At 37.4% G+C, this 72,089-nt stretch overlaps 1 pseudogene across 1 annotated transcript; it reads right to left on the bottom strand.

Moving 5' to 3' along the window:
- Positions 1–35,428: 35,428 nt before the first annotated feature.
- On the bottom strand, positions 35,429–45,001 carry LOC309819347 (cilium assembly protein DZIP1-like; annotated as a pseudogene). Its single transcript has 2 exons — positions 44,933–45,001; positions 35,429–37,639 (listed from the first exon to the last, which is right to left on the bottom strand). The product of its transcript is annotated as a cilium assembly protein DZIP1-like (transcript).
- Between the last annotated feature and the right edge of the window lie 27,088 nt (positions 45,002–72,089).

Consider the following 72,089-nt stretch of genomic DNA (forward strand, 5'->3'; position numbering starts at 1 on the left):
GACCTTCTCCCTGGTGGTAAATGAGAGAGAAACCCACACATACACATGTGCATACACACATGCACACTCAGAATTTAGTCTAATGTGATAAGACTGTGTACAGAGACTCATAGGTGAAGAAAAGAACATCACCTTTGGGAAATGTCAAACCATTTGCTGAGCTGAAAGTTGAGTTTATAATGGGCACAAATAGCTGGCTTTCAATTAAAATGGGCATTAAGTATGATTTTGTTTTTCTCTAAGTGCCTTAGTCAGCTTGGGCTGCCACAATGAACATCAGAGACTGAGTGGCTTAAGCAACAGAAATTTACTTTGCACACTCTGGAGGCTGGAAAGCTCTGGTGAGGGATCTCTTCCCAGCTTGTAAAAAGTGGCCTTCTCACTCTATTCTCCCATCGGGGAGAGAGAGAAAGCTCTCCAGTGTCTCTTCTTACAAAAGCACTAGTCTCGTCAGCCCAGGGCCCTGCCTAATGACCTCATCTAACCCTAATCACCCCCCAAAGGCCCCATCTCCAAAGACCATCACATTGGGGGTTAGGTCTTCAACATACGGGTTTTGAGGGAACAAACAGTCCATAACACTGAGTTTGATTTGATTTTATATCCCAAATCTACCAGATAATGGAAAGTAAATTTCAATCAATTTTGAGTAATCTTTGCCAACTAATGGTATATCCCCCCATCATTCTGTTTGCTGGGTCTAAATTCCAAGAGCTAACAGTATCAGGGCTTGAGAGAGGTGAGCATACAGGGACATCGATACTCGTTATCTCTCCAGATGACATCTTTGAAATTTCCTTATTCTGATCATGTCCGCAGGGTAGGTCTCAGCTGCTTCATTCTTCATTCTTTTCTTCATAGAACCTCTTAGTCTTGTGTGCTTTCCCCACCCCCTCTGTCTCCCTCCCCTCCCTCATCCCCACTCTGTTCAGTAACTTCTATACTCCTCTATACTGTGCGTCAACATCTGTCTGCCGCCCATTCAGTGTCAGATACGGAGAACCTGACACTCTCGTAGGCCTTTCCTCCCGGACATTCCCTGCAACTGTCTCTGCACTGCCACTCTCAGTATGTCATGGGCTTGCATCCCAGGAATCGAGCTCCTTGCTCTTATATTTCCTAAGACCAGCTGCATAATTTGTAGAGGCCAGGGCAAATAAAAATTTAGAGTTCCTTGTTTAAAAAAATATTGGAAATTTCAAGACAGCAACAGCAAATCATTAAAATAAGTGTGGAAAGCTTTTAGAGCAAGACCCTGGGCTGGTGCATGCCCATGAGGATGGTCCTGGTGTTTCTGTTGTTTCTCCATATACCCTGCCCATATCCCTACACACACACACAGACACACACACACACAGAGTGTGACTCAACTTTGAAGAAGTGGACATAACTCAAGCTCAGGGAGCTAGTAGCGTTTAAGTTTCTCTTGCCCTCTCACTCCTGTCTGCCATCACCCCAAAGTAAGGACTCAGGGGACGTTGGGGAGATGGTTACAAGGATTACTGGGGAGTGAGGAGAACACCATATTCTTCCAAAGGTTTTGCTTTTGTGTTCCACAGCTATCATAACTCGAGTTGAGATATTTAAATTATTCTTTTCTCCCTCTTTTTTTTTTTTTTTTTTTTTTGTTATTCCTTCCTTAGGTTAGAAATGTGAAAAGTTTTAGAGGGTAAAGTCATGGTAGACAAGCAACTCTTGGGAGGTGTGCTTCAATTAAGACCCCAAAATATCTCTTGCTACACTTTCAAACAATATGAAGGGAGGTGGCATGAGATAAAGACAGAAAGGTAAGGAAGAGCCAGGGGACTTTCAGTTTTAGCTCTAACATGTGAAGAGCCTGAAGTTGTCCCTCTCATCTGCATAATAAGAGAATAAGTTGAACAAACCGAGTATCAACCACTTTTCTTGGACTCCACTAGAAAAGAAGCCACAGGGGAAAGCACCACCTTGAAATCTGGAGAGACGGGAGCAACTCAAAAGTCAAAGCTGAGATCTGTTTACCTGGAGCAGAAGCCACTGAAGCTGTAAACTTATAGGACTGAAAAGGCCATTTTAAAGAACAGATGGAGCATGTGTGGACTCGTGGGAGAGTGAAAAACTCCTGGAGCTGCAGGTCTCACTGGGCCTCACAGTTGCCGACTAGCTCCTCATGAGGTCCTCCTGAGAAGCCAGGACGGTTCCCTCTCGCCTCTGGCAGAAGGGGAAGAGAAATCCTTGTAAAATGCACCAGGCTTCCCCATAACAAAGGCTTACCCTCTACAGGAAAGGACTTTGCTAGAGCTTTATTCCATTTGGGGGAAGGGAATTCCTCCTGTTCTAGCCTTCCTGTCTCACTTGACAGAAAAACAAAAGAACAATCAACAAACAAACAAAAAATACAGGACTTCTGCTTCTGAGAAGACACAACACATCCATTTTCCCCTTTTTTTCCTGCTAAATACCTCTAAAATCTCTGGAAATTGTATATAAAACAAGGTAAGAAGCCTCTGAAAAGTGGGGAGAAGAAAGCTGGTCAGTTAGGAAGGTTGGGACACGGGTAATGATACAGTGGTAAGTTCCTGGCTTTACTTTTTGCCTCATGCAACCAAGACTTGGACCCGAAGAAGCCAGGAGACGCCAAGGGTCACAGACAACAAAAGCTCCAACAAAAACCTGCTCGCCTAACCAGAGGACCACAAAAGGGACAACACAGCAAGACCGGAAACTTTCGGAAAATACCTCTTTATTCCACACAAACAGCAGGAAAACAAACAAACATCCGGCCCCAAACCTACCACCACCAGCAAAAGCCAAGTGGAGAGCCCAGACTTCCACCCTCATTAGGCTGTGCGGGGGTGTTCCAGCGTTCCCGCCTCCCACCCCGTGGTACTGGTGGAGACCACATGGGAGCCTAGAGTTCTACTCTCACCCAGCAGTAACAAGATGATCCTTACCCTCCTGATGGATTGGTGTAGGGGGAGATCCATTGGAGAGTCAAGTCAGTCACCACTGCCCAGTGGCACCAAAGCCACTCTCTCCATAGTGTCAGTGGGAACGACACGGGGAGCTGGAATTCACCCCTACCTACAAGGTCATGTAGCAAGGCATCACTGAAGCAGGACCCTGTTAAGTATTTCACAGAGGTCATGGTTGGGGAGGACATACTGAGGCACAATTCAGATGCAGAAAATGTCGAAAAAGTGAGTCAACCATGACGGGTGTGAGTCACAGATAAAGGTTTCAGAGTCAAGTGCTAATTGAAAGCAAGAAGGGAGGATGTGACTGCCTAAAGAATTTGGGTAAAAGTGAGAAAAGAAAAGGGGTAGAACTAAGGTTAGCTAGGTTCAATGGAAGGGATACAGGATAACGGAACGAACGGAGCGACTTCCTTCCAGAACATGCATTATAGAAGCCCCGGAGCACACTCCCCCACAGTCCCAATGACTTCTGGGTGCTGGGATAACTCTGGTACAGTGCATTGATCTGTATCCTTAACTTGTCCCTGAATAAACTTTTGTTATTTAATATGTGCTACCTTCTCTTCCATTTCTTTCTCTCCCCTCCTCCCCATGGGCGGGGGAAGGGGTAAGGGGGTGTTTAATCAAACTTAAAACAGAGGCTAGAAAGAAATCATTAATGTTAATTCTGTTCAAAAGCTAGAGAAAAATCCTTTTTAAAAATTCTGGATACTAATGTAGTAAATTTATTTTAAATTTATTTTCACCTAAAGGATTTTATGTTTCTTTGAATTTTCTGAAGACTTTTTCTGTGGTAAAGTCTTTTATTTTTTATCCTTTCCAGCTTTACTGAGGCATAATTGATGAACAAAATAACACAGTTAAAGCGTACAACGTGATGATTTGATATGTACACATTGTGAACAGTGAAGCATTCTTAAGATTAAATAAATGGAGTGATCAGTTTGACTTGAATCCTAAATTTTTAGCTTCATCTCTACATTTTAAATGCCTCCACTCTACCTGTTCAATAAGGTCTATTTTTAGTTAACTCAGGATTTCTCATGACTCCAAACTGTTACCTACCAAAAATTCCTAAATCCAAAAACTTTCAAAAAGCGAATGCGTCTTGTTGTCATGCATTTAGTCTCAGCTTAAATTCTTTAAAGATGGCCACTTTAACTTGACCGTGTCTTTTAATGAACATACTAAATAATGAACGTGCCATATAATTCTCTGCATAGGATCACAAAGCTTGAGAACTGAGCTGAATGTTGTACAGCTAGTGATAGTAATCAGTTTCAGGATATCCCTACTCTTTGACTGAAATGGGGAGTCCACAGTCCTTCCTTTGTGACTAATATAGAATTTGAAACTAGATACCCAGAGGTAAATAGGAAATATTTCAGTCTACTGAGCTTCTTCATATTAATGACTGAAGCAAAAAAAGGAAGGATTGATTGTGCTTCTTTTACAGGAAATGAAGCAATGGGAATTAGCAGGATTCCAAGCATGTGTAGAAATACCACAGAGAAAAAATAATAAAGCAATATATTTGCAATATCTACCAGGGATCTGAAATCTAAGACAGGTAAGGAAGACATATGCAAAAACAGCTTATGGCTACTGCAGGATTGTTAGCTTTCAATAAAGCACAATTTATTGTCTGTTTTACATCAAAATGGATTTCCTCTGGAAGAAAAGTACCCTCTTGCTTTCTGGAGCATAGTATGTAAGAGAAACATTTTAATTTTAACCCCCTCAGTGACAGTGACCCCTCTGCCCTCTCCATTTTATAAATTATTGACAAAGCATCAGGAAGATTCCAATTGTGCAACAGCTAATTGGCCCCTCTGGTCATTTCTCAACAGCCCTGAAAAGTTCATTGGTTTTAGATAAAGACTTTCCCAGAGTTGCAGGCTCAGGCATTCCGAGAGTTTGAATAAGTTTGTGTTCTTTATTTGCTTTTTAAATACAACATTTTGAGGCCAAGGCTTGGCAAAGAACTATGAGGTTGGGATATTTGCTGGCTAAGGAAAAAATGAGAACTAGAATTGGTATTTTAAATGGAATTAAATTTGAAATGTATATTTTAAAGCAAAAATAGACTTTAGCTGATTTTAAAATAAGGGAAAAATGAAGGTTGATATAAAATGAATGTTGATGGAATTAAGTTATGAGGAAAGACTTAAAGGTAACAATATTTAAATAAAATATTGTCATCCTCAAGCAATATCTTAAAATGTATTTTAGAAGCCTTAAACTGGTATCAAGATTTTGGCTTTCAGGATACATTTTTTCTATCTATGCAAAAAATAAAAAGAGCTTTTGCTGTGAATTGGTCAAATGTAAGACGAAAATGCTTACAGCTTGTATTTGAAATGGAGTATTTTCCATTCTCTTTTTGGAATTTTATTTTGGTTGAGAATTGCAATGTCAAACCAACACTTTTCCTCCTAGCTCTGTTACCTGTGGCCTCTGAACTGCGTGAGGTACATCACTGCACCTGTGGAGTAAGCTCTTCACACAGAATGAAGTTAATCCAAGCAGATGGGTGTTTCAGTCCACAGACTAGACTCACAGTTGTCCACGTCTACGACTAAAACCGAACTGCAATTCTCTGCCAGGCTCTCATTTCCATATACATTGTTTTTCCACTACAGTGCTGTTACTAAATTGTGGTCTTTGGTGGGGGTGCAGGGGGAATGTGTGTTTGTGTGTGTGTGTGTGTGTGTGTGTGTGTGCACACAAAGATGAGCAGAAGAGACTGAAGCAATTTTTCCCTTTCTTACCTCTGCAAATTTTTTTTTAAGAATATTATTTCAGTTGTTTATGACAATTAGGTCTCAGAAGCTGTATCAAGTACTTTATTATAGTAGGATATGTTCAAGAACTTCTGCTTATCTCAGTATAAGATATACTCTGGGATGTAACTATTTTTTTCTATTTTATCTTCTTCTTTAAACCTTTTGTTTTCCCTACCTGTTGGGTTTCTGTTAACTGACAGGTAATTCATGCAGATGGAAAGGGAACACAACACAAAGGGAAATTTAGGGGAAAAAGAAAAATTAAAGAGGGGAAAAAAGAATGAGAGGGAGAAAAATATTTGAAAATTTAATAAAATTAGATTTCCATTCAGGTCCACAGCATTTTTAAAAAGTTTCTCAAACATTCTTCTAGGCAGTATATTTTCAAAGCAATGATTTTCAGAAAAAAAGGAAAATAAAAGGGGGTAAATTTTATAGTATCCCAACCCTAATTCAAATGAAGATTTTTTGAAACTCTAAATAAGAATATAAACACATCTGAAATTATGTACATAATGTATATCAAGGAAAATCAAACAGAGGCATGACTCATAGTCTAAGAGTTAAAAATGGATGCATTTAGGAAACAAAGGTAATTATCCAGTTTTAATCTAGACTTCAAACTGTCATTTGGGAATCTTCCCACCATTTCAAGCTATATCATACACTACACAGTGTAACGTTAAACACAGTACAGTTTATTATTCTTCATTTCTCCAATATCTACTGCATACATTCAGGACATATAAAGAACAATTGTATTTTTATTCTTTCTTGAGTTTTAGAACTGTAATTACTGAAAGTAGACACTTATACTTCTTATTTACCCTAGCATTTCAAACCTTTCCAAAATTATGGACACATTCATATTTCCATACTTTCAGCTAAAAATCAACTCCTCAATGTTCTGTTTGTTCTAAATGAGGAATTTTGTTTTGCACCTGGTTTGGACCAAAGTGTCATAGGCTACCACATTTCCAGATGTCACCCTTACCCTCATTACAAAATCTGGTGGTGGAAGGTTTGTTTTTCTGTGCTTTAGTTTTTATGATCTCTGGTAGCCAGAGGTCACAAATAATGATTCTATGTGCATGGTATATGTTGTCCTCAAAAGTTGTGTCGTCAGAAAGGAAGACTGTCCACAAGAGGAACTGAAATAGAGTACCACGCATCTCTACACATCAGGGGGCGGACCCCAGCCCTGCTCTCAGGGCAGTCAACGTACACGGTCACGTGTGTAACAAACCGCGTCTTCGCGTACAGAGCTCACGTTGAACACCATCCAAACTTTGCTTTGCACCTATTTATACAATTTTCTTTTTTTTTTTTCTTTCTTTCTTTTTTTTTGGGGGGGGGGGCACACCACGTGGCTTGCAGGATCTTAGTTCCCTGACCAGGGATGGAAACTGGGTCCTCAGCAGTGAAAGCATGGAGTCCTAACCACTGGACCGCCAGGGAATTCCCTATACAATTTTCAATACTGGAAAATCCTATCTATGATTCACAAAACATCAAATCACCAGACACTGTTGCTATATTACTTTGCAAACAAAGTTGTGAGATCATTACCAGCCAGAAAGTAGAAAGAAAACAAATTTAACAAATCATTCAATTGTCTCTTAACTTGCTCGGTAGCACTGATTACTGTAGGTCAAAGTGTCACTATGGTAGAACACCAATGCATCTCTGTACTAGAGAAGCTATGAGGGTGTATATGATAAACTGGGGAAAAAACTGCAAATTCAAAAGTGCAGTATTTTCCCACCTCTGTCAGCAGCAGAAGAGAACTTTTAACCAGTGCTACTTCTCTGTGCAACACCAACACGTAAATATCGATTCTATGCTATACTCCAGTAAAAGGATCCCAGACTCCTTGAGTCTAGTAAATTTTTTTTTTTTTTTGGTCGTAGCATGTGGGAGCTTAGTTCCCTAACCAGGGATTAAACCAGTGCCCCCTGCAGCGGAAGCACACAGTCTTAACCACTGGAGTGTCAGGGAAGTCCCCCAAATCACCATGAATTGAAACATTTTGTTGTAAAACATCAAAGTTACTTTGCAAATTTTAGGGGAAGTATGAAGAAGTGTCAATTTAAAGACTATCCTACTAATGAATCTGTAAAAGTCTGAATCTAAAATAATAAACAGTAATAGTTCTATTATGTTTTATTTGATAATGAGATATATTTTGTTAATATAAGCACTAAATTTAATCAGAAAAGTTGAAAGTTTAGAAAAGCATGAGCTCATAATGATCCTCAAAAGAAAGAAAATGTTCATATAAATTGTTCACAAAGAAAGTTGTAATATAAGAGCAGATATAATAGACACATGAATTGGAGCATTCATTAAATGTGAATTTTATTTCTTCTGTAAATATGTTTATAAATGCATTATTCACTATTTAAAAATTCCTAGAACTCAGAGTTTAATAAAGAATTTTTTCTCTCATGTCACAGTTCAAATCTAGCTTTACTCACATTCCAATAACTAGAATTCAACCACCTGACCACAACTAACTATAAAAAAGATGAGAAATACAGTTCAGCTTTGTGCCCCAGAAGAGAATGGAAATTGTGTCTGAATAATTAGCCAAGTCCTGTCCTAATAAGACAGTATATTTCTACCTCTGTAAACAAGGAAAAAGGCATACAGGGACTTTTGAGTAACTTAAATTGTTCCAGAAAAATAAGTACTGTCCCCTAAAGGAAGGTTTGGCAAAATTTTTTAGTAAAGGGTGAAATTTTACTTTTTGTAGGCCATAAGGTCTCTGTTGAAACTACTCAGATTTACTGCTATACTGTGTCAAATGAAGGAAAAACAACAACAACAACGTAAGAGCTGTGAGTTTCAATTTTATTTGGGGACCTCTCTGAGGACTACAGCCCAGGAGACAGCCTCTCAGACAGCTCTGAGGTACTGTTCCAAAAAGGAAGGGGGAAGAGCCAGTATATATATTAATTTTTCGGCTATGGAAATACATGTGGCCAAGCACACATCATGGTAAAAGAATACTGTTAATCACAAAAAACAGATCTCTCAGGTTAATGATTTTAATGATTTTCTATGTATGGGGAAAGGCAAGAATCCAGGGTCATTAAAATTCTTCCTTCAATATGCATCTTACCTATCTAGGGGCTGTGTATCTGAAACACAGACCACTTCCTCCTGCTTTTCTCCATACTGAATTCCCCACAGGCTGTACCGTCAAGGGCACTGCATGGGTTTCGACTTAACCTTTGATATAATCACATGATGAGTGAGACTCTGTTTACGTGTGCAAAAGTGGCCATAAACAATACCTAAATGAATGGGTATGGCCATGTTCCAATAAAACTTTATTTATAAAAACAGGTGTCAAGCCTGGGACAGTTTGCTCACCCTCACCCTAACTGAAGGATGACTGATCAACAATGATTGACACACGTATTAATTAGTTACAAAGAGAGTTCAAGCGTTAGCACTAGTCATCACACATAGCAAATAAGTAGAAAGAGCATTTAACAATGTTCTAAGAAAACCAATTAGCCAAATGTCTTAAAATGTAGAGATAACTTTATCTCCTAGGGGAAAAATTCTCCAGCTAGATCTAATAGTAATAATTAAAATTTTTTTTAAATATAGTTTTACTAGTGGCAATAGAGCATGTCAATATAATTACAAGAAAATGGGTAATGATAAAAGCATATCATTTAGGGATGAACCATGGGTTGCATAAAACCAAAGCTAATGTAAAGGCATAGATGTTAAGTATTATTGATTTGGCACAATTTAGGTGTAACAATAAATTAGAAGTTCAGCATGATGCTCAGTGACATGGATTTAAATAACTTTGACACGCTTGTCAGGACCTGGGCCTTGAAAAGAAATAACTGATTAATAACCCAGATCTTGAGAATTGACTTATCTAAGACAACACTTATTTTTCATTTTATTCCAGTAAGATTATTAAGACCATAGGAAGATAAAGTTAGACAGGAATAAAAACAATGGCAAGGAAGATGCAAATTTAGGTAAATGGCATTTATAAATAATGCTTATCAATAACATTGTAGACTCTGTTATAAATATTCCAATTGGTTTTATAATTACTTTTTATAATTTGTCTGCTTTTAAAATGCTAAAGTTGTTAAGAGAATATATGTTGGAATTGTGATTTTAATTAAAAATTTTTAAGTGATTATGTTTGTTTCCAGTAAATGTGTAAATGTTAGGGAAATTTCGACTTTTTAAATCCATAAAGATTTATGATATGTTTTAGTAATGTGTAACTATTTAAAGGAACTGATTAATTTTTAAAATGGTAGTTGACTGACAAATCAATAATACTGGGTACTATACGAAGTTCAAATGTTTTTCTGTATTGTTTTCACCACAACCTTTTGGCAATTAAATAAGCTATTACCTAACTGCAGCACACAAAATATACCAAACACAAAAACCCTATCATGAACTAAATGTATAATATCCTTCATAAAAAAAATTTACATTGTATCATCAGCACTTAAACAGTTAAATATTTTTAAAACCGCTCTCTGTTCACCAATAGCACCTCTCCATCTATAGTTTATTTGATGAACCCTGAAGATAGTTCATCTTTACCTTAGCATTTTTAAGCACTTAGTATACTGAATGGTATTTTAAGCACCTGATTTCAACTAAATCAACAAGTAACGCTCAGAGCAGTTCACGGTGTTGAGGGGGTCTGAGTAATAATTTTCTGTTCTTCATTTCTAAAATTGGCGGCAGGTTTGAGGCAACCATGAAAAAATATTTCCCATGAGGCAGAATAGCTGCTACTCTGATTACATCTGCTGCTGTTGAAATTATTACCCAAAGGAGAGAAATGATTTGTATTTGATTATTTCTATATAGTACACCTCTTATCATGAACTAAGATCAGTAGAGGGAGAATACCATAGTTTTCATAAAAAATAATTTTGCTTTAGTTTATTAAATAAATATATTTCTGTATCAGTGTAAGTATCTGGAGATACATACTCATCACCCCATCCTTCCACCTAAGAAATTTTAAAATACTGGACTGAAGCTAACAAATGACATGAGAGAATTCCCGACCTTCGTTCAGTTCTATACCAGCGCATAACAGACACCTTATTTTCTCATATGCTAAGATGATTGGGTTTTGGTCAACTGGAGATGTTCATCCTAAGGTGATGTCATAATTTTCTGTGATAGAGAGAAAACTGCCTTTAGAGAGAAACCTAATCAAAGGCAATTCTCTACTCTGTTCTTGACAACCCCCAGCACTACAAAGAAACAGCCTTTATCCCGGATCCACAGATGAGGTGGTTATTGCTTTCTCCGAGCCCTGTTTAAGGTTTTCATGAGAGGCATGGGTTATTTAAAGGTTATTAAGTTATTTAACTTAAAATAGTTAACCACTAATTTTTACATTGTGGTAACATACACGGCCTTTTAGGCATTAGAGATTAAAAAAAAATAGCCTCACTCATGTATTTATTTCAGCGTCATAAATTCAGGGACTACTAAACTGTAGTGTCGGAATCACATGAGGAAGACAAGCCTTGGGTCCTCTCTATTCTTAGTTTTAGAAGCTCATCAAGGTCTTTGTTACAGGGTCTTCCTCAATGGCTCATTTCCTGAAAATGGGTCCTGAAGATCTTTATAGGGAAGCTGCAGTTCCTGTGCTTAACGCAAATAAGGAGAAAACCCTAATAAGGAAACATAAGATGTTTTCCATTAAGATTTTTAAGAGACATGAAGCATTTCAAAGAATTATGCAAATATATCATGCTGTGTGCCATTTAGCACATTTTATTATCTCACATATTAGTGTAATTTAGTGCTTGAGCAGTGGAAACCTCTGCCAGAGTTGTTGAAAGCATGAGGCATCTGTAGTCAAAATGCTGACATTAGCAGCCTACAAAATGTGGACAACTGTAACCATAAATTACAGAAATTACCAAGAAGATCCTTCCAGAGTAAGGCAGAGATCTGATGAAATACAGATGTCTCTGAAGTTCCCTCATATGCGCATAATTTCATAGCTGCACATTCTGATATTCTGAAGATTTTATTCCCATTCCTTTGGGTACTAACACTTTTAATACTTCCTTGGTCAACAGGTGGAGATGGCAGTAAAAGATATAAATCATTCCAAACATGATATTAAAAACTTATCCTTGCTCATTTTAATCAAGAGCTCCATGCTTGCAAAAAGTTAAACTGAAATACAGGTATACACTGCCATAAAAGAGAAAAAATAAATGATTGTTTCTTTGCAAATATATGAGCTATATCCTGCCCCTCTTCCATTGTAACAATGAATTACAATTTAAAAAGAGTGAGAAGAAGGAGAGGTGAAGTCAGTTTATTTAGTCTGCTTCTCAGTGTTTCCTGAAGCCAGTGACCAAGCAGAGGCAAGGGTGTGTGAGCTGCGCCCTTACACAGGACCTTCCCTTGGAAGGCCTCTGCACTTGGCTTAGGCTCTGCTTAACCGTTTTTGAACAAGGTGTTCCTTGTTTCATTTTTCAGTGGCCCCACGATACACAATTAGCCCTGTCGGTGGAGTTCCGGGTCCTGTGGACCCTAGGGAAGTCTATTTCAGAGGCATCCGGGATTTGAGAGCAGGGAAAAAGAGAACTGAAGAAAAATGAACTGACACTCAATGTGCACTTTTTTAAATATTCGGACGTTTGCAATTTCCTGTATGGGGCAAGAAGCTGAGAACTGTTAATAGAGAGCTGCTTCTAAGAGGGCGAAAATTTATCAGAGATTCAACAATCTGACCATTCCGAACAGAAAAAATTGGATGACAGGCCTGTTGAGGTAGCCAGAGGCTGCTATTTCTTTGGGTCCACCTATAATTCTGACTGAGGTCTGGGCTTGGACCAGGCAGATGCTGCTGCTGAGGAACCAGCAGAGCTGTTGGTGGTTGTGGGGATTCTAAGAAAGACAGGAGGCTCAAGGTCCTCACCATCTGGCTGACTTTCCCCTCCCAACACTTACTGAAGTCTGAAGCTTGAGGGGCTGGAGGATAAAGAGTTAAGACAAAAGTCTCTGTAAATCACAGATTTACAAAGCCTAAAGATGCAACAGAAACAAAGATTCACTAGGTGGAGGGTCAGCTCAGGATTCACCAGACAATGATGGAAAGGCCTGTGAGTGACACCTGCTGGGACAGATCTGACAGAAGGGCTTGCAGATTTGCTTTTCTTCAGCTGCTGCCTCTGTCAGACCCTGAGTCCGCAGGCCCACTCTATTCCACACCGACACTTGGACAGCTCAGGTTTGAAAACTCCCTTTCCCTTGGGCCAACTGCTTTCCAGCCTCCTCATCCTTCCTAAAGGAGAATGACCTATGTGTCAGCAGGACAAAGATCCAGAAATGCATAGAAGCTTCACTGTAAGCCTCAATCCTTAAAGGGACTCAACTGCCCACTCCAAGTGAAGAGAAGGGGTGAGCAGAAAGCAGGAAGTCATTACAGTAATGAATCACCAGCTGGGCTTTGAGCTCCTTTACCACTGATTTATTTTTTTTTAACTTTTTATTTTATATTATAGCCGATTAACAATGTTGTGATAGTTTCACGTGCACAGCAAAGCGACTCAGCCATACATATACATGTATCCATTCTCTCCCAGATTCCCCTCCCATCCAGGCTGCCACATGACATCAAGCAGAGTCCCCTGTGCTATGCAATAGGTCCTTGTTGATTACCCATTTTAAACATAGCAGTGTGTACCACTAATTTAATGCAAAGCTTTATTATCTTCACAATTTACACTTTTGAAAAACCATTTAATCTTCACATAAATAACTATCTTTGTGTTTTATCACAGAGGAAATTATAGGTAGCAAATCAATATTTTATTTTGGCAAACTTGTACCTTACAGCTAAGGAAAACTAAAGTCTTATTCTAAATTAAGGCAGCATTAAGTAAAGAAATGGTATTTTTCTCCTTTTCGTGACTACAACACTTAATGATTCAATACTTTCTCTGCCCACTTTTGTCTTTTAATATTGATAGGCTGTTTTTCTGCAATAAGCATTTAAATAGGAATTAAAACTTTACCATTTTCTTTGAAAAGTAATAACGAACTGACTTGAAATTTATAGTTTCCAAGTTTGGAAATTCTTTGACATTTCATTTTCCTTTATCAGAAGTGAGTGGGATATTTGTTGCTGCTGTTTTCTTTTTGTTTATTGATCCTAAACTAAACATAATAGAGTCCCAAAGTTATTCTCTTACTCCCCTTTCAGCAATCAGACTTTTTCTGATTTCTAGATTTCACTTGATATATATATATATATTTTTTTGCGGTATGCGGGCCTCTCACTGTTGTGGCCTCTCCCGTTGTGGAGCACAGGCTCCGGACACGCAGGCTCAGCGGCCATGGCTCACGGGCCTTTAACACATAAATCTTGTTATAAAAGTATTTGGAAAAGTATCAAAAAAGTTAAGAAAAGCAGAGAAAATAAAGCTTAGAGATAATTCCATCATCCAAAATTAGCACCAATAATATTTTGGAATATTTTCTTTTAAAATGCGTTTTAGGATGGTTTAGTTATATTTCCATGCCATTTTCTGTGTCAATAAATCGTTTTTCTAAAAACATAAGTTTAATGTGTAAATCATATTAATTCTTATATACTTGCTGTAGTTAACAAGCTACCTTGTTGTGAGGCATTTAGATTATTTCCAACTATTTAGTACCCTAAATAACACTGCAAGAAATGCCCTATTACTCATTTAATTTGAATTCATTTGTGTACAATGATGTCAGGAATGCGGAATAAAACTGGTCCTGCTTCAACTCTCGAATTTTCCTTTAGAGATGATCCTCAGTTTGAGTTAGAGGAAGAAGGTCTTTTCCTGGTTGATTACGTAGCACTCAGAAATTCCTTACTTATGTGCTTTACAAAACAAAAAGTAAGATGGAGTGTGGCAGGCAAAGTCAAGAACATGTTTATTAAATGTGAAAGCAGCCTGAAACATTTCACTCACAGTCAGGTTGGCTACCTGTGATCTAACCCTAACCCTAACCCTAACCTCTGCTTGTCTGAATATTTTTTTTTGGGGGGGGGGGGAAACTAAAACAAAATTTCAGAAGAAGCATGAGCTATTTGGTGTATGTCTCCAATAATTAACAAGTAGAAGATACATTCCTGCATTATAAATAACTGTTACGAATTTATCCATGACCCTGGGGATAAGGAATAGTATATTTCTTTATTTTTCTATTTCTAGTCATATCTGATTTAAACACACCACTTGCCAAAGTGAGAGAGAAATTCAATATTAGTTCATTTAAACTTATAACTTAATTCTGGAAGTTAAAGCATCACTTCCCCCAACACTGGGAGAACTCCCTTTCTAAATCAATCTTCATCTCTGATCTAGCTTTCACTCCTTATATTCATGGTCTCACTGTGGAGCACTTGTCTTCACAATATTGTGCACTGCTTACGCTTGTCTGTTACCCCTGAATCCTTTCCAACCCTTGTCTATGAGAGAAAAAAACATTTTAACAGTCATAGAATGCCTCTGCTTTTTCAATCCACACTTTGAACTGAGAATTGTGGAATTTAAGCCAGTCGTCTTCTTTTGTAGTGCTACAAAGAACTGGATTTCTGCTAGGAGATCCTTAGAGAAATGAGAGGAATACAGAATCAGTTACTTGACCAAGTTGGGGCTATTGAAAGTAAAACTATTTACTCGGAGATGAGACTCTGCTAGCTCATGGCATGCAGTCGTGAATGCTGGTCATGCCATCATCAGTGAACACCAACCAGTTAGGAAGTGCCCACTGAAGGACAGACTTGGAGCCAAGTGACAAGAGGAATGTGGAATTTGAGCTAGTCAGTCATGACTTCCTCTTGGATTATATTTAATTTCTCTACTAAAAAAATTAATATGAAAGCAATCACCTAGCATTCAGAATTCAATTACATAGTTAGAGAAATTAAATATCATAGACTTGCTCGTTTGCTAAAACCTTCTTTTGCTTTTCTCCTCTTGATATGGATGTGGCTCGTTGCTTCTATTGAACACGGCACAACAAGTCAGTTCAGTCCCTCTCCTGGCTTTCTTTATAAAAGTTGCATATCTCAGAAATGAACAAATAGACTAGTTTTAGCTTACTTTCCACCTCTTTTATTAAAAGTTACAAATCCCCTTTTTTTTAAGCTACCAAAAAACCAGAGGATATTCTAGTTTTATGTTTGCTATGTCTTTTACAAAGAAGAAAATAAACAGCTAATGAATTGGATGTCAGAGTCAATTTCCTAAAGGATTGAGACACTTTTGTTGAAATCTCTGTGCATGTAGGTGGCATGGTAAATCCTTTAACAGACCTGGTACCTACACCTTGCTCTAGAACATTTCTTCCTCCACCTGCCTCTTTAGCTTCTGTTTTAGCAGGTGTGGGTGGCTTGTGGTTGAAAAAAATAATGACCCGCAAAGCCCCTCATCTTTGACACTGAATCTGTCACTTGAATCACCCTTACGTTATAAACTTGACTACTGACAAAAAGTTTCAGGGAGAGAATATCCCCATTTGCTTTGCTTGTAAGGGTCTCCTAATTAAAAAAAACAAAGAAGCTCGATTAAACAAGATTTTAACTTCTCCATATCCAGTAAGAATTTCAGAGACAATTCATCTCAGGGATTTTAAGCTTGCATTCACGTGTCCTCTCTGGTCTGGTCCTTAAGCAATGTGCATTCAAGAGCTAGTGCCCCACTGGTATTCCACTGTGTGTGTATGCACGTATGTGTGTGTGTGTACGCACAAGTAATATAACTGTGTTGCTTTTTAAATAATTGTCTTACCCAATTTGACAGTGACTCTGTTGTGTTTCTCTGTTGATGACAAACATTACACCCATACAAATACATTCACACCCAGTGAGAACTCTAGGTTTTCAAATTGGATTTAGGCTTTCATTTCTTTTTGAAACTTTGAATTAAAATTATATCATCTTTTCAATATATTAACTTTAAAATATTCATGTGCCATTTGTAAGAAAAATAACAAAGTGTAAAAGCAAAGTGTCTTTATGAGTCACAAATTTTTATTTTACTTTAATATTCCTTAAAATAAAAATAGTATTTCTTCCATGAGGCATTTTATAATGCTTTAAGATTTCATAATTTCAAATACAGAAAGAATAATTTTTAAACATCTAATTAGATTAAAATTTTATTTTATAAGATTTACACGAATATAAAAGTACTATGAATAAATAAAAGCTCTAAGCCAATGTATATAAATGTATAGCACATTTAATAAATGCCTGAATTTAAAGAAGGTCTGCCAGCGGTAAAAAGCTACACTGTAGAATATTTGGAGACACCTATTTAAATCGTGCCTGATGGCGGGTTTTTTTCTTTTTCTGGCTGTGCTGGGTCCTTGTTGCTGTACGCGGGCTTTCTCCAGTTGTGGCGAGCAAGGGCTACACTGCATTGCAGCACGCAGGCTTCTCATTGCGGTGGCTTCTCTTGTTGAGGAGCACGGGCTCTAGGCGCACGGGCTCAGTAGTTGTGGCTCACGGGCTCTACAGCGCAGGCTCAATTGTGGCGCACGGGCTTAGCTGCTCCGCGGCGTGTGGGATCTTCCTGGGCCAGGGCTCGAACCCGTGTCCCCTGCTTTGGCAGGTGGATTCTTAACCACTGCGCCGCCAGAGAAGTCCTGAGACATCTATTTAAAGGAAATACTTTTTCTTTTGTATTTCTTATTGCTTTTGCACTTATTTTTCTGTATATATTTTTGAAATGATCATATTCATGCAAAGTGTTTAGCACACTGCCTGGCAGACAGAAAAGTTTTGCTATTATTTATATCCCCTCACAAATGTTCAGTTATAACCTTCTCATATTCAGAAGTAATTTCCTAACTTTAGCTAATTCTACTGATAATATGTGGAAATAGTTTCCTAAAAAAACACATAACTGACGCTTTACAAAGATGAGGATTGTATCATACACACACAGAACAATAATCCTGCTTGGTATTAGGTGATGCCTTTTTAATCTGTGAATGTGGAATTATCAGAATAAATTATTAGAGGAGGAGGTTTATATATAATATACTCATTTATGTATTTATTTTACTTAATTTACTTATATAGTTTAATTTAATTTACTTATTTTACTTAATTCGTAATCTTGTGTAGTGTAATCTTGTATATTTCATGCTTTTCTTGACATTGATTTTAAAAACTATGTTTTTCTATTTTATAAAATTTAACTTGAAATGGCAAATAATTAAATAATATCTTCATTAAAATCAGTCAACAAAAATGGAAATGAGAAGTGTAATAAATTGAGAAAACTAGAAAAATAAAGCATCTTGAACAAAATATGAAAAAATAGAAGTTATACTACTCTACAATTAAAAACAACTCTCAGATTGTTAAACTATTTTATGTTATGTTGTAAATGAGACACCCTGAGCACACGCAGAAAGGATTAAATTAGAATAATAAACAGCTGTGATTGTGGATATATTAAAAGAAAGAAAAAAGTTTTAATTGAGTAAATGTATGACTTATAATTTTAAAATGTTGTTTTATTAAATATCTATTTAAATATAAAAATAAAAATTTGTAAAAAGGCCAACATAAATATTTCTGATTTTTAACAGATTTTGTGGGAAAAGAAACATTATTAAATTATAGAAAGCATAAATAATTGTTGTTTTGATAAAAAATCTAACTCTGTACCTTCTAAATTACAAATACAATTCTTTTTTAAAAGCCAACAAAATACTTCAATTTTTTCAATTTATTTAAGTGGCAGAAATTACTATAAGGAAATAAAACTAGATTTAATAAACAACCTATAAATAAATAATTTACCATTTGGAAAAGCTTAAAAATGTTTCAAAACTTTATAAGATTAAGAAATATGATAATGAACTAATTATTAGAGAAATGCAAATCAAAACTACAATGAGGTATCACCTCACACCAGTCAGAATGGACATCATCAAAAAATCTATGAACAATGAATGCTGGAGAGGGTGTGGAGAAAAGGGAACCCTCCTGCACTGTTGATGGGAATGTAAATTGGTACAGCCACTATGGAAAACAGTATGGAGGTTCTTTAAAAAAATAAAACTAGAACTACCATATGACCCAACAATCCCACTACTGGGCATATACCCAGAGAAAACCATAATTCAAAAAAACACATGCACCCCAATGTTCATAGCAGCACTACTTACAATAGCCAGGACATGGAAGCAACCTAAGTGTCCATCAACAGAGGAATGGATAAAGAAGATGTGGTACCTATATACAATGGAATATTACTCAGCCAGAAAAAGGAATGAAATTGGGTCATTTGTAGAGACATGGATGGACCTAGAGAGTGTCATACAGAGTAAAGTAAGTCAGAAAGAGAAAAGCAAATATTGTAATAATAACGCATATATGCGGAATCTAGAAAAATGATATAGATGATCTTATTTGCAATGCAGAAATAGAGACACAGATGTAGAGAACAAATGTATGGATACTAAGGGAGAAAGGGGTGGGGTGGGAGGAACTGGGAGACTGGGATTGACACATACATTATTGATACTATCTATAAAATAGACAACTGATGGGAACATACTGAATAGTACAGGAAACTCTATCTAATGCAATGTGGTGACCTAAATGGGAGGGAAGTCCAAAAGGGAGGGGATATCGGTATGTGTCTGGCTGATTCATTTTGTTGTGCAGTGGAGGCTGACACAACATTGTAAAGCAGCCATACTCCAATAAAAATTAATTAAAAAAAGAAAAGAAATATGACAATGAGAAACACACACACACACACACACACACACACAGGTGGAGTGGTGCCAAACCTTACAACACAGAAATTTCAAGACTTTCAATATTTTTTTAACAGAACAGAATAAATGAGTTATCCATTCCAAGAAGTGAATAAAAGATCAGAAAACATGCCTAAGAGTAGGAAATTAATCAAGAAAAATGGTGATTTAGAAAATAAAAAATACAAAACAAATTGTAATACTTTAAAAAAATTTTTCTTAAAGAAATAATCTCAAGCTAGAATAATCAAGAGGAATGAAAGAAGACATACACGAAAAAACGATGAAGGGGAAGATGTGAACACTCTTACTACAAATTAAATTAATTTTAAGGAACTTTTTTTATGAACAATAAACATGAGTGTCATTCACTCATTGAGCCCGGATTCATTTTTATTGTTTCTGCCCAGCACTTGTTTTGTACTTTCAGAGGCCTCAAGTATTTCTTCAGTTTTGGAAATGTTGAGGCATAATGTAAAGTATAAAATTAGTGTGGGAATGGCCAATTTTTTCTTGTTTAAATATTCTCTACGATTAGAAGAAAAACTTATCCAGGTGGACCCTTCGTAAATATTTGTTGAGTGGATGAAACTTCTCTTTTTGTTTTTTCTCATGAATTTTTTTTATTTTTATTGGGATACAGGGGATGGGCTGAGAAATATCTCTGCAAGTGATGCCCCACTAGGGAAATGTCCATTCTACTCTTCCCAGGATAATGTTTAGAACTTTTTCTTTTTGTTGGAGCTGCTGCTCTTGCTGGCAGCGGCCTCTTCGGGCCCACTGCTGAGTGGCTCCTCCTTGGAAGAGAATTTCCTCTTTTTTGGGGTGGGGGTGACGTTCTTGTTTCCTGACTCTCAGGGTCACTAACTGGTTCCTCTTTAGGGAAAGACTTCTTCCTCTTGGGAAGACTTCCACTGCCAGCTGTCTCTTCAAGATCATTACTAACCAGCTCCTCCTTGGAAAAAGATTTCTTTTTCTTGGGTTTGGAGAAGGAGACAGATGGGTCTTCCATTCCATTCTCCTGAGGAGCCCCCTGGGGCTTTTGCTTTTACTTCTTTTTTGTGAACCTTCTCTTTAAATATGCTTCTCCTTCATTCTCTCTGTCCTCCTTTTGGAACTTCTATCAAACCTGTTAGATGCTATCTTCACTGGTCTTTTTGATCTTTCAATCTCTTTATCTGGATAAATTCCTTATTATTATCATCAAGCTTCCTAATTCTCTCTTTGATTGTATTTCTTGTTTTTATGCTTCTTTTTCTTATATAATTTTCATTTCTAGAGCTGTTACTTATTTATACCTGTCTGTACTTTATTCTTTTTTTGCATGCTACTTCAAAATCTCCTGCTCTTTTTCATGGGTTGTATTCTTTTTTAAAAATCCCATTAAGAATTCTTAACATACTCACTTTAAAATCAAATGTAGACTGCTATAATATTTGTAATGTTTCCTATGGTGAACTCAACTCCAGAATGCTTGTATATATAAGTATTTTATTATCTCTCACAGTTAACTTTCCTTTCACATTCTGTAATATTTTTGCACACTCACCTTGAATGGGAGGTACTGTACTCATTCTTAGTTATAATGTTTCAAACAGAATTCATCATCTTTCTCCACTATTCTACATAATGTGCAGTTTCTCTTGGATGTTCTTTATTAATTGTTTAACCAGGGACCCTTGTCAAAAACAATGTATCATTGACTCTTCCAACTATTGTATCTCCTTTCCTATCTATTGTCCAGTTATTGATTTTTAACATTTTGCTATTTCTGTTCTTCCCATCTCTACATAACCCACCTGAGATTAGCCTTCTATAAGCAACTTCAAATTTCAGTCCACACTAGCTGTGAACACTACTCAAATTGCTGTTGTATTCCCAGAACATAAATTTACTTCACATGTAAATTTGAGTTATATGAATTTTACAAAATGTATACACAATTTACAAGCAAAAGTGAGTTATATGCATTTTACAAAAAATTCCATAAAAGATAAAATGAGATGATGATATATGTTGCAACGCATCACAATTTTTCTCCAAAGTAATTTCCATTAGAATTCCCTCCTTCCAGAACCCTCCTATACTGTTGGTGGGAATGTAAACTGGTGCACCCACTATGGAAAACAGTATGCAGCTTCCTCAAAAACCTAAATAGAGTTGCCATATGATCCAGCAATCTCACTCCTGGGCATATATCCAGGCAAAACTACAATTCAAAAAGATACATGCACCCCTATGTTCACAGCAGCACTATTCACAATAGCCAAGACATGGAAACAATCTAAATGTCCATCGAAAGATGAATGGATAAAGAGGATATTGTACATATATACAATGGAATACTACTCGGCCATAAAAAAGAATGAAATAATGCCATTTGCAGCAACATAGATGGACCTAGAGATTATCATACTAAGTGAAGTAAGTCAGAAAGAGAAAGACAAATAACATATGATATCACTTATACATGGAATCTAAAATATGACACAAAGTTATCTACGAAACAGATTCACAAACATAGAGCACAGACTTGTGGTCACCAAAGGGGACTTGGGGGTGGGGAAGGGATGGATTGGGAGGTTGGGATTAGCAGATGCTAACAAGTATATATACAATGGATAAACAACAAGGTCCTACTGTTTAGCCCAGGGAACTATATTCAATACCTTGTGATAAACCAATGGAAAAGAATATGAAAAAGAATGTGTGCATATACATATATATATATGTATATAACTGAATCACTTTGCTGTACAGCAGAAATTAACACAACACTGTAAACCAACTATACTTCAATAAATTTTTTAAAAAAGAATTCCCTCCTTTCTAACCCCATTCAGAGCTCTCCAATAATACATCATAAATGAAAATTTTAGTTCTTTTTCATCTTATCTGTTTACACAACTTGCATTAAAGTTCAGGTTCACTGAGGAGCATATACCAAGATGAATTAGGAATCCAAGACATCTATTGGAGGAGTGAATAGGAGAAGGTGGAAAAGTCTTCAGATTACAATGCCAGCCTTACACCTGAGGAAGGAGAGAGGGAAGGAAGAAGCATGGACTCCACACAAAATGATCATGGATAACAGTAAATTATCAGTTTTGTTTGCTTTCCATACCAGTGTTGATCAATTATTTATCTGATTATCTCCCTGTGTAAAACTCATATTGATTATATTGCCATGAAATGCAATTACACAAACTGTATACTCTTCCACTCTAAAGGGGGAAATTATACATGGGACAGAGACTTGAACTACAAATACTATCCTCCAATTCCCTTCCAAATTCTGGATACCATAACTGTATTGTGAAAAATGATTCAATAGTCCTGTTTCACTTCACTCTTCATACAGACACCCTTCATATGGTTTCCGAAGTGCAACTCTTAGCCATATCTTATGTTCTGAGTAGCCTTTTGACTGGAGATTTCTACCTTTCAGAAAAAAAAGTGTTCAAATCATGATTAACTCTTGCGTGGATGGACCAGAACCAGGGCAAACGGAGACCAGCTTTTGTGACCCAGGCAAGATAAAATCATTTCCTCTTTGATGACTCAAATGATATATGTATTGCATATTTCAGGGGGCTCCGTAAGCATAATTCTCCCCCAATATGTTGGTATTGTTTCAAATCAAACTGTGTAAGTTTGCTCTTTATTAGGATGAGGTTTTATAATTCTCAAAGCATTTTTAGGAACATTTTCCTCAAATGAACCCTGCATCAACCTTGTGAGATAATCACAGGTGGGATTATTACCCCCGTTTTACAACTGAGTAAGTGGAGTCCAAGAGCTGTTCAATTTTTTGAGCTGGATTTTGGTCCACCGTTTCATGTAACCAAGCTTTGATTCCCTGTGCATTTGCCTATCAATTTTGCAAAGAATTTAATGACGGTTATAACATGTAAATTAATTAATTTTTCTCTTTGCTTGACAACCGAAACAATGGGAATTATGTGTAATATGCTTGGAGTATCTACAGATTATTTTGACTGGACAAGCACTTTCTCAGACATCATTCCAAGAACTAAAGAAAAATGATGAAATGTTCAAAAGCTACATTATAGTGCTTTGGGAGGGAAAAGAGAGAGTGTTGCAGTATGTTTTCATATTTTACCTACTCAAGCTACATTACAGGAGATGTTTTAAACAATGGATAAAATCTCTCTTACAGTCCAAAAACAATGAGCCAAACCACAATTTTCCAAGGATATCTGAAATAAATACCTACATACAGCCTCCTAGATATGATTTTTTTTCTTAGTTTATCAAATGTGTCTGCTTATAGCTTTCTTACCTACTCTACCTACCACCTTTTAATTAAATAAGATGATAAAATTTCATCTTAGTGCAGAATTTCCTTTGCTTGGCCTTGATGCTTTGTTCTGCTGCATATCACCTGCCTTGGCTTTCTATTGTATGGCTGTTTACACAGGGATGTGCTGTAACTCAAGAATAAGCAGAAGGTGCTTTCATTGTTAGAAATCAAATTGGTTTAACCTGTGATTGGGGTAAAGGCGGCCCCAGCTTTCTGATAACTGTGCTCCCTGCTGAAAGTTGCTAGGTTGCTCTTTTTCTCTTTTTTCCTGTCACTTTAACTGGGTTTGGAGGTCTTTACAAGTCCAGAGCACTACTACTTAGGCAACCAGTTTTCTAGTGTGAATTAATAGGCCAAATGTATTGAGCAGAACCGACCTTTGCTTTTATATGTAATGCCGTTGCAATTGATGTGAACTTCTTTAGCTAGGTTGCAGGTATTGGATTACTTCATAGTCTTTATTGCAATCAGCAGGGTGTTAATTTGATTTTTTTTAACTCCTGAATTCTGTCATTCTCATTACCAGTTTCCTAATGAAAATCGATGGATAAAATAAATGAAACCTAAATATCATAATCCTAAAAATCCTACTATTTTAGAGTTCTATAGTCATTTGCTTTTGGCATTCATTGAACCGTGTCTGGCTTGTAGAAGGATAAACAAGCATTTTTTTTGCAACAGGTATAGAGTACAAAATACAAAACTAATCACCAATTGTGTACGTGCTCAGAGTAAGCATTCATCAAAGGACATACTATTCCTTAGCATAAATTAGGCTTATGGAAAATATTTGTAGCACAGAAAATATAACTAAAGTTTAGAAATCTATTAAATTAGCCGAATGGTACTTAATATTTCTGATGAAAATTTGGGCCTATTATGAAACTGGTTATTTTATGCTTAAATAACTTTAATTATTTCTGTAATTTTCTGAGACAAACATTTTCAACAGCTGCTCTTAAAAACTGGAGAATTGGAAGGGGGAAAATGCTATTAATAACTGCTTCCTGAGAAGCATGTTTACAAAGTTCTCTGTTCTCCTCTCTTCAAAATAAATATCTTGGCTTCCCATTTTAATTCTGGTCATCAGAATTACCTAAAGTTTTCACTGATAATATCATCAAGCCCTGAAGGAAATTCAAGATAATACAGCGATATCCTTAGTTGAAAAGAGTATGAGAGTATGATTTTCAACCCTGCAAATGTAAAGGTAAGAAAAATTATCCTGGTAAACCAAAAGCAAAAGGAACATAATATTCATATATCCTATGTAATTCAGAGCACTTACTTCAGGTATATGAATATTTGTATAAAAGACGTTTATTCATCGAAAATTTTCTTGAAATTGATAAATGTTGGCTACACAATAACATCCTTTAGTCAACTGACTAACATAATATCAGTTTTCACCAACATCGGATCAAGAAAATGAAAACGTTAACAATAATTGCACGCTAAGTATGTGTGAATAAAAAACAGCAATGTTTAGTCCTTTTAAGTTATGCCACATTAACATACAAATATGTTATTTTCAGTTTATATGGAGAATTAACTAGTATCTTGTATTTTCAGGACATGTTGAATAATATTATATTGATTATATTAATAAAGTTATAATAATGCTAACATCAAACTTTTGTTATGTGCCACATACAGTTCCTTGGCCAAAATGAACAGAATTTTAGCTGCAGATTTATAGCTAGGACTAGTCATTCAGGCCAGACATTAAACAACTAATGGATACCAGACAACAGTGTGTATGTATTCAAAACTGGGCTCCTTTTCCCTTGCTTAATGCTGTTTAAGCACCCTTGCTTAATGGGTGTCATTACATTTACAGACCCTAGTATCTTACCATAAAATCACACCCCACATTCGAGAAATTCATTTTTAACAATTCTAGTTACCTAACGCTTACATTTTTCTCATCAACAACTACTTAGGTTGTTTCAAAGCTTAACCCTTTTGTTTGGAAATAGATCAAGGTCAGTCACACAGACAGATGATTTACGATTAGGGCAGATCGAGCCCCCCACCTCCTACCCGCACCCCGCCTGGGAGGCCAGGTTCGGCTGTGGCACCAGGGAGGGAGTGGGTTCCGGGTTTCAACGAAAAATATGCCAAGTGCACCGGGTTCCCATTCTCCATCCCCACCTTTCACCCTAAGCGGAAGACTCCCAAAGCCCAGGGCTGGCATTCCTGGATCAAGGTCATTCTGCGAATGCAGAGCGCGGAGAGAGTACAAAGCGCGGCCGGGAGTCACTGGGGTGGCTGAGAGGCAGTCTCACAGACCAGCTGCGTGAGACATTGAGAGCATGACCCCGCAACCCAAGCCGCCCACGTGCACCAGCCCCAGAAGTGGGCCTCAAACCCACGGTGCCCCGAGCCAGGGTCCAGGCCGCAGCTGGCGCCGCGTGTTCCACCGGGCAGTGCGCCTCCTCGCGGATGCAGGGGAGGCCCGGGAGCCCGCGGTTAGCGTGCTCCTCCTTTTCCCACCACATACCTGGTCTTTACGAGGATCTGACGGGGGTGTGAGCGTAACAACGCCAGGAGGCAACGACTCCCCTGGGTCAAGGGCGACCCGGGCGCTCTTCTCGCCGCAGGCCTGGACCGCAGCCCCATGCTGGGCCGACTCCAAAGTCCAAATTTCCTCCTTCAAACTTCTTGTGGTGAGAGACGCGGGAACTGAATGAGGCTTGTTCTTAGAGCCCACGACCTGGCGTAACCCCTGCCTCCGGCGCCGAGCCTGGGCTAGCACCCCGGAACCGAGCGTGCATGAGGCATAGCCGGCGCCGTCTGGAGTCCCGGAAGTGCCCCCACCCGGCGTCCCGGAAGTGCACTCCCCCGGGGCCGAGGGGTCGGGCCGCTGGCTGGTAGTGGCTTCGCGTTCCAACTCAAGGCCTTGCCCGCTGGTTCGTGGAGCAGCGAGATACTCCGGGTTGAGGTACGTTTTGACGACTGAGTAACGAAATGGTCTAAAATGAATTTTGAGTTAGAGTTTTGAACTCTAAGGCTGCACATGTAAAGCTGTCCCCCGAGTTCTTCTTGGCCACTAATCTAAACGAATTTGATAACTTTTGAGTTATGCTTAGTTGGACATTTTCATCCATTCTTACTGCTGTGGAAGTGGTAAGATTTTTTTTAATGGGAAGCAGATATTTTGGGCAATTTTATATATATATATATATATATGTCCAACATATATGTCTAACGTATAGATATAATATATGTCTAACGTATATACATAGTATATGTCTAACGTATAGACATAATATATGTCTAAAATGAAATGTAATTTTGGACAGAAGAATCACATTAATTTTTTAAATTTTAAATTGATCCAAGCCTCTAACTGAAATTCATTTTTCAACAGCTCTTGCTGATTAAGTTGATCCTATTTTTAGTTTTCATCTGAGTTGGCCACTTGAAGCCTTAGAAGGCTTACAGGAACTCAGTCTGTTAGTTATCTTTTACCAAAATCATAGCCTTGTTTGGTCTTAAAATTGATCATACTCTAAGGCCCTCTAATTTTGAGATGGAGGAGAGGTGAAAACTTGGTACAAACATGTATTCACCATTTTCAAGGACAAATAATTGGGTAACTTAAACCAATAATCTTCATTTCTGCCCATTTTAAGAGAGCACATTGCTTTCTTGCCTTTTTTTCTTTTCTTCATATGTATTGATAAAGATGTGGAGTGTGCACTCTTACTGGAAGTTGCCTGAGCTGATATCCTTTTCAGGAATTCTTAACCTGTGGTTCAAGTACCCTTTGGGGGATGGTTGTCCATGGATAGATTTTAGAAGATGGGGGCATTCCCTCAGTTGGGTGAAAATTTCTTTGGTTTGTGTGTTAAGTGTATTTTTTCTGGGCAGAAGATCCATAGCTTTCACCAAATTCCCAAAAGAGCTTGTAACCACCCAAAAGTAAGAGCCATTGGTTTTTATGATGCATAGGTTGCAAATGAAGGATGAACTTGGAGATGGAAACTTTTGTAGTTCTTTGTAACAATTGGACAAGATGGCAGCCCTGTAAATTTCAATCTACCCTTAACTTTTAGAAACCTTGAATTTTCTTTAAACAAAATAATCTTAGACGTCCCTTTTATGTCTAAGTTCTACCTAGTTAGGCCTTTTTGAATTATTATCCACGAGTCAGTTTATGTATAACACATTAAATTAATAAATGAAGTAGACAAGATTTATTTTAATAGTATCTATGCATGAAATGTCAAGTAGAAGATATAGGCAAATGCTTTAATGATTCATACCCAAAAGCTTCTTTAATCAAAATAAAACAATAACAACAATAATAACAAAATATTATCTGGCCCTGATTAAACATTCAGAAAATTTAATGTGAATTGCTTCTCTCTTCTCTCTCTGCACATATGTAAATGCTTGTGCACATTCCAACCATGCGTAGGTTCCCAAATTTTTCTTTTGAAAAGTTTTCCATTTTCCTTAAAGTTTAATGACTGTCAAAGTGGACGAAACAATAGATAAGGGAGGTGGGACCTTCTGACTGAGTCAGACTGTGCTATCCAGGAGAGGAATTCAAGACCAGATGGTATTTATCTCCTGTAGAGGACCCAGGATAGAATTTAAATTTAAATACTTAGAGGCCTTTCGCCTTGAATAGCAGACTTTGCCCATTTCCCACACTCACAGCTCCCCAGCTTACTTCCAACCTTGTCTGAGAGGATATCTTCCATTAATTCAAGAAGAAGTATAATATGTGGTTTATTTAGAATTTGCACAGAGACTTCTATTTAGAGTACCCACTGCAGCTAAGATTTGGCTCTGGTCCCCCAAATAGCGTGAACCAGGCAACCTCAGCAAGTAGATGCAAGATACTAGCAATTTATTTCATCTCAGCTCCCAAGTGATCACCAGATGATAACAACCCTTGGACACTGTTAATCTCTGCTTGACTCCAACTCGTGACTGCAAGGTAAAAGGCAGGACATTGTCTCTGAGCAATTCGCGTGCACTTCCACAGATTGCTGGTTGGGCCAATGTAATTGAAGCCTCTTCTCCAGTGGTTACTTTAAAAAATTCATATCCGAAGTCTTTAGTCTTTGTTGGACTGGAAGGTAGGAGGGCTTTAACAAGAAAAATGCCTGAAGGCCAAGATGTGGGAGCTTAGGATCCAATAAAAATTAGAAAGGTTGAAAAGGTAACCATGTGTGTTCCCTGCCCAGTAAACTTTGAACAACATCACAGTAACTATGACTAGAAAAAGCCTCTGGAAATGATAAAATATAATGTGTGCGTGTGTGTCTATGTTTACTTACCTGTATATACCATTGAGTGAAAAGCTGTTTCCGTGAATTGGCTGAGGCTGGGGCTCCCACCCCGGCGGTGCTCTCCATGTTGGGGAGGCCTGGACAGAGCCACGAGATAATCTCAGAACCATCACATAATCTCTTGTCCTAGGCCCAAGATGAAAAATTTCCTTAAGATCAAGACTTGACAAGCATCATTTTTATTACAATAAGATCTTCCGAATATAAAAAATTTGAATATACATAGATTTTGTTCTGTTTTGCTCACACCTATGAGACTTATGCCTCTATTTTATGAAAACTTTACACTTCTTCTCAATGATTCTAATTAGACAAATTGAGCTGAAAAAAAAGTGACACAGCAGAGAAGGTAAGGGACTCCTTCCACGCATTGTTTATACAGCGAAAGGAAACAGGCAGAGGTGCTTCCTTCTGTCTGGTGGTGAAAATTGCTGAGAGATGGGTCAGTGGAAAGACAGAGCTAGAGCACCATCCTACTTTGCCCCGTGTTTTCTGCATACATTTATCATCTTCAGCACTAAGACCACGCAACCTTTTGTTTTGAGAAGGGTTGAGAAACACTGGATCTGTGGCAAGTTGAATAGGTTAAAGTGTTCTGAAGCTTCTCTGTACCGTTCATCTAAAATGGCCTACATATTGGGGCTATTGTGGGATCCCTGAATTTCGATGAAACAAGTACTTTTAAAATTTGAGTTTAATTTGTAATTCAAGTTTAAATCATAACATCATTTTGCAGTATGTGTCATGATAGTATATGTTGCTGACTCAGTAAAGGTTCTAATTTGAATATTACTGGAATATGAGAATTTTAAGTTCTATGCTAAAATCTGGAGTATTTCAATTCAATTCAATGTAATCAACATTTATTGAGACTCCAGTAGGAGCCCTTCACTAATGTACTACTCCAAGTTTTGAGGATACAATATGGTCCCTGCTCACAAAACCAGACCTGTAGGCAAATAAGGTACCATATATTAAGGTCAAGAATAGAATTTTGCTTCAGATAAAATAGCAGCTCAGATGAGGGAATGGTTGACTTTTCCAGGAATCACTAAGATTAGAAAGGGCTTCTGCGGGGATTGATATTCAGGTCAGTTTTGGATAATGAGTAAGAATTCACATGAATCAGGAGAAGACCTTTTGTGATGGAAAGCATAGTGTGTGCAAAGGAATACGCACATAAGGTACCATGTAGATTTTTAAAGCAGTCAAGTCGTGGTTGGTAAGTGGCAATGATAAGGAACAAAAAGTAGATTCAGAGTGGTTCATGAAAACCTGGTAGGTTTTCAGTATAATTATTTTTATAGAATAAATGGAGACTTGAATGGAAATATAAAATCTTCAATTGCTGTTAGAACTTCTCAATGGAATTACAAAACCTGTTTAATTAACTGAACTTGCTAGCAGCAATTCTCCGTGTGATAGCACTAGGTAAATTTTAAAGAGTGCAGAGAAATTGGGCAATGCATAAACAAAAGTGGACTTATAATCAGAGAACCAGGAGTGAAGAGTCCTAGCCTTCCCAGCCCTATTTCATATTAGCTATGGAATATGCTCAAATCTCTTAGCTTCCCAGATGTTATTTCACATCTGTACAATGGGTTAATGATAACCTGTTCTGGGGGGATTCGCACAACTCCAAAGTTTATTTTGAAGGTCAAATTGACATGCATATAAAGTCATCTTTTAAATTCTAAGTTTAAAATATTTTATTCTACAGTCAAGGAGACTGTGGCCCTAACAAATTATATGTTTATAAAAAGTTAGTGTGTATTAACAGCAAGAACTGACAATTAAAACCATAAACTTTGTATTCTTATCCCTGTGCTTTTCCTTTGTTCAAGCAAAAATATGTATCTCCTACACACCTAACTGTCCTACAGGGCAGGGGACAAGTATACTGAGTTTTAATTCCTGTGGATAGCAGGAATGCTCCCTACAAAACCCAACCCGTACCAAAAATTTTATATGCCTAATGCATTTGCTTTCAGAATAACAATGTATTTGTAAGGCACTGGGGAGTAGGAGAAAGAATGCTCTTCCTCTCTCTGCCCCAGAGCAACTTGAATTTTTTCCACCTCAGTTCACTCTGGCAGGGAGTTCATTTCTGCTCCCATCACACCCCAAGCACCATTCATTCAAGGCTGTTACGTGGAGGAGATGAGAGAATTATATCAAACGAGGGTAGCAAAATATTCTTACACACATTCATAGGTACGTACATATTTTGACACCACTGTCCTGAATTTCCTCATTTATTCCCATCGGAAGGAATTTCTCCAGCCCAATTCTAACAGTGTATTCTTGGAATTTCTTATCTAGACCTTTCTCCCACTTTCGTCTCCGTATCTAGGTCTGCCATGTTCCCGCTCCAAACCTCTCGTGTTAACTTGATATTCCTCTTCATTTATTATGCAGAGCTACAGCTAGTTCTTTCTTTTACCTTTGTGGTCCTGGTTAGGCCTGAGTGAATGTAGTAACTTCACATATCAGTAGAACTTTTACACTATAAAATGGGGAGTTTGAAAATTTTTAGGGCAAACATTGAGCCACTAACCCGAGGGGAAAAAAAAAATGATCATTTTTAATAATTTAAGTTAATCATAAAGTCTTGTGAATTAAGATGTTTTTAGCCTTTCAATTCAAAGGTAATAATAACTGAGCATGCGTTTGTCCTTTTTCCACATCTATCCATCTTTATTTATTGTATCTGTGGTCTCTGCTAACTCATTGCAAAACTGAACTCCTATCTGCTCACCCATGTTTTGTCTTTATGGATCAGGCAGGACAACTGTGTATAAATTCACAAATTTTTTTGGTAACTTACTCTACTGTTAAACAAATCTTCCTGAAATTTGACCTAAACAATTCATGTCATATTCCTTCAGGAAAGATGAAGAATAACTAGAGTGTTCTCAGTGTAATTGTCTTGATGGCAATAACAGATTCTATCCTTAATATGGTACCCTAGACAAACTGGCCCTGATTTCTTAAACTGTGTCTTTTAAAAGGTTTAATGTTTCATTTCTCTGGTTTCTTTACTCATTTCAGATGTCTTATAGCTCTGTGTATAATTTGAATCCTAAATATCAGCTCAAGATCCTCCTGAGGACCCTGCTGTGTTTTTCTTTTTAATTTTTTATCTCTATTTTAATAAAAATAGAGATATACTTTGTATATGTACAAAGTACATATTTGTGTAGGTACTGTCCTTTTTTTTTAAAGTGTTATTCTCACGTGTGGCCTTCAGGGATATTCAAGCTGTAATTGGAAGGATTCAGATGAAATGAAAATTTCATTTTGATCATGACTTGGGATTTTGTGTGTGTGTGTGTGTGTGTGTGTGCACGCTTGTGTGTGTGTTTATGTGCCTTTAGTATTAGAAGTTATAGGGAATCCCTTCTATTGTTTCTTTCTCTCCCTTCATTTCTCACCTTTTATACTCAATAAGGGATTTTTTTTTATATCTTAGGTTAACTTATTTTGTTTTTCATTATAAAATCATAGGCTCTCAAAGCCAGAAAGAACTTTAGAAAGTATAGCAGAATGATTGATAGAGACAGCTCTACAGTTAGATTAAATCCTTTTTCTCAGTTTCTAGTTATATGATCTTAGGCAAGTCGCATAAGTTACCTCTGTTCATTTTTCTTATTTGTAAAATGGGGAAAATAATGGTGCCTGTCTCTGAGATCAGATTGTGCTAAGGGTGAATTAGTTTGTGTAACAAGCATAAATCAATGCCTGGGACATAGTAACTATTCTTTCCTCTGCCTCAGTCTCTCTCTGTCTCTGTTTCTCTTTCTCTCTCTCTGTCTCCCTCTATATATAGAACAATATGGGTTTGAACTGTACAGGTCCATTTATATGTGGATTTTTTAAAATAAATACATGTTATAGTACTACATGACCCTGATGGGTTGAATCCGTGAATGTAGAACCTCGAATATGAGGGCTGATTGTAAAGTTATACATGGATTTTCAGCTTTGCAGAGGGTTGGCACCTCTAAACCCCACATTGTTCAAGGGTCAGCTGTGTATGTGTGTATTTATATATAAAATCTTCAGTCCCATAAAGACCTCCTATGTCATATCTATCCTCATTTCCAAAAGTAATTAGCATTTTATTGTAGTTCACTATAATGATTTGCACGCACAAAGCTTGTATAATTTGCAAAGTATTTTACATATGTTACCATATTCTATCCTAAGAAGAATTTTGAGATATTTGTGGACATACAACATTTATTCCTTATGGTAATAATGTAAACATTCTGATAAATGACTATACATTGTGTATCTTGAATATATCACTAAACTTGGAGTTTTTTATGAAGTTACCATGTATCCTTCATAACTATTAGTAATATTTTGACAGAATTCAATATTACTTGAATATTTTGCATAAAAGTCATGATATAAATAGTTTATATAAAACATTTATGTTTCCACATCCTATTACATTGTTCCTACTGTAAAAAATAAAAAGATGGACTAAAAACATCATATTTTTTCAACACACTGAAGAGCTTTGGATGCAAAGAGATCTAAAGGAAATAAATTCTAGCGAAAAACAAGCCCTTCCAAGAGGGTCAGCAGTCTAGGGCAGCTGGGAGTGTTGCCAAGTCTGAGCCTGTGCTGGCAGAGAAGCAGGCCTTTCATGGGTGGAGGAAATTTGTTTCTGTCAAGAAAGATCACTCATAGGCTTGGAATTCATAGAATCCCTATATGCAGAACAGAGTTAGTTGTCCCTGCCTACCTGCTAGTTCTCCACAAAGGATAGAAATACATGTTAAAAAACAAGAAAGGTTACTAACGTTTTAAAGCAATTAGTGATATCAATATGTTGACGGATTTATAATATATGTAGAAGTAAAATATATGGCAATATTAATAGGAAAGGATTGAGGGGTATATAAAATTATAATATTAAAAGTCTTACATTATTCATGAAGCTGCAAATTGCTAACCACCAGAAATATACTACAAAAATATATAGTTAAAAAGCCAATAAAGAAGGTAAAGGAGAATAATAAAAAGTTGATTAAAAGAAGATAGAAAAAGATAAACAAAGAACAGATAGGATAGCCAGATAAAAAAAGATAAAGAACAGATGAGATAGCCAGATAACAAGATAGCAGACTTAATTTCAGCCAAATCAGTAATTATTTTAAATATAAATGGACCAAATTCTCCAACTAGAGTGATTTTCATTAGATTGAAAAAGACCTAATTTTTATACTTTTTCTTTTTGTAATGGAGGGCTTTACTTGAAAGGTTGACAACATGAAGAAAGATCCAAAATCCAACAAACCATTTAGTTAAAATGTTACTTTTTTTGGGAAACAGAGTACATATAGTACCACAAAGTATAAAAAATGCAGAAAACAGTTTATATGAACTTTTTGACTGTTGACAATGTCATTGTTAAGAATAAAACTAACTTAGTTTTGAGGTATTTTAGAATATGGATTGGGCATTTTTAAAAAGTGAAAAAAACTACAGACATACATGAATTCAGTATTGACTCAATCTATTCTGTTCATAGTATGATAACAACTGACGTTTAAACTGGCTACATTTTATTCATAACATATCCAAGGTAAAGATGATGCCACAGAAAGTTTTTAAAGTTCTAAAATAAAACAGCATGCTTACAATGGCTCAAAGCTGCATATGGTAAAAGTACTTCTGGAAAATGTAGTTATCTAACATGGGCCTAGCTATATTTTTATAACTCTAAACTTCTATATGAAAAATAAGCAATCTACTCTTAAGATTTCACTGATTCCACTAATTCAATTTTAAGGATACTAACAGAACTTTATAATAAAACACTTCCAACGTGACAACATACATAAGAAAGATATAAGAAAAGGTTTTAATTCAAACCAAAACCTGCTATAAGTTTTAAAAAATATTCACTTAAAAATTAGTTGAAAAAAATACACTTAAACACTAGAGTACCGTTCTGAAGAAAAGCTTTTTATGACTTCAGTGACACATTATTTTTAAGCAGCAGCAGTCTTAAACACCTTTATATCCTTCAAAATACTGTTGACAATTTGTTTTTTAATAACTGCATTAGGTGCCACAAAAGGGACTCTTGTTCTTTGAGAGTCAGCTTCCTTGTTATTGTAGGAGATACTGCCAAGCAGGAGCATTAGAGTCGTGTAGGCAGTACTGAAATACTGCGCTACTGCAATACTGCTGGCGTCTGGAAGGGCCTCCTGATGCGTGGGGTGACAGTTACACATCTGAAGAGTCACTCCAATCAGTCTTGGTTACTAAGCTGCTTTTCAGTGTGCTGGATTCATCCTGAGGTCCTTCTCCCTTTGGCCCTTTCAGGTTAGTTGCACCCCAGGCACTTGGCACTTAAGTAGAATTTGACTCATTCTTCACAGGTGGAGGTTCCTTCTGTTCTCTTCCAATTCTTCTCCCCAAAGATTTCTCTTCCTCTAAGGATGATATGTCCCAGTCATCATCGTCCACATCTGCACACTTTAGATCTTTTTGTTCTTTTTTGATGAACGCCTCTGCAACATTAAGCCCACCAACTGGCTTATTCACATTTCTGTGATTTGAAACTGTCTTTTCAACTTTTCCAGTTAATGTTTTAATGGAGGTTCCTGTGGGCTTGGGAGAAATATCAGAGTCCTTAAGTTCACCTCCCTCAGTCCAGTCAGTGTCACTTTTGACAGTGCTCCTTCCAAAGCTACTCTTGTTGCTTTTAGATGACAGCACAGGAAGTAAGTCTGGCGAGGCATAGGCCTGGATGAGGTCCTCATCGTCCAGCTCTTCCTCTGAACTGAAGGGAGGGGTCGCAGTAGTTGAAGACTTTCTGGGAAAATGATCTTCTGTGATATTTTTCTTAACTTTTGGAACAGATGTCCTATCAGTAAAAACAGGTCTTTGTCTAACCAACTGTCTGCTTTTGGGAGGAAGATGTATTGCTTTGGGTATTTCTCCAGGTGAAAGGGTGTCCACTTGAGAAGCACTGTACCTGTCTGTGGACAGTAGTGTTCTCTCCTCAATTTTACGGGTGACCTGACGTTCAAGGAATTCACGAATTTGCTGAATGTTAGGTACTTGTCATTCCTGCTCATGTCTTGCTGATACTATGGTTCTTAGCACTCTATTCAAGTGGTCACTTGGAAAACCACATATATCTGCATTAATCCCCAAGGTTTCCAGTAACTCCACCAAACTCTCCTCCAAGACTGTTCTTATTTCCTTAGCGAGGGAAGGGTTATTCTTCAGTTTTCCTTAAATGTATCTTGTTATTTAATTTCTGTTCATTTTCCTTTCCTTTTTCTTCTTCTGAAAGTTCTTCTATTCGTTCCAGTATGTGCAATGAGAATGCCTGTTCATGTGCCATTGTTAGACTTGACTTAGCATCCAAAGTCTGTGGTGCTGCGGTATTCATAGGTACAGTTGGGATAGTTGGCTTAGATTCAAAAGTTTGCCAGGTTAAAGGATTCCCTCTGGCTTCACTGACACTGTTTAATGGTTTACTGGTAAACTCTTTAATCTTTTGTCTCTGAGTGATGATCAGCTCTTTCTGCTCCTGGAGCCTCTGCCCTAGCTCTTCTATCCTTTTCTTGTAGAATACATTACTTGCATTTAGATCATCTATCATTAGGCTTCGAAGTTTCTCTATATGTAACAGGAGCCGGCTTTTCTCTTTCTTGTGTTCTTGATGAAGAGCCTGAACTCAAGCTGTCCACTTGCTTTCCTGACTATCAAGAAGTTGCATCACATTTTGGAAATCCTGCGGTTGCTGAGGACGTTCTTCTTTAAACTCATTTGCATCTTTTAACGTGCCTATGCCTGACTTGATCTGCATGTTGGACTTCCGGACTTCTGACAATTGCTATTCTAATGCTGAATTCTTAGAAGTTAGTTCTTTAAACTCCATCATAAACATTTCCTTGACTTTTTCCATTTCATCAACTAGTTTCTCCTTTTCTTCTTTCCATCTATCAAATAACTTCAGAAATTCTTCCTCTTTTGTTTTCTACATTTCATATTCCTTAGAGAATCTGACTGCATGGCCATGCTGTGCAGCCTCTAGCTGACACTTGGTGAGCTCCTTCAACGTGGCGGTCTCATTCTGGAGCTTGTCAGTCTGTACCCTTGTCTTATACTCTGCAAGATGGGAATCTTCAGGGTGGCAGCACTGAATATGACTTTGTAGAAAAGCTTGGTTCATAAAGACCTTGTCACGAAAACGGCACTGGTAATACCTGGCTTTGGCCTCAGTCATCAGCTGCTGGGTGGAAATCAACTTTTTCCTGCATTTACACTCTTCCTTGAGTAACTTGATCTCACTGGCCTGCTTGGTGAGGAGTTTCTTGCTCTGCTCGCACTAGGCCAGGCCCAGGCGCAGCCACTCCTCCAGGTTGTGCAGCTGCGAGGTGAGAACTCCTGTGAGTGTAAGTCGAGTATAAGTCTCTTATACTTTTTATAAGAGACTCACTTAAGAACATATATAGATTGAAAGTTAAATGATGGATAATAACATGTAAACTATAAGAAAATTAATGTAATGTAAAGGAAAATTAAAATTAAAACCACACTGAGACGTGACTATCCATTAGAATGGCTAAAATTAGAAAGATGGACAAAACTATGTGTTGTCAAGAATATGGAGCAACCAAACTCTCATATACTAGTTGTGGGAATGCAAACTGCTACACGCTCATTCAAAAACTGCTTGACAGATATTATAACTAAACATATTCAAGAAAAACTAGTGCATATGCTCTAAGTAAATAAATAAAAATTGCCTGTACTAAATGGTTCAGAGCAGCAATGAGGTATCACCTCCACCAGTCAGAATGGCTATCATCAAAAAGTCTACAAATAATAAATGCAGGGGAAGGTGTGGAGAAAAGGGAACCCTCCTACACTGCTGGTGGGAATGTAAATTGGTTCAGCCACTATGGAAAACAGTATGGTGGTTCCTTAAAAAACTAAAAATAGAGCTACCATGTGATCCAGCAATATCACTCCTTGGTATATATCCAGAAACTATGAAAACTCTAGTTTCGAAAGATACATGGACCCGTGTTCATAGCAGCATTGTTTACAATAATGAAGACATGGAAGCAACCCAAGTGCACTCCAACAGACAATGGTCTTAAGAAGATTGTGTGTGTATATACACACAATGGAACATTACTCATCCATAAATAAGAATGAAATATTGCCATTTGCAGCAACATGGATGGACCTAGAGAATATTATGCTGAGTGAAATAAGTCATACAGAGAAAAACAAATACTGTTTGACATCACTTATATATGGAATCTAAAATATAATACAAATGAACTTATATACAAAACAGAAACAGACTCACAGATATAGAAAACAAACTTATGATTACCAAAGGGGAAAGGAATGAGGGGGGAGGGACAAATTAGAAGTATGGGATTAACAGATACAAACTACTATGCATAAAATAGATAAGCAATAAGGATTTACTGTATAGCACAGGGAATTATACCCAATATCTTATACTAACATATAATGGAATATAATCTGCAAAAAATGAAAAACAAAACTGAATCATTATGCTGTACACCTGAAACTAAAGCATTATTGTAAATCAACCATACTTCAATAAAAAAAAATTTATTTCTAAGTTCACCATACAATCTTTATTTCTTCCAATATTTCCTACATTTTGCTGTAATTAACTTTTCTGAAACATAAATATCTGATTATGTGTCTTGTCTACTCAGAAATCTCTACAATCTCTTCATGGCTTAGAAGGAAAATTATGATGCTTGGCACATTGTAGATACCAATTACCAGTCCACATGCACATGCCTTTCCTTCACCCCCAGTCTTCTCTTCCATGTTCACACCAGTTCTCAGTGTCACAGTCACATGGAATTCATTGTTTCATGAGCATAGCCATACTTTTTAACTTGCATTTATTTAAACCATCTGACCACATGGAATTGCCTATCCCGACCTGAAACTCAGCTCAGAAAATTCAGTGTTATGCCTTCCATGAACATGTCTTTAAACACTTTTGAAATTAAGTAGCATCTCCCGTGATCACACAGCCTTTGCTGTATATGTAGTAATCTAGCACTCACCTTGTGTGGAGTGATCTAGTATTCACCTTGCTCTGCTTTTTCTTTTTCTTTTTTTTTTTTTGGAGAGGGGGGGCGGTTAGTTAATGACTTCTCTCTCATCTATTATGAAAGAGTATTGTCTTTTTTTTTAACATCTTTATTGGAGTATAATTGCTTTACAATGGTGTGTTAGTTTCTTCTTTACAACAAAGTGAATCAGCTGTACATATACATATATCCCCATATCTCTTGACTCTTGCATCTCCTTCCATCTCACCCTCTCTATCCCACCCCTGTAGGTGGTCACAAAGCACTGAGCTGATCTCCCTGTTCTATGTGGCTGCTTCCCACTAGCTATCTATTTTACATTTGGTAGTGTATATATGTCCGTGCCACTCTCTCACTTTGTCCCAGCTTACCCTTCCCCTCCCCATGTCCTCAGTCCATTCTCTAGTAGATCTGCGTCTTTATTCCCGTCCTGCCTCTAGGTTCTTTGTGACCATTTTGTTTTCTCTGGTTTTGTTTTTTAGATTCCATATATATGTGTTAGCAGACGGTATTTGTTTTTCTCTTTCTGACTTCACTCGTATGACAGACTGGGTCCATCCACCTCACTACAAATAAATCAATTTCATTTCTTTTTGTGACTCAGTAATATTCCATCGTATATATGTGCCAGATCTTCTTTATCCTTTCATCTGTCGATGGACACTTAGGTTGCTTCCATGTACTGGCTATTGTAAATAGAGTTGCAATGAAAGTTGTGGTACATGACTCTTTGAATTATGGTTTTCTCAGGGTATATGCCCAGTAGTGGGATTGCTGGGTCATATGGTAGTTCTATTTTTAGTTTTTTAAGGCACCTCCATACTGTTCTCCATAGGGGCTGTATCCATTTACATTCCCACCAACAGTGCAAGAGGGTTCCCTTTTCTCCACACCCTCTCCAGCATTTACTGTTTGTATATTTTTTGATGATGGCCATTCTGACCGGTGTGAGGTGATACCTCATTGTAGTTTTGATTTGCATTTCTCTAATGATTAGTGATGTTGAGCATACTTTCATGTGTTTCTTGACAATCTGTGTATCTTCTTTGGCGAAATGTCTATTTAGGTCTTCTGCCCATTTTTGGATTAGGTGGTTTGTTTTTTTTTGATGTTTATCTGCACGAGCTGCTTGTCAATTTTGGAGATGAACCCTTTGTCAGTTGCTTCATTTGCAAATATTCTCTTCCATTCTGAGGGTTGTCTTTTCATCTTGTTTATGGTTTTCTTTGCTGTGCAAAAGCTTTTAAGTTTCATTAGGTTCCATTTGTTTATTTTTGTTTTTATTTCCATTTCTCTAGGAGGGTAGGTCAAAAAAGATCTTGCTGTGATTTTTGTCTTAGAGTGTTCTGCCTATGTTTTCCTCTAAGAGTTTGATAGTGTCTGGCCTTAACATTTAGGTCTTTAATCCATTTTGAGTTTATTTTTGTGTATGGTATTAGGGAGTGTTCTAATTTCATTCTTTTACATGTAGCTGTCCAGTTTTCCCAGCACCACTTATTGAACAGGCTGTCATTTCTACATTGTGTATTCTTGCCTCCTTTATCAAAAATAAGGTGACCATATGTGCGTGGGTTTATCTCTGGACTTTGTATCCTGCTCCATTGATCTATCTTTCTGTTTTTGTGCCAGTACCATACTGTCTTGATTACTGTAGCTTTGTAGTATAGTCTGAAGTCAGGAGCCTCATTCTTCCAGCTACGTTTTTCTTTCTCAAGGTTGCTTTGGCTATTCAGAGTCTTTTGTGTTTCCATACAAATTGTGAAATTTTTTGTTCTAGTTCTGTGAAAAATGCCATTGGTAGTTTGATAGGGATTGCACTGAATCTGTAGATTGCATTGGGTAGTATAGTCATTTTCACAGTGTTGATTCTTCCAATCCAAGAACATGGTATGTCTCTCCATCTGTTTGTAACATCTTTAATTTCTTTCATCAGTGTCTTATAGTTTTCTGCATACAGGTCTTTTGTCTCCTTAGGCAGCTTTAATCCTAGGTGTTTTATTCTTTTTGTTGCAATGGTAAATGGGAGTGTTTCCTTAATTTCACTTTCAGATTTTTCATCATTAGTATATAGAAATGCCAGAGATTTCTGTGCATTAATTTTGTATCCTGCTACTTTACCAAATTCATTGATTAGCTCTAGTAGTTGCCTGGTAGCATCTTGAGGATTCTATGTGTATACTATCATGTCATCTGCAAATAGTGAGAGTTTTACTTCTTCTTTTCCAATTTGGATTCCTTTTATTTCTTTTTCTAATTTGATTGCTGGGGCTAAAACTTCCAAAACAATGTTGAATAATAGTGGTGAGAGTGGGCAACCTTGTCTTGTTCCTGATCTTAGTGGAAATGGTTTCAGTTTTTCACCATTGAGGACAATGTTGGCTGTGGGTTTGTCATATGTGGGCTTTATTATGTTGAGGTAAGTTCCCTCTATGCCTACTTTCTGGAGGGTTTTTAATCATAAATGGGTTTTGAATTTTGTCGAGTGCTTTTTCTGCATCTATTGAGATGATCATATGATTTTTATCCTTCAGTTTGTAAATATGGTGTATCACATTGATTGATTTGCATATATTGAAGAATCCTTGCATTCCTGGGATAAACCCCACTTGATCATGGTGTATGATCCTTTTAATATGCTGTTGGATTCTGTTTGCTAGTATTTTGTTGAGGAGTTTTGCATCTATGTTCATCAGTGATATTGGCCTGTAGTATTCTTTCTTTGTGACATCTTTGTCTGGTTTTGGTATCAGGGTGCTGGTGGCCTCATAGATTGAGTTTGGGAGTACTCCTCACTCTGCTATATTTTGGAAGAGGTTGAGAAGGATGGGTGTTAGCACTTCTCTAAATGTTTGATAGAATTCACCTGTGAAGCTGTCTGGTCCTGGGCTTTCGTTTGTTGGAAGATTTTTAATCACAATTTCAATTTCAGGGCTTGTGACTGGTCTGTTTATATTTTCTATTTCTTTCTGGTTCAGTCTCAGAAGGTTGTGCTTTTCTAAGAATTTGTCCATTTCTTCCATGTTGTCCATTTTATTGGTATACAGTTGCTTGTAGTAATCTCTCAGGATCCTTTGTATTTCTGCAGTGTCAGTTGTTGCTTCTTTTTCATTTCTAATTCTATTGATTTGAGTCTTCTTTTTTTCTTGATTAGTCTGGCTAATGGTTTATCAATTTTGTTTGTCTTCTCAAAGAACCAGCTTTTAGTTTTATTGATCTTTGCTATCATTTCCTTCATTTCTTTTTCATTTATTTCTGATCTTATCTTTGTGATCTCTTTCTTTCTGCTAACTTTGGGGGTTTTTTGTTCTTCTTTCTCTAATTGCTTTAGGTGTAAGTTTAGGTTGTTTATTTGAGATGTTTCTTGTTTCTTGAGGTAGGCTTGTATAGCTATAAACTTCCCTCTTAGAACTGCTTTTGTGGCATCCCATAGGTTGTGGGTCATTATGTTTTAATTGTCACTTGTTTCTAGGTATTTTTTGATTTCCTTTGATTTCTTTAGTGATCTCTTGGTTATTAAGTAGTGTATTGTTTAGCCTCCATGTGTTTGTATTTTTTACAGATCTTTTCCTGTAATTGATATCTAGTCTCATGGCGTTGTGGTTGGAAAAGATACTTGATGAGATTTCAATTTTCTTAAATTTACCGACGCTTGATTTGTGACCCAAGATATGATCTATCCTGGAGAATGTTCCATGAGCACTTGAGAAGAAAGTGTATTCTGTTGTTTTTGGAGGGAATATCCTATAGATATCAATTAAGTCCATCTTGTTTAATGTATCATTCAAAGCTTGTGTTTCCTTATTTATTTTCATTTTGGATGATCTGTCCATTGGTGAAAGTGGGGTGTTAAAGTCCCCTACTATGATTGTGTTACTGTCGATTTCCCCTTTTATGGCTGTTAGTATTTGCCTTATGTATTGCGGTGCTCCCATGTTGGGTGCATAGATATTTACAATTGTTATATCTTCTTCTTGGATCGATCCCTTGATCATTATGTAGTGTCCTTCTTTGTCTCTTGTAATAGTCTTTATTTTAAAGTCTATTTTGTCTGATATGAGAATTGCAATCAAGCTTTCCTTTGATTTCCATTTTCATGGAATATCTTTTTGATCCCCTCACTTTCAGTCTGTATGTGTCCCTAAGTCTGAAGTGGGCCTCTTGTAGACAGCATATATACAGGTCTTGTTTTTCTATCCATTCAGCAGTCTATGTCTTTTGGTTGGAGCATTTAATCCATTTACATTTAAGGTAGTTATTGATATGTATGTTCCTATTACCATTTTCTTAAGGTTTGGGTTTTTTATTGTAGGTCTTTTCCTTGTCTTGTGTTTCCTGCCTAGAGAAGTTCCTTTAGCATTTGTTGTAAAGCTGGTTTGGTGGTGCTGAATTCTCTTAGCTTTTGCTTGTCTGTAAAACTTTTAATTTCTCTGTTAAATCTGAATGAGATCCTTGCTGGGTAGAGTAATCTTGGTTGTAGGTTCTTCCCTTTCATCACTTTAAAAATGTCCTGCCACTCCCTTCTGGCTTGCAGAGTTTCTGCTGAAAGATCAGCTGTCAACCTTATGGGGATTCCCTTGTATGTTATTTGTTGTTTTTCCCTTGCTGCTTTTAATATTTTTTCTTTGTATTTAATTTTTGATAGTTTGATTAATATGTGTCTTGGCCTGTTTCTCCTTGAATTTTTCCCGTATGGGACTCTCTGTGTTTCCTGGACTTGGTTAACTATTTCCTTTCCCATATTAGGGAAGTTTTCAACTCTAATCTCTTCAAATATTTTCTCAGTCCCTTTCTTTTTCTCTTTTTCTTCTGAGACCTCTATAGTTCGAATGTTGGTGCGTTTAATGTTGTCCCAGAGATCTCTGAGACTGTTCTCAATTCTTTTCATTCTTTTTTCTTTGTTCTGCTCTGTGGTAGTTATTTCCAGTTTTTTGTTTGCCAGGTCAGTTATCTGTTCTTCTGCCTCACTTATTCTGCTACTGATTCCTTCTAGAGAATTTTTAATTTCATTTATTGTGTTGTTCATCGTCATTTGTTTGCTCTTTAGTTCTTCTAGTTCTCTGTTAAACGTTTCTTGTTTTTTCTCCATTCTATTTCCAAGATTTTGGATATCTTTACTATCGTTGTTCTGAATTCTTTTTCATGTAGACTGCCTATTCCCTCTTCATTTGTTAGGTATGGTGGGTTTTTACCTTCTCCTTCATCTGCTATGTCTTTCTGTGTTTTCTCATTTTGCTTAACTTACTGTGTTTGGGGTCTCCTTTTCGCAGGCTACAGGTTCATAGTTCCCGTTGTTTTTGGTGTCTTCCCCCAGTGGGTAAGGTTGGTTCAGTGGGTTGTGTAGGCTTCCTGGTGGAGGGGACTAGTGCCTGTGTTCAGGTGGATGAGGCTGGATCTTGTCTTTCTGGTGGGCAGGTCCACATCTGGTGGTGTGTTTTGGGGTGTCTGTGGACTTATTATGATTTTAGGCAGCCTCTCTGCTAATGGGTGGGGTTGTGTTCCTGTCTTGCTAGTTGTTTGGCATAGGGTGTCCAGCACTGTAGCTTGCTGGTCGTTGAGTGGAGCTGGGTCTTGGCGTTGAGATGGAGATCTCTGGGAGATTTTTGCCGTTTGATATTACGTGATGCTGGGAGGTGTCTTTTGGAGCAATATCCTGAACTCGGCTCTCCCACGTCAGAGGCACATGCATGATGCCCAACCAGAGCACCACGACCCTGTCATCTCCATGTCTCAGAATGAAAGGGAGAAAGAAAGAAAGAAAGAAAGAAGGAAGGAAAGAAGGAAGGAAAGAGAGACAGGGAGGGAAGGAGGGAGGAAGGAAGGAAGGGAGAGAAGAAAAGAAAGGAAAGTTATTAAAATAAAAAATAATTATTAAAAATTTTTTAAAAATTTAAGTAATCAAAAAAAAAAAAAGAAAGAAAGAAGAGAGCTACCAAACCAAAAAACAAGTCCACCAATGATAACAATCACTAAAATCTATACTGAAACAAAAACAAACCTGACAGACAGAACCCTAGGGCCAATGGTAAAAGCAAAGCTATATAGACAAAATCACACACAGTAGCATACACATACACACTCACAAAAAGAGCAAAAGGGAAATATATATATAAATATCGTTGCTCCCAAAGTCCACTGCCTCAGGTTGGGATGATTCATTGTCTATTCAGCTATTCCACGGATGCAGGTACATCAAGTTGATTGTGGAGGTTTAATCCGCTGCTCCTAAGGCCGCTAGGAGAGATTTCCCTTTCTTTTCTTTGTTTGCACAGCTCCTGGGGTTCGGCTTTGGATTTGGCCCCGCCTCTAAGTGTAGGTCACCTGAGGGCATCTGTTCCCCATCCAGACATGACGGGGTTAAAGAAGCAACTGATTCAGGGGGTCTGGCTCACTCAGGCTGGGTGGAAGTAGGGGTACAGATGCGGGGTGAGACTGCGGCAGCAGAGGCCAGCGTAACGTTGCACCAGCCTGAGGCGCGCCGTGCGTTCTCCCGGGGAAGTTGTCCCTGGATCCTGGGACCGTGGCAGTGGTGGGCTGCACAGGCTCCCCGGAAGAGGGGTGTGGAGAGTGACCTGTGCTCGCACACAGGCTTCTTGGTGGCGGCAGCAGCAGCCTTAGCGTCTCATGCCTATCTCTGGGGTCTGCGCTGATAGCCGCGGCTCGCGCCCGTCTCTGGAGCTCCTTTAAGCAGCGCTCTTAATCCCCTCTCCTGGCGCACCAGGAAACAAAGAGGGAAGAAAAAGTCTCTTGCCTCTTCGGCAGGTCCAGACTCTTTCCCGGACTCCCTCCCGGCTAGCCGTGGTGCACTAACCCCCTTCAGGCTGTGCTCACACCGCCAACCCCAGTCCTCTCCCGGCGCTCCGAAGCCGGAGCCTCAGCTCCCAGCCCCGCCCGCCCCGGCAGGTGAGCAGACAAGCCTCTCGGGCTGGTGAGTGCCGGTCGGCACCGATCCTCTGTGCGGGAATCTCTCCACTTTGCCCTTCGCACCCCTGTGGCTGCGCTCTCCTCCGCGGCTCCGAAGCTCCCCCGCTCCGCCACCCGCAGTCTCTGGCCGCGAAGGGGCTTCTAGTGTTTGGAAACCTTTCCTCCTTCATGGCTCCCTCCCACTGGTGCAGGTCCCATCCCTATTCTTTTGTCTCTGTTTTTTCTTTTTTCTTTTGCCCCACCCAGGTACGTGGGGAGTTTCTTGCCTTTTTGGAGGTCTGAGTTCTTCTGCCAGCGTTCAGTAAGTGTTCTGTAGGGGTTGTTCTACATGTAGATGTATTTCTTATGTATTTGTGGGGAGGAAGGTGATCTCCACATCTTGTTCTTCCGCCATCTTGAAGCTCCTCCCCAATATTGTCTTTTTAATGTTGATATTCCCTGCGGTTTCACAGAGTACTGTGCACATATTTGTAAATTAACTTTCAATTGAATTAATCTTATTGGTGAATTCACCTATCAATTATCCTTTTCAAGTATTTTCCTTTAGAAATGTCTTTGCCTTGATATATTCTAATTTCTAAAAGAAAACTGAATTTAATTTTGACCATAACATTTTTCAAAACAAAGTAATGGAAAGTACCATGAAATTCTAATGCTAGTTCTGAATAACACTTTAAATGGTACATCAAATGTAAAAAAAACAAAACCCAATTCCCCTGAAAGCCAGAGGAAGAAAAAAAAATCCTTGATAATGCTATAACTAAAAACAGAGGAAATTAATACAATGCACAATTTTAATCCCAAGATTGCCATTTTTTTCCTTGGCTTTGGGACAAAATGAACACATTTATAAACTTTGCTTCTTGTTTTTCCTCATATTGACCTTACACATAACATACTGTGCAACTGAAACAACAAAGGAGCAAAATGATGCTTGAAAAATGCAACACTTTCTTGCAACAATTCCTTAGGTGAATTTTAAATTGAAATGGCACCATTCTGTAATCACTAGGAAAGATCCTGAGTGTGCCAGTATTCCTTTCAGTTCAGATAAACATTGATAAGATCAAAGCCGGCTGTAGGTTATCTGCCTTTACCGTGCCTTGACTGAATCTCAGAGTGAAATCATGCAGTTTTTCTTTATTTCGGTTAAGCCTTTGATCTTTTTAAAATACAGGCATGTCTGGCTAAGAAAATAGCTATAGAAGGCAAAAAGACATGCAAAAGAAAATGTTAACCACCAGTTGTGTTGTTAAATGGGTTCAAGTTTAGGGTTTTGACAAGTATTTGATGTAAACATGAATTCAGCTTATTTCCTGTGGAGCATATAGGTCTCCAGGCATTTATTTTGGATGAAGTAAATACCTAAATCTCTCTAAATTTTTAAAAGACCTCAGTAATGTAAGTAAATGGTGTTCTTTTTAGTTTGGATTTCTGCATGTGATTCTATGTGGAATCTTAGGAAAGAAGGAGTAAAATAATAAAATTAAAGGCTATTTAAATAACAGTTCAGTGTGCATCTTAGGCAGAAACATAATATTCTGCTTTTTAAAAAGGTGTAAGTTAGTATTCTTTTTTCTTTAGTTACTGATAAACATTTCTATTTTCACTTAATTTACTCCCGGTCCCATGTACTATATTTGGAGCTAGAGTTTGGGTTGAAGGAGAGGAGAGCAAATCAATTTATAATATGGTTTTAATCAATAAATATATTACTCAAAAGTGTGACCTTTAACTCTTAGTTAAAAAACCCATACCTAGCAAGATGATTAACAACTTTTTATACAAACAAGTGCCTTACAATACTCAAACATTTAAAGTGCACTAAAACCATCTTCAAAATTATTGGCAATCAGCATATCATGAGTTCACTTTTCCAAAGAGGCAGAAGTTACTCCTTTTACCATGGATCTGTCTTTTCTAACTACCAGATGAAATAGCTGCGTATAACCACCTGCAAATTTGACGTTTTGGTCTCTTTATTTGCTTTTGTGTTATGTTTACTGTCCCCCTTATATCAATCAGTAGTTCTATTCTTTATATATCTCTCTTCCTTAAAAAGTATGCCTTCATTTAAATGGAAAACATATTTTTAAGGGAGACATTTACTCATGCCTAGACTTGTGGGTTTTTTTTTTGTTTGTTTTCTTTTTGTTTTTTTTTTCCTCAATTGCTGATCTGCCCCAAGGAAATGAATGTCGCTCTACTTATGATGCTGTTCTTTTTGTTGGATGTCTGCGGTTTATTACAGCTGGGGATTTTATAGGTGTCCACACTAAGCCTTTTCCTTGAGAGCAGAGATTACTTTGCCCAGTGCTTTGCTCGCAGAAATATATTTTAGAAATCAAGACAATATCTCAATATCTCTCTGGTTAATTCTGATTTGTTTCCACTGTTCACAAAGAGTGATTCTAAGCTCTTCTCATGGTCTGAAAGCTTTAAATCATTTCATGAAACCCTACTGTAAATACCACCACAAAACACCTACAGAGACATAATTGGGTATTTCACATTGCACTATTTTTGCTTTTAAACCTCCTTGAGATCAATCAAGTTATCTTTCATAGTAGAGATAAACTCAGAATAAAAAAGTGGGCATAGTTATGTACCTTGAGAGAAGAGTGAAGAAGGAATGGACACACATTCTCTGTCAGTAATGATTATTTTGTTGTTTGTTTTTTAAAATCTGTCTACTGCCCCAACCTACCAATGGACAGTGGTCATCTGATCGTAACAGCGCTGTGTGATAGTTCAAATCCCATAAATCCTCTTTATAACATGAGAAGAAATTAGGGCATTCTGCAGTTAATAGAATGTGAATATTTACACAGCTCAAGTATAATTTTCCAAAATCTTAATAATAGAACGCTCATACAAATACATGAACCTGTGTCAAAATTAGTTTTACCCATTCATAAAGGAACCAGTGAGATGGGAAAACTGGTTAGAAAAATTCTGCAGACTTTTTTTTCAAAAACAAGAATTTTAGAATAAGGTAGCTAGATTAGACTCAAAACTGGTTACTATCTTTCAAAAAAATGGTGCTGTGAAAACAGGCATCCACATGTGAAGAATAAAGTCAGACTGTTACCTTACACCATACACAAAAAATAATTCAAAATACGTCAAAGGCTTAAATTTGAAAGCTAAAACTATAACACCTTTAGAAGAAAACATAGAAGAAAAATCTTCCTAACCTTGAATTTGACAATGATTTTTTGGATATGACACTAAAGACACAGGGAACAAAGGAAAAAATAGATAAATTGCACTTCATCAAGATTAAAATCTTTCGTGCATCAAAGGACACTGTCAAGAGAATGAAAAGACAACTCACAGAAGGGGAAAAAATATTTGCAAATCATATATATATATATATGATTATATCTAGAATATGTAAAGAACCCTTACAACCCAGCACAAAAAACAACTCAATTAAAAAATTGGTAAAGGACTTGAATAGACATTTCTCCAAAGAAATACACAAATGGCCAATAAATGCATGAGAAGATGCTCAATGTCACTAGCCCTTAGAGAAATGCAAATCAAAACAGAGAGATACAACTTCACACCCTTCACAGTAGCTCTTATCCAAAAAAACAAAAAACAAGGGAAAAAAAACAATAACCCAGAAAATAACTAGTGTTGGTGGAGGATGTGGTGTAATTGGAACACTTACGCATTGCTTACAGGAATTTGAAATGGTATACCTGGTATAGAAAACAGTTTGGTGGTCCCTAAAATAGTTTAATGTAGAATTACTGTATGATTCAGCAATTTCATGCCTAGATATATATATAAACAAAATGTTTATCCATATAATAGAATAGAATTCCACCTTATAAAGGAATGATATTCTGATACGTGCTACAACATGGATGAAACTTGAAAACATGCTCAGTGAAATTACCCAGACACAAAAGAACAAAGTAATATGATATACTTAGAATAGGCAAAATCATAGAGAGAGAAATTAGAATAGATGTTCTCAGGATCTGTGGGGAATAGTATATTATTGTTTAATGGGAACAGAGTTCCTGTTTGGGATGACGGAAAAGTTCTGAAAATGGATAAGGATGATCGTTGTACAATATTGTGAATGTACTTAATGCCACTGAATTGTTAACTTAAAATGGTAAAAATGATAAATTTTATGTATATTTTACCACACACACACACAAGAAAAAAAAAACCCTTCCCAATTGCACTGTGTCTGTGGTGACTGAATATAAATGCTAAACTTCGTTAGGAAAAAGGGAATGGAAAGTTGATATAATGCAGTAACTCTCAATAATATGTATGTTGAAATGTATTCAGGGCAACTTTTCTGAATGTCAGCCAACTGCTATCAGTTGTGAAAAAAACTGATCAATATCCCCCAGGGTGATAACCTCAGGCGTTGTCTTTTCCTAAGAGTGGAACCTCAGGTGGTTGTCTTTTCCTACGAGTGAGAAATCTGCACACTAACATATATCAATAATTTCTTAGTATGTAGTATGGAATCAAATAGTACATAGTAAAGTCAAAAAAGAATTAAGTAATCCTTTGGTTGCTCTGTTAAGTATTACCCCAATATAACACTGAAAATACATGTCTCATATCAGAGTTTTGGTTAATTTTCCTTAAAAGTCTTCTATCACAAAATCATTTTAGTTAATACTAATTTGTAACTAAGTTCCTCCTGCCAGTTCCTTATTTTGATCATCAAAATATCAAAACATTACTCTTGGTCAAAAAAAAAAATGGTCTTACTATGGTAGGCCTTGATAATTTACTTGGGTATAGAAAGAGGTTGTCAAACTTGCGGGTCAAGCCTTCCCTCCTCAAGGTTCTCAAGTATACTAAGAATTCATGGCTTTCTAGAAGTGACTTCCTCATCCCTTTGAGGCTGGAACCATAGAACAGGTCCTTCCTAGAAGAACCTGGTAGGCATTGGATCAGCATTTAAAGTGCAATCCTTGTCTGTTAATGGTGAGTTTTCATATCTGATAAAGGAGATGTGAAGCCTTGGATGTCCAGTTAAATCACAGGAAAAAAAGGACACATTCTTTATGAAACTATGCAAATAATATGTTGCCATTAAAAGTAAGGAGATGCTGTAAAAAATATTGTTTTGAATTCTCAAAGAATACTGAAAATCAGATACCATTTAAATAATGCACTTCAGTTCTTATAACACACAGTCTACTAAATTTAGGATCAGAGGTAAATTAGGAAAAGAAGGAAAGGGCTCTGTCATATATCCATCAGAAAAGAAAACATTGAAACCACGTCACTATTCTAAACAATTGCTATCCACACATAACTTCCCTCGTGAATACTTTTCAGTCCTCTGCTTTCATAAAGTCATCTGCTTCTGAACCAAAAAGAGAAGCCCTTGAAATAACAAAGGTTAGAAATAACTAGTATGGTCACTATTTTATAGCAGAACGTTCAAACAAGTGTTAGAGGGAAGCAAAAACCACCTAGAAATGAGACTACATGGCTGTGGTTAGTTTACTACAGTAACAAGAATATGGCAATAGAGGAGAGTAAAGTTCTGCATTAGTGTGCAGTATTTCATTATTTTATAAAGATTTCATCAATGTTTCACCTGAGGGCATGAACATACCATGGCCTTGACAGTCTCCAATCTGTTAGGTAATATATACAGTCTCTGAAACGTTTATGTCAATAGTACTTTACCTCTGTAAAATTAACCAGGAAGGCTGAGCTTTTTAGATTTGACAACTGTCTTCATGCAACTCATAAAGATGTGTGAAGCTAGTGAAAAAATATGCCAAACAAGTCTAGCTTCTTTTAGCATCACTTTTTATAGGGTGAAAATCTTTATGACTTTTCCAGGAGTCCTCTAGAAATCTAAAAGATACTTTTTTTGTCCTAAAACAAATCCTAAAAAATTATTTTTCTGAATTCTATATATAATTTTGGGTAGGCAAAAATAAAAAATGTTAGCAGAGGATATTTAGTCACCTGATTAAGACAGGAGGTAAATGCTGAGAATGAATGGGAGCTGAGCTATCTAATGCTCAACGTTATAAGGCAGCATTAAACTAAACAGAAGATGTTGGAATTGTAAGGAAGTTTATCCCCTTCAAAGTGAGAAATTTGGGCTGTTTCAAGCATGTTAAAATATCAAATTTCCTATAGGAAGATTCCCAAATGGTAAATAATGATCTTTTATTACTTCTTACAGCAGAATGAATATTACCAGATTAATTTTGTCATTTTAACAAATAAAGAGAAAATCTAAATTTTAGTCTTGCTTTAATATAACATTTGGCACCAAAGAATTCAAAATGTTTTCATAAAGCCATTTTAGCCACATTATAACACATATCATTTTGTCTTTTACACTTGTCATTTGCAGCTATTATAATCAAAGGAGAATAAATACCATTTCCTCAGACCTCCTACAACTTGCTATAAACATTCAAGTTTTTTCCTTCACTATGCTGTTTCATATTTTGAATCCTTACAAAGCCACTTTATCTTTTGAAAGCAAAAATACATCCTATTCCCTTGAATACATATTATTTGCCATAAATATTCTAGTATAATTGCAACTACTCCTATTGTAACTTTTAAACAAAATATCTGTCCTTCACAGAGAGAACAGGGAGGTAGAGAGTTAAGAAGCCTGTCGTACTTACTGCATACCAGTGATGAAGTAATCCCCTAAAGCTATCTACATACCTTTTATAACTTCATAAATAATATAATTGTGTCACTCTGCAATTATAACAAGGTTTTGCTGTTGTATCTTCAAAAATTTTATGTTAATTAACTCAAGTATTCATTCAAATTTTTAAATTAAGCATTTTGGAAATTATATTTAAGCTAATACTTTTCAAAACATAATGACTGCTGATATGAAAATTGGCAGAATAATAATTTAATTAAATTGAACAAAGTTTTATATCTTTCTGTGTCTCATCTTAAACATGTGGAGTAATATTAAATTATCTAATCATTAAACAGAATACGAGGTTAAGAAAGGTCAAGTTAACTATTATCTTAATGAAGAACTAAACTCAAATCTTATATATTTAAAAGGACAAAATTGTATTATTGCCCAACCTGATAAAACCAGAGGACACAAATTTAGCTTTTCTTTTTAAACCAAAATTATTAAGCCATTCTTACTAGTCCAGGGAATCACCTTGATCCTATAAATTCGGATTGAGTTAGCAATTTCTTTGAGAAGGCTTTTTTTTTTAACTAGGAAAATTATATCTCTAAATTTTCTGGTAGCTGCGAAAGAATATTATATGTATGTAGCTGCTCCTTAATCTCTATAAATTAATCAGGTTCTTTCAGCATAGGAGACATTATAATTTAATTTATTAATATTCTCTGGGAGTAGGAAAATATTCCACATGCAACACAATGAGAGCTAAAAGATTTTCCTAATGATAGACAAGCATAGTTTCCAGTTTCATAATCTCAGTTTTACTGTCTCAGATACAGAAAAATTTACAGCACAGAACACAAAAACCCTTCCAGGCCTCAAAAGGCTGTTGTCTCCCAGTGGGCATAAATAATTCCTTATTTTATATAGACGACCAAACTAAAGGATTAATGAGATCTAGAATGAGCACCCATCTCTTCAGTAGGTATTGCCAAATGGTCAGACCAAAAAAATCAGATTTCCAGTCATTGCTGCCACCAGTGGGGAAAACTTATGGGCTATGTACCAACTAAAAGCAGAATTGAACTTAGTCAAGGAACAGAAACGAACAAAAAACCCACATACACAGTTAGGAAGAGAGAGAGTCAGAGAAGGCAGCATTTCATTTCCACTTCACAGTTGGGATTCCCTCCAAGGGCCGAGTAAACAGGCCTGGGAATAGAATGCACAAGAGGTACACTTCTTATGTAAATATAAAATTAACACATGTTAAATTCATGTATTTAATAACTCATTCACTATGTATTGAGATGGTAAACCTAGTGCCAAGAGCATATGAAGAAATGGGTATTTATTAACCTTTCTGTAAAAAACTTAGAAATTTAGAATAAAATTGCTAGGTTGGATAAAAAACTCTTTGTACAGGATAGCAAAACCGAAAGTTTTGCAGCTGTCTTTTCTACCAAACAGAAATCTGCAAGTTAATATATAACTTCTATGTTGCTGGGCTCTAATCTAATCCTCCTAGTTAATTGAATAATCCTTGAATTGCTCTGTGAAATAATTCCTGATCATAACACGAAAAGACAGGTCTCCCCACTTTTGCTTTATTTCCAAGATTTGGATACTTCTCCTTTTTATGAAAGAAACTGTAAAAGAAACGTGATGTTTTTACTATAATATAGTGCTTAAGTTTGAAGAAAATTCTAGATCTTAAAAGTCTTTTAATCACTCATTCATCGTCATTATTCAAATCACTTCTCCTCTGAGACAGTTTTTCAGTTTTTGAAATGAAGATGAGATCAAGATGATTTTGGGGCTCTTAAGGTTTTTAAAAATTCTGATATTAGCTGAGCTTCTTAAATTTTTGTAATTATATACGCTGACCAGTAATTAAGCTTTTCTGTTTTTTTGGTGTTTTAAGTAGTTAGAGGGCTTAGATAAACTTGAATCAGGCCAGTGGCTTTCCATTAGAGAAGAACAGAAAAGAAGGAGAAATATTATTGACACTGTTCAGATCAGTGCCCACAGGGGAAGGCTAGACCCTCTTGATAAAAGTATCAGGAAAAAGCCCAAAGGCAATCCAACCTTCTCACTAGATTCTAATCCCTGATATCATCCCCCCCCCCGCCCCCACACCATGACGCACACACACACACACACACATCCCCCTCCACACTTTCAAAGAAACCCTAAGGCTGTAAGGAACAGAGTTTAAAAGTTATTGGTCTATGCAAAGTTAAATATAGGGAGTCTGTTGTGACACAAAGTATAACTTTGTCTATTCCATGAATCTAAACAGCTTTCTGTTTACGTCAGTCTTAATTCAGTAATTTGCAAGCTCCTCAAAATTATTCTCTCTCTCATTCTCCTTACCTCCCTCCCTTCCTTCCTTCTCCCCTTCCTTCTTTTCTCCCTTCCTTTTATTGAATGTAGTCGTAAGTATAATGCAAGAATTTCCTACAAAATTGAAGATAGAATTTCACTGTATTCCAGTCTTCTCAAGTAGGCAAATTAGACAGAGAAAGGTGTTTACTAGTTAGACATCTAGAGTCCATGCTCCTTTTCTACTCCTCTAATCTATTCTGTGCTATGAGAACGTGTCCCCTTTTGCAGGGTGCATAATTCCAGAGTCCAAATCTGAAGCTGTCCTGCCTTAAACTCCTTTGGACAAATCCTGACCTGGCCTCTGCCTGAAGTGACCTCATGTAATTTGGTGCAAAAATAGTAATATGCTGCTTACAAGGTGCTCAGATCACACTGAAGAACACGGGCACACCAATATCTTTCTAAAAATCTAAATTTCTGAATCTCACCTCAAAAATGTTGTGGACCTATATTTGATAAAGGGGAAATAATGCAATTCAATATTACAGTACTTGGATGCCTATAGGAGATGACTTGTATATACAAAAAGAGTGAATTAAAATATTAATCTCACTCACTGTATAAAGGAAAATTCCACACATGGCCTCTCTCCTGCTCCAGGCCAAGTCTCTGGCTCAATGATGTATCTTGTATTTTCCTTAGTTTTTATAAAGAAGGCCCCCACAGTAAATCCTACTTTCTTTATTCTTATTAACTGTTAATTCCCTTTCACCCTTGGAGGTATTCTTCCCCACAAAACCCAATATATGAGAAGAATTTCTTTTTTTAAAATCAGGGATGTAGTGAATGGACTTGGGCATTGGGGTTATACAGATCTGGGTTACTGAACTTAATATTATGACATACTGTGACTTTTTTTTTTTTAAGTATCTGTTTTTAAGATAACTCTAAGAGAACCAAAATCTAAATTACCCTAATTCTTTTCAATATCTCTTTTCTACCAAATTCCCCAAACACAGGTAGAGGTTGGTCTAATCCTAATCTGTCCCTTAGGTACAGAGGTAGAACCAAAATCTAAATTACCCTAATTCTTTTCAATATCTCTTTTCTACCAAATTCCCCAAACACAGGTAGAGGTTGGTCTAATCCTAATCTGTCCCTTAGGTACAGAGGTATAAACATTCTTTCCTCCCTGTAATTCAGAGAAGAGTTTACTGAATAAGTTACAGAGCTCCTCAATCCTACCCCCACAATGACCAAAGAGACTTTATTGTGGGCATGGCTGACATGCTGGATAAAAAGGGAAATGAGTAGAGAGAACAGGAAGACTGTGGAAAATAAAAAGTTTCTTTCCGCAGTATAACAAAGTGAGAAAGCCAGACTTTTTAAAAGTTAAAGTTCATTTTTTCCTAGGTTATTACCTCTGAAAGTAGCACTATCTTGTTTAATTTGGATTGTAATAAATATCTTCAAAGATTTCCACCAGTTTAATGAAGTAATAACAGGCCAAATTTGGTCTACCATCATTAACAATCGTCTCTGACAAAGGGTTTTAAACCCAGGAGCCAACTCTGATCCATTTTTAGCAGATGCTTGGAAGAATGCATTTTAAAATATATTTTTATCTGTATGAGGGCTCTTAAAAAGAAAAACAAAAATTACTAAGTCCTTCTTGAGTTGTTGTGAAAAATGAATTTGTTAATACCTGTGAAATTCTTAGAACAAGACCTTTTACATGGTAAGAATGCATTCCATTTCCATTTCTCTAGGAGGTGGGTCAAAAAGGATCTTGCTGTGATTTATGTCATAGAGTGTTCTGCCTATGTTTTCCTCTAAGAGTTTGATAGTGTCTGGCCTTACATTTAGGTCTTTAATCCATTTTGAGCTTATTTTTGTGTATGGTGGTAGGGAGTGATCTAATCTCATACTTTTACATGTACCTGTCCAGTTTTCCCAGCACCACTTACTGAAGAGGCTGTCCTTTCTCCACTGTACATTCCTGCCTCCTTTATCAAAGATAAGGTGATCATATGTACGTGGGTTTATCTCTGGGCTTTCTATCCTGTTCCATTGATCTATCTCTTTTTGTGTGAGTACCATACTGTCTTGATTACTGTAGCTTTGTAGTATAGTCTGAAGTCAGGGAGCCTGATTCCTCCTGCTCCGTTTTTCGTTCTCAAGATTGCTTTGGCTATTTGGGGTCTTTTGTGTTTCCATACAAATTGTGAAATTTTTTGTTCTAGTTCTGTGAAAAATGCCAGTGGTAGTTTGATAGGGAATGCATTGAATCTGTAGATTGCTTTGGGTGGTAGAGTCATTTTCACAATGTTGATTCTTCCAATCCAATAACATGGTATATCTCTCCATCTATTTGTATCATCTTTAATTTCTTTCCTCAGTGTCTTATGATTTTCTGCATACAGGTCTTTTGTCTCCTTAGGTAGGTTTATTCCTAGGTATTTTATTCTTTTTGTTGCAATGGTAAATGGGAGTGTTTTCTTGATTTCACTTTCAGATTTTTCATCATTAGTGTATAGGAATGCCAGAGATTTCTGTGCATTAATTTTGTATCCTGCTACTTTACCAAATTCATTGATTAGCTCTAGTCGCTTTCTGGTAGCATCTTTAGGATTCTCTATGTATAGTATCATGTCATCTGCAAACAGTGACAGGTTTACTTCTTCTTTTCCGATTTGGATTCCTTTTATTTCCTTTTCTTCTCTGATTGCTGTGGCTAAAACTTTCAAAACTATATTGAATAAGAGTGGTGAGAGTGGGCAGTGTTGTCTTGTTCCTGATCTTAGTGGAAATGCTTTCAGTTTTTCACCATTGAGGATGATGTTGGCTGTGGATTTGTCATATATGGCCTTTATTATGTTGACGAAATTTCCCTCTATGCCTACTTTCTGCAGGGTTTCTATCATAAATGGGTGTTGAATTTTGTCAAAAGCTTTCTCTGCATCTATTGAGATGATCATATGGATTTTCTCCTTCAACTTGTTAATATGGTTTATCACATTGATTGATTTGCATATATTGAACAATCCTTGCATTCCTGGAATATACCCCACTTGATCATGGTGTATAATCCTTTTAATGTGCTGTTGGATTCTGTTTGCTAGTATTTTTTTCAGGATTTTTGCATCTGTGTTCATCAGTGATATTGGCCTGTAGTTTTCTTTCTTTGTGACATCCTTGTCTGGTTTTGGTATCAAGGTGATGGTGGCCTCGTAGAATGAGTTTGGGAGTGTTCCTCCCTTTGCTATATTTTGGAAGAGTTTGAGAAGGATAGGTGTTAGCTCTTCTCTAAATGTTTGATAGAATTCGCCTGTGAAGCCATCTGGTCCTGGGCTTTTGTTTGTTGGAAGATTTTTGATCACAGTTTCAATTTCAGTGCTTGTGATTGGTCTGTTCATATTTTCTACTTCTTCCTAATTCAGTCTTGGCAGGTTGTGCATTTCTAAGAATTTGTCCATTTCTTCCAGGTTGTCCATTTTATTGGCATAGAGTTGCTTGTAGTAATCTCTCATGATCTTTTGTATTTCTGCAGCGTCAGTTGTTACTTCTCCTTTTTCATTTCTAATTCTATTGATTTGAGTCTTCTCCCTTTTTTTCTTGATGAGTCTGGCTAATGGTTTATCAATTTTGTTTATCTTCTCAAAGAACCAGCTTTTAGTTTTATTGATCTTTGCTATCGTTTCCTTCATTTCTTTTTTATTTATTTCTGATCTGATTTTTATGATTTCTTTCCTTCTGCTAACTTTGGGGTTGTTTTGTTCTTCTTTCTCTAATTGCTTTAGGTGCAAGATTAGGTTGTTTATTCTAGATGTTTCCTGTTTCTTAAGGTGGGCTTGTATTGCTATAAACTTCCCTCTTAGAACTGCTTTTGCTGCATCCCATAGGTTTTGGGTCGTCGTGTCTCCATTGTCATTTGTTTCTAGGTATTTTTTTTATTTCCTCTTTGATTTCTTCAGTGATCACTTCGTTATTAAGTAGTGTATTGTTTAGCCTCCATGTGTTTGTATTTTTTACAGATCTTTTCCTGTAATTGATATCTAGTCTCATGGCGTTGTGGTCGGAAAAGATACTTGATACAATTTCAATTTTCTTAAATTTACCAAGGCTTGATTTGTGCCCCAAGATATGATCTATCCTGGAGAATGTTCCATGAGCACTTGAGAAAAATGTGTATTCTGTTGTTTTTGGATGGAGTGTCCTATAAATATCAATTAAGTCCATCTTGTTTAATGTATCATTTAAAGCTTGTGTTTCCTTAATTTATTTTCATTTTGGATGATCTGTCCATTGGTGAAAGTGGGGTGTTAAAGTCCCCTATTATGAATGTGTTACTGTCGATTTCCCCTTTTATGGCTGTTAGCATTAGCCTTATGTATTGAGGTGCTCCTGTGTTGGGTGCATAAATATTTACAATTGTTATAACTTCTTCTTGGATCAATCCCTTGATCATTATGTAGTGTCCTTGTTTGTCTCTTCTAATAGTCTTTATTTTAGTCTATATTTTCTGATATGAGAATTGCTACTCCAGCTTTCTTTTGGTTTCCATTTGCATGGAATATCTTTTTCCATCCCCTTACTTTCAGTCTGTATGTGTCTCTAGGTCTGAAGTGGATCTCTGTAGACAGCATATATATGGGTCTTGTTTTTGTATCCATTCAGCAAGTCTGTGTCTTTTGGGGGGAGCCTTCAATCCATTTACATTTAAGGTAATTATCAATATGTATGTTCCTATTCCCATTTTCTTAATTGTTTTGGGTTTGTTATTATAGGTTTTTTCCTCCTCTTGTGTTTCTTGCCTAGAGAAGATCCTTTAGCATTTGTTGTAAACCTGGTTTGGTGGTGCTGAACTCTCTCAGCATTTGCTTTTCTTTAAAGGTTTTAATTTCTCCATCAAATATGAGTGAGATCCTTGCCGGGTAGAGTAATCTTGGTTGTAGGTTTTTCTCCTTCATCACTTTAAATATGTCCTGCCAGTCCCTTCTGGCTTGCAGAGTTTCTGCTGAAAGATCAGCTGTTAACCTTATGGGGATTCCCTTGTGTGTTATTTGTTGTTTTTCCCTTGCTGCTTTTAATATGTTTTCTTTTTATTTAATTTTTGACAGTTTGATTAATATGTGTCTTGGCGTGTTTCTCCTTGGATTTATCCTGTATGGGACTCTGTGCTTCCTGTACTTGCTTAACTATTTCCTTTCCCATATTAGGGAAGTTTTCAACTATAATCTCTTCAAATATTTTCTCAGTCCCTTTTTCTCTTCTTCTTCTGGAACCCCTATAATTTGAATGTTGGTGCATTTAATGTTGTCCCAGAGGTCTCTGGGACTGTCCTCAGTTCTTTTCATTCTTTTTTCTTTATTCTGCTCTGCAGTAGTTATTTCCACTACTTTATCTTCCAGGTCACATATCTGTTCTTCTGCCTCAGTTATTCTGCTATTGATCCTTTCTAGAGTATTTTTATTTCATTTATTGTGTTGTTCATCGTTGCTTGTTTCATCTGTAGTTCTTTTACGTCCTTGTTAAATGTTTCTTGCATTTTCTCTATTCTATTTCCAAGATTCTGGATCATCTTTACTATAATTATTCTGAATTCTTTTTCAGATAGACTGCCTACTTCCTCTTCATTTGTTAGGTCTGGTGGGGTTTTTTCTTGCTCCTTCATCTGCTGTGTGTTTTTCTGTCTTCTCATTTTGCTTATCTTACTGTGTTTGGGGTCTTTTTGCCAGCTGCAAGTTCGTAGTTCCCATTGTTTTTGGTGTCTGTCCCCAGTGGCTAAAGTTGGTTCAGGGGGTTGTGTAGGCTTCCTGGTGGAGGGGACTAGTGCCTGTGTTCTGGTGGATGAGGATGGATCTTGTCTTTCTGGTGGGCAGGTCCACGTCTGGTGGTGTGTTTTGGGGTGTCTGTGGACTTATTGTGATTTTAGGCAGCCTCTCTGCTAATGGATGGGGTTGTGTTCCTGTCTTGCTAGTTGTTTGGCATAGGGTGTCCAGCACTGTAGCTTGCTGGTCGTTGAGTGAAGCTGGGTCTTGGCGTTGAGATGGAGATCTCTGGGAGATTTTTGCCATTTGATACTACATGGAGCTAGGAAGTCCCTTGTGGACCAGTGTCCTGAAGTTGGATCTCCCACCTCAGAGGCACAGCACTGACTCCAGGCTGCAGCTCCAAGAGCCTTTCATCCACATAGCTCAGAATAAAAGGGAGAAAACTTAGAAAGAAAGAAAGAAAGAGGATAAAGGAAAATAAAATAAGGTAAGGTAAAATAAAATAAAGTTGTTAAAATAAAAATATAACTATTAAAAAAAATTTTTTAAGTTAAAAAAAAAAAAAGACAGATAGAACCCTAGGACAAATGGTGAAAGCTAAGCTACACAGACAAAATCTCACACAGAAGCATACACATACACACTCACAAAAAGAGGAAAAGGAGAAAAAATAATAAATCTTGCTCTCAACGTTCACCTCCTCAATTTGGGATAATTCGTTGTCTATTCAGGTATTCCACAGATGCAGGGTACATCAAGTTGATTGTGGCAATTTAATCCGCTGCTCCTGAGGCTGCTGGGAGAGATTTCCCTTTCTCGTCTTTGTTCGCACAGCTCCCGGGGTTCAGCTTTGGATTTGGCCCCGCCTCTGCGTGTAGGTCGCCGGAGGGCGTCTGTTCTTCGCTCAGACTGGACGGGGTTAAAGGAGCAGCTGACTCGGGGGCTCCGGCTCACTCAGGCCGGGTGGAGGGAGGGGTACGGAGTGCGGGGCGGGCCTGCGGCAGCAGAGGCCGGTGTGATGTTGCACCAGCCTGAGGCGTGCCGTGCGTTCTCCCGGAGAAGTTGTCCCTGGATCCCAGGACCCTGGCAGTGGCAGGCTGCACAGGCTCCCCGGAAGGGGGGTGTGGAGAGTGACCTGTGCTCCCACACAGGCTTTTTCGTGGCGGCAGCAGCAGCCTTAGCACCTTATGCCCGTCTCTGGGGTCTGCGCTGATAGCCGCGGCTCGCGCCTGTCTCTGGAGCTCCTTTAAGCAGCACTCTTAATCCCCTCTCCTCGCGCACCAGGAAACAAAGAGGGAAGAAAAAGTCTCTTGGCTCTTCGGCAGCTCCAGACTTTTCCCCGGACTCCCTCCCGGCCAGCCGTGGTGCACTAGCCCCTTCAGGCTGTGCCCACACCGCCAACCCCAGTCCTCTCCCTGAGCTCCGACCGAAGCCCGAGCCTCAGCTCCCAGACCCGCCCGCCCCAGCAGGTGAGCAGACAAGCCTCTCGGGCTGGTGAGTGCCGGTCGGCACCGACCCTCTGTGCAGAAATCTCTCCGCTTTGCCCTGTGCACCCCTGTTTCTATGCTCTCCTCCGCGGCTTCGAAGCTCTCCCTCTCTGCCACCTGCAGTCTCTTCCCGCAAAGGGGCTTCTAGTGTGTGGAAACCTTTCCTCCTTCATGGCTCCCTCCCACTGGTGCAGGTCCCATCCGTGTTCTTTTGTCTCTGTTTATTCTTTTTTCTTTTGCCCTATCCATGTACGTGGGGAGTTTCTTGCCTTTTGAGAGGTCTGAGGTCTTTCTGCCAGGGTTCAATAGGTGTTCTGTAGGAGTTGTTCCACGTGTAGATGTATTTCTGATGTATCTGTGGGGAAGAAGGTGATCTCCGCGTCTTACTCTTCCGCCATCTTCCCCCTCTCCAAAAAGAACATTTTATAGTAACAAATAGTAGAGTCTACTCTGTGTGAAGGTTAAATTGATTCCATGCACAATTTGATATTTAAAGTTGTTTAGAAGACCATCCCCAAAACATCCATCAATATAGAATACTGGACTTTCGGATATAAAGCCACCATTAGACCCACAACATGTAAAGAACTTGGATACTATCAATCTCATCCTTACCACAGGAAAACGCTGAAAAACTTGAAAATCAATAACTTTTCTAGTACCCGTCACAGAACTGAGGTCATAGTGAAAACTACCATCCCCAAATCTGTAGAAGACAGGTGAATTCAAAGAGTCACAACCAAGACATGCTTTCATAAAGAAGTCACTGGAGCCAGAAAGTGGTAGGAAGACTTAAATGGTAACTTTGACAAATTGATGGACGTTGAGAGTGGACTAACTTGAAAGAAGACTCCTGAGGAAGAGTCTTGTGGGAAGGGGTTTCCATCCTCCATAGGTTTTTTTCTCCAGAAACACTACCTCATTCTCTTGGGGAAGAGCCAAGTAAAATGCCCTCATGGCTCTAATAGAGAAAGGGGAAAATTAAACATTTTGATATTTCCAGAACATTCTCTAGGGGAAGACTTCCCCATCACACTTGGGGGAAGGGCATTTCCCTGACTGTAGCCCCCTTTAGGCTTCTGATTTTACCTAGGGGCTGGAGGGGGAATTAAAGAAACACTTTTGAAGGTCACAGTGCGAGACACATGCCCACTAAGAGACTTGAGTTGTAATCATAAGATTATAGAGTTTTCACCACCATGCCAATAGGGCTACAGTGTAAAAACAGTGGATTACAACTGAGAGAGCTGCACATTTCATGGTCTATCTCAGGATGAGTTCTTAGGGAAACTCAAAGACAACAGGGGAGGCAAAAACAAGTACATGAGAGGAATTTGAAATCTCTGGCAGCTAATGCTATAGCAAACAGTAAAAACTGGCACCCAACTCCTAGCCAGATTAATACAAAACTTCACACTAAATACCTATTTATCTTAGTTCCTATTACCCAGTAAATCATGTCTGGATTTCAAAGTAAAGATACAAACCATGCTAAAAGGCAAAGAAAAGCACAGTCTAAAAATATAAAGCAGGCATCAGAAGCATACTCAGATATGACACAAATTTTGGAATTATCAGGCAGAGAATCTAAAATAACTAAAATATGTTAAGAGCTCTACTGGAAAAATTAGCAACATGAAAGAACATATGGATAATATAAGCAGAGAGATGGAAACATTAGGAAAACATTTGTTAAGTGCTACAAGTCAAAAATACTAGTATAGTCTTCTGCTTTCCAGCTTTACATGTAAGAAACTTAGAAGTCATCACAACAAGAAAGAAGCTGAAAAACAGAAAATCAACACCTTTTTAGATCCATCAGACAATTGAGGTCACAGGACAAACCACCACACTGAAAACTGGAGACACAGGCAGATACAAAGATGCACAGTTTACTCAGAGCAGAAATGCCCAGAAACCACTAATGGAGCTAATGTCAGTTCTTTTTACTTAGAACAGTGTTTTTATTTTCTAGTATTGCTTTTTGATATTAGGATGACCATCACTCTGCTTATATTACCTTGTAGTATACTTTGTAAAATTTTTTTTGCCTTTCAACAAGTTATTAAAAGACATTTTCAAAGGTAAAAATCAGACTTTGAAGAGACAAGAGCAATCATCAGACCTGGACTGAGACGTGGCAGCAGTGTTGGAATTATTAGACTGGCAATTTAAAATAACTATGACTAATATGCTAATGGCTCTAATGGAAACCAATGTGCTAGAGCAGATGGATAATACAACCAGAGAGATGGAAATTCTAATATCAAAAAGAAATTCTAGAAGACAAAAACCCTGTAACAGAAATGAAGAATGCCTTTGATGGGCATTAGACTGGAAATGGCTGAGGAACTTGAAGATATAACAGTAGAAACTTCCCAAATTGAAAAGCAAAGACTAAAAGGACTGGGGGGGGAAGAATCCCAACGTAGAACAGTATGTCCAGGAACTATGGACAATTACAATAGGTGTAAGATAAATTTACTGGGAATACCAGAAGGCAAAGAAAGAAATAGAATAAATATTTGAAGCAATGATGACTGAGAATTTCTCAACGTTAATGTCAGATGTCAAACCACAGATTCAGGAAGCTCAGGGAAAGCAAGAAAGATAAATGTCAAAAATCTATACCTGGGCATATCATGTTCAAACTTCAGAAAATCAAATACAAAGAGAAAATCAAAAGAAACCAGAGGAAAAAATACCTTAGCTATAGAGGGGCACAAATAACAATTACATTTGACTTATCTTCAGAAATGATGTGGGAAGATGAGAGGAATGGAATTAAATATTTGTGTTGGAAGATAAAAACTCATCAACCTAGAATTCTATATCTAGTGAAATGATGTTGTCAACCAAAAATTGAGGAAATTTGTCATAATAGACCTACCTTACAAGAAATAGTAAAAGAAGGTCTTCAGAGCAAAGGAATATATAGGTCAGAAACTTGTAACTACATTAGAAAGGAAAAATATGAGAGAAGAATAAGTCAAGGTAAAAGAAAAGCTTTTATTTTTCTTACTTTTAATTGATTTCACAAAACAGTGTGTTCTATATAATAATAGCAACAATGTATTAAATGATTATAGTTCATGAATAAGTGAACTGAATGGCAGTGAAGATATAAGGGACAGGAGAGATGAATTAGGGATACTTTGTTATAAGATACTAGCACTCCCCTGAAGTGGTATAGTCTTGTATGAAAGGGTTAGTTGTGGATGTATATTGCAAACTTTAGGGCAGCAACTAAAGAAGGCAGAATAAGGAGCATAACTGACATGCTAACAAAGGAGACAAAATGGAACCATATATTATGCTCAAATTCTGTAATATCTTATATAGGGAAAAAAATCTGAAAAAGAATGGATATATGTATATGAATCACTTTGGTGTACACCTGAAACTAACACAACATTGTAAATCAACTATGCTGCAATATAAAGTTGAAAAATTAAATAAAAAAGGAAGACAGAAAAACAGAAGGGCAATGAATAGAAAATAATAACTAACGTCATTGAAGTATTTAGACATCAATTGTTTAGATACACCAATTAAAAGAAAATGACTATGAGAGTGGATGAAAAAAAGAGACCCAAATATTTGTTGTATACAGTAAATCCACTTCAAAAATAAAGACACACGTTGATTGAAAGTAAAGGGATCAATTAAGATATACCAGGCTGACACTGATTAAAAAAAAAAAAGCTGGAACACCCATACTAATTTCAAACAAGGCAGACTTCATAGCAAGGAAAATTATCAGAGATAAGAAAGGGATTACGTAATGATAAAAGGGGGCTATTCTCTAAGAAGACATGACAGTTCTTAATGTGTATGCACCTAACAACAGAACATCAAAATATGTGACACAAAAACTAAAAACTGCTAAGGGAAATGAGCAAATCCACAGGTATAGTTGAAGAATGACTTCAGTGTACCTCCAACAATAATAAACAGTTTCGTCATACAGAAAACCAGTAAGTTTATAGTTGAACTCAACAGCACCATTAATGAACTAGGTCTAAGTGACATTTATACATTAATTTACCCAACAATAGCAGAGTAAGCATCCTTCTTGAGGTCACATGGGATATTCACCAAAATGAACCATATTCTACAACATATAAAACACCTTCACATACTTAAAAAAACAAAATGCAATATACATTCTTAGACCACAATGGAATTAAACTAGAAATCAATAATACAAAGATAGGAAATCCTAAAATACTTGGATACTAAATAGCACACCACTAAGTAACATATGGGTCAGGAAGAAACCTCAAGGTACTTTTTAAAAAATACTTTGAATTAAATGGAAATGAAAATACAATTCAACAAAAGTTATGGGATGCAGGGAAAGCAGTGCTTAGGGGAAAATTTATAGCACTAAAACCATATTGTGGAAAAGAAGAAAGATCTAAAATCATTGATCTAAGTTTTCAACCTAACAAAGTAGAAAAAGAAGAGTAAATTAATCCAAAATAAGAGAAAAGAAACAATAAAAACTAAAGGCAATGGCATTTTCCACAAAACTACAACAAAACATCTTAAAATTTGTACAGGGACAAAAAAGATCCCAAATAGCCAAAGCAATCTTAGGAAAGAAAAACGGAGCTGCAAGAATCAGGCTCCCTGACTTCAGACTATACTACAAAGCTACAGACATCAAAACGGTATGGTACTTGTACAAAAACAAAAATAGAGATCAATGGAACAGGGTAGAAAGCCCAGAAATAGAGGAATGGCAGCCTGAACTCCACCACACCGGGGTTTTTTTTGTTTTGCGGTACGCGGGCCTCTAACTGTTGTGGCCTCTCCCATTGTGGAGCACAGGCTCCGACGCACAGGCTCAGTGGCCATGGCTCACGGGCCCAGCCACTCCGTGGCACGTGGGATCTTCCCAGACCAGGGCACGAACCCGTGTCTCCTGCATCGGCAGGCAGACTCTCAACCACTGCGCCACCAGGGAAGCCCCACACCGGGTTTTTTGAGCAGCCGCATGAGGAGGGAGGGGAGTGTGGCACCAGACATAGCACTGGTTCAACACCAGGATTGGTTTCAGGTAGGAAGCTTTCGACACTACACTGGGACCATCAGACTGTGCTGGCACCGCACCCGAAGCTGTAGCAGCCACTGTGCGCAGGTGCTCAGCCAAGTGGCTGACAGGGTCTTGGTGCTCCGGCCAGGTGTCAGGTCTGAGCCTCTGAGGTGGGAGAGCTGAGTTCAGGACATTGGTTCCCCAGACACCTCCCAGCCCCACGTACTATCAAACAGCAAAAGCTCTCCCAGAGATCTCCATCTCAACGCTAAGACCCAACTCCACTAAACAACAAGCAAGCTACAGTTCTGGACACCCCATGCCAAACAACTAGCAAGACAGGAACACAACCCCACCCATTAGCAGAGAAGCTGCCTAAAATCATAATAAGTTCACAGACACGCCAAAACATACCACCGGACACAGTCCTGCCCACCAGAAAGACAAGATCCAGCCTCAACCACCAGGACACAGGCACCAGTCTCCTCCACCAGGAAGGCTACACAACCCACTGAACCAACGTTACCCACTGGGGGCAGACACCAAAAACAATGAGAACTACAAACCTACAGGCTGCAAAAAGGAGACCCCAAACACAGTAAGTTAAGCAAAATGAGAAGACAGAGAAATACACAGCAGATGAAGGAGCAAGGTAAAAACCCACCAGACCAAACAAATGGATGGGAAATAGGCAGTCTACCTAAAAAAGAATTCAGAATAATAATAGTAAAGATAATCCAAAATCTTGGAAATAGAATGGAGAAAATATAAGAAATGTTTAACAAGGACCTAGAAGAACTAAAGAGCAAACAAACAATGATGAACAACAAAATAAATGAAATTAAAAATTCTCTAGAAGGAATCAATAGAAGAATAACTGAGGCAGAAGAACGGAGAAGTGACCTGGAAGATAAAATAGTGAAAATAACTACTGCAGAGCAGAATAAAGAAAAAAGAATGAAAAGAATTGAGGCAGTCTCAGAGACCTCTGGGACAACATTAAATGCACCAACATTTGAATTATAGTGGTCCCAGAAGAAGAAGAGAAAAAGAAAGGGACTGAGAAAATATTTGAAGAGATTATAGTTGAAAGCTTCCCTAATATGGGAAGGGAAGTAGCCAATCAAGTCCAGGAAGCACAGAGTCCCATACAGGATAAATCCAAGGAGAAACACGCCAAGACACATTAAACTATCAAAAATTAAATACTAAGATAAAATATTAAAAGTAGCAAGGGAAAAGCAACAAATAACATACAAGGGAATCCCCATAATATTAACAGCTGAACTTTCAACAGAAACTCTGCAAGCCAGAACGAAGTGGCAGGACATATTTAAAGTGATGAATGGAAAATACATTCTCCATGTTATCATCAGGATAGATCATATCTTGGGTCACAAATCAAGCTTTGGTAAATTTCAATATTAAGAATATTGAAATCGTATCAGGTGTCCTTTCTGACCACACTGCTATGAGACTAGATATTGATTATAGGAAAAAATCTGTAAAAAATACAAACACATGGAGGCTAAATAATACACTACTAAATAATCAAGAAATCACTGAAGAAGTCAAAGAGGAAATCAAGAAAAACCTAGAAACAAATGACAATGACAACATGATGACCCAAAACCTATGGGATGCCACGAAAGCAGTTCTAAGAAGGAGGTTTATAGCAATACAATACTGCCACAAGAAACAAGAAACATCTCAAATAAATAAACTTACACCTAAAGCAATTAGAGAAAGAAGAACAAAAAAAAAACCCCCAAAGTTAGCAGAAGGAAAGAAATCATAAAGATCAGGTCAGAAATAAAAAGAAATGAAGGAAACAATATCAAAGATCAATAACACTAAAAGCTGGTTCTTTGAGAAGATAAACAAAATTGATAAACCATTAGCCAGACTCATCAAGAAAAAAAGGGAGAAGATTCAAATCAATAGAATTAGAAAGGAAAAAAGAGAACTAACAAATGACACTGCACAAATACAAAGGATCATGAGAGATTCTGACAAGCAACTATATGCCAATAACATGGACAACCTGGAAGAAATGGACAAATTCTTAGAAAACTACAACTTTCTGAGACTGAACCAGGAAGAAATAGAAAATATAAACAGAACAATCACAAGCTCTGAAATTGAAACTGATTAAAAATCTTCCAACAAACAGAAGCCCAGGATGAGATGACTTCACAGACGAATTCTATCAAGTATTTAGAGAAGAGCTAAGACCTATCCTTCTCAAACTCTTCAAAAATATAGCAGAGGGAGGAATACTCCCAGACTAATTCTACGAGGCCACCATCATCCTGATACCAAAACCAGACAAAGATGTCGCAAAAAAAGTAAACTACAGGACAATATCACTAATGAACATAGATGCAAAAATCCTCAACAGAATCCAACTGCACATTAAAAGGATCATACACCATGATCGAGTGGGGTTTATCCCAGGAATGCAGGGATTCTTCAATATATGCAAATCAGTCAGTGTGATACACCATATTAACAAATTGAAGGAGAAAAACCATACGATCATTTAATAGATGCAGAAAAAGCTTTCAACAAAATTCAACACCCATTTATGATAAAAGCCCTCCAGAAAATAGGAACAGAGGGAACTAACCTCAACCAAATAAAGGCCATATGTGACAAACCCACAACCAGCATCATTCTCAATGGTGAAAAACTGAAACCATTTCCACTAAAATCAGGAAAAAGGCAAAGTTGCCCACTCTCACCACTATTATTCAACATTGTTTTGGAAGTTTTAGCCACAGCAATCAAAGAAGAAAAAGAAATAAAAGGAATCCAAATCGGAAAAGAAGAAGTAAAACTCTCACTCTGCAGATGACATACATGATACTCTACATAGAGAATCCTAAAGATGCTACCAGAAAACTACTAGAGCTAATGAATGAATTTGATAAAGTAGCAGGATACAAAATTAATGCACAGAAATCTCTTGCATTCCTATACACTAATGATGAAAAATCTGAAAGAGAAACTAAGGAAACACCCCCATTAACCATTACAACAAAAAGAATAAAATACCTAGGAATAAACCTACCTAAGGAGACAAACGACGTATATGCAGGAAACTATAAGACACTGATGAAAGAAATTAAAGATGATACAAAAAGATGGAGAGACATACCATGTTCTTGGATTGGAAGAATCAACATTGTGAAAATAACTATATGGATTGGAAGAATCAACATTGTGAAAATTACTATCCAAAGCAATGTACAGATTCAGTGCAATCTCTATCAAACTACCAATGGCATTTTTCAAAGAACTAGAACAAAACATTTCACAATTTGTATGGAAACACAAAAGACCCCGAATAGTCAAAGCAATCTTGAGAAAGAAAAGTAGAGCTGGAGGAATCAGGTTGCCAGACTTCAGACTATACTACAAAGCTACAGTAATCAGCACAGTATGGGGCTTCCCTGGTGGTGCAGTGGTTGAGAGTCCACCTGCTGATGCAGGGGACATGGGTTCGTGCCCCAGTCTGGGAGGATCCCACATGCTGTGGAGCGGCTGGGCCCGTGAGCCATGGCCGCTGAGCCTGCGCATCTGGAGCCTGTGCTCCGCGAAAGGAGAGGCCACAGCAGTGAGTGGCCCACGTACCGCAAAAAAGAAAAAAAAAAGACAGTATAGTACTGGCACAAAAACAGAAATATAGATTAGTGGAACAGGATAGAAAGCCCGGAGATAAACCCACGCACATATGGTCACCTTATCTTTGATAAAGGAGGCAAGAATATACAGTGGCGAAAAGACAGCCTGGTTAATAAGTGGTGCTGGGAAAACTGGATAGCTACATGTAAAAGAATGAAATTAGAACACTCCCTAACACCATACACAAAAATAAACTCAAAATGGATTAAAGACCTAAATGTAAGGCCAGACACTATCAAACTCTTAGAGGAAAACATAGGCAGAACACTCTATGACATAAATCACAGCAAGATCCTTTTTGACCCACTTCCTAGAGAAATGGAAATAAAAACAAAAATAAACAAATGGGACCTAATGAAACTTAACAGCTTTTGCACAGCAAAGGAAACCATAAACAAGACCAAAAGACAACCCTCAGAATGGGAGAAAATATTTGCAAATGAAGCAACTGACAAAGGATTCATCTCCAAAATTTACAAACACTCCTGCAGCTCAATATCAAAATGACGAACAACCCAATCCAAAAATGGGCGGAAGACCTAAATAGATATTTCTCCAAAGAAGGTATAGTGATTGCCAACAAACACATGAAAGGATGCTCAACATCACTAATCATTAGAGAAATGCAAATCAAAACTACAATGAGGTATCACCTCACACCGGTCAGAATGGCCATCTTTAAAAAATCTACAAACAATAAATGCTGGAGAGGGTGCGGAGAAAAGGGAACCCTCTTGCACTGTTGGTGAGAATGTAAATTGATACAGCCACTATGGAGAACAGTATGGAGGTTCCTTAAAAAACTACAACTAGAACTACCATACGACCCAGCAATCCCACTACTGGGCATATACCCTGAGAAAACCATAATTCAAAGAGTCATGTACCACAACTTTCATTGCAAC

Source organism: Grampus griseus (genome assembly GCF_964374135.1).
Source record: "Grampus griseus genome assembly, chromosome: 2".
Taxonomy (NCBI): domain Eukaryota; kingdom Metazoa; phylum Chordata; class Mammalia; order Artiodactyla; family Delphinidae; genus Grampus; species Grampus griseus.